At 42.4% G+C, this 69,014-nt stretch overlaps 2 protein-coding genes and 1 long non-coding RNA gene across 7 annotated transcripts; 2 read left to right on the forward strand and 1 right to left on the reverse strand.

Moving 5' to 3' along the window:
- Positions 1-8,142: 8,142 nt before the first annotated feature.
- On the forward strand, positions 8,143-9,130 carry LOC147461983 (bifunctional TH2 protein, mitochondrial-like). Its single transcript, XM_086502287.1, has one exon. It carries the CDS (start codon positions 8,750-8,752, stop codon positions 9,062-9,064), a length of 315 nt encoding a protein of 104 aa, XP_086358413.1. The 5' UTR covers positions 8,143-8,749; the 3' UTR covers positions 9,065-9,130.
- LOC147461984 (bifunctional TH2 protein, mitochondrial-like) lies at positions 9,065-10,644 on the forward strand (the record flags this gene model as incomplete). The annotated part of the gene is made up of 1 exon (XM_086506861.1): positions 9,065-10,644. A coding segment is annotated over one exon (405 nt), but the record flags the coding sequence as incomplete, so codon positions are not given.
- Positions 10,645-21,051: 10,407 nt separating this feature from the next.
- Positions 21,052-41,196, reverse strand: LOC147461985 (uncharacterized). 5 transcript variants are annotated; one of them, XR_015186697.1, is made up of 6 exons: positions 40,826-41,196; positions 40,631-40,728; positions 40,409-40,483; positions 40,104-40,241; positions 21,544-21,649; positions 21,052-21,456 (listed from the first exon to the last, which is right to left on the reverse strand). It is a non-coding gene; the product is annotated as an uncharacterized LOC147461985 (long non-coding RNA). The 5 variants fall into 5 exon arrangements; XR_015186699.1 differs by lacking the exon at positions 40,631-40,728 and having other exon boundaries at positions 40,945-41,196; XR_015186694.1 differs by having other exon boundaries at positions 40,631-41,192.
- Between the last annotated feature and the right edge of the window lie 27,818 nt (positions 41,197-69,014).

The raw sequence follows: 69,014 nt of genomic DNA on the forward strand, positions 1-69,014 counted from the left end.
TAACGTGTGTTTTTTGTAAAATTATCTAATAATGCCCTTATAATTCATCACCAAGGAAAAATTCATTGATAATATCTTCCCGATGAGTGTAAATATTGTATATACTATCAGAAAATCATCAAAAAATAGTCCTTTTTTGTTATTTTTCATCATTTTTCTTGATAGTGAGACTTAAAAATGGATATATCCAACAAAAAACAATAAAGCTGTGTTTTTCAATGGATTTTTTGAATTCTTGGATTTTCACTTTGCTTTTTTAGCGCATTTTGTTATTTTCTTTGATTTTTTCAATAAACAGGTCAAAAATCAATAATAAATAGCAAAGAAGCTCAAATGGAAAAAACGGAAGACACGGTGGTGATAAAAAAGACAAGGCGGACAAGCACAAAAATTTTCAATGAAATCGGAAGATGGAAGCGGGAAGCCTAAATTAGGCGGCCAGACCTACTTTTGCAAAATTCTTGCAGAATGAGCTACAGGAATCCGATCGGGGAAATTTTTGAGGCTAATATAGATTTACGGCCTAGTATGGGGGAATTTGGGGAAAAATGGTTCGGGAAGTCCGGGCATAGATATCCTAGGTAGGCTAAAAAAATCTCATTTCAACTTGTCACCTTTGCAGAGAGAGCTTTTTGACCTCTTGCGCATACTTTTCGGAGTCTACAATTGCCTGTTTTTAGCACCGTCTCACATGAGACATGAGGGGTAAGTTCTTTACTCATCCAATGATCCATTTTGTACGGCCGGTAGCTAGTCTAAACCCCTAGAAAAAACCCTAGAATCCGAGCAGTGCACGAAGATCTACGACCAAAAACTGACCATAGCGGCCTGTCAACTCGACCAAATCAGATGGGACTTGACCTGTAGCATGCCCTAACATAATAGAACCTTTCTCTATCATCAGTTGACCATTCGGCAGGTGTCAAGAGGGTCCCCATTAGAAAAGCTAGGTTTTTGGCAGATGATAGAATTTGGTTCTGACTCCATAGATAGCTTGCCTACGAGGTTTATATACAATGTATATGATTGGTTTCGTGAAATCAATCAAGCAAAACCCTCGAAAAGCAGAAAACGGCTTGAAGGCTACAAAGCGTCAAATTCGACATACAAGGTCAAACTGACTCCAAATGAGCCAGGATTGGATGAGTTGCTTCATGACTATGTTGTGGACAAGTCCAAAGCCTCACAAGTGACAAACCAACTCAACAGCGGTGTAGTCACAGAAATCGGTGATTTTAGAGTCGACAAAGCACAAAGTGATGCCGACAAGACCAAACTTGACCAAATTCAATTTAAGATTTGTTTTAGGTGTATAGAATGTGTTTAGGTCAATATTCTTAAGTTTTGCAAGAAAATTGTGACTGCTGTAAATAATCGCAATTATTTACTTTTGCACTATTTTTGCTTGGAAATTGTATCATCACCTCACCTATCATGTGCACACACCTATTACATGCTAAAAATCAAGCATGAGCCAAGATGAGCACCTATAACTTGGAAAATTGCCAAAAAACGCAAAGAAGTCTTTGCAAGTGAATTTTTGAGTTATGAACCACAATTTTGATCAAAATCACCCCATATCACATACACAAGGCCTATACAATGCTTAGAACCAATTTGTACCAAAAAATATTGATTTTCATAGAAAAGTTAATAATCGCGATTATTTATTTTCTAGCCAAAATGGAAGAATGTTGATATTTTTCCATCATACATCCAAAGTACATGATGTGTTAAGCCCATTAGTCAAGTTCGAACCAATTTGGAGCTCAAAATCTCAAATTTCCGTTATATCTACTATTTCAGAGACCTAAAATCAAAATCTGGTACCATTTTCACCCTATGCATCCAAATGAGCCCATATTTCACTCAGAGCATGTGTTTGGTATATACTTCAAGCCTATGATGCCAAGTTTGCAAAACGTTGGAGAAATTACTCAGCTGTAAATAATCGCGATTATTTACTTTGGTTGCAAATTTTTGTTTAAACTTTACAATTTTGTTCCTTGCATGTTTTTATGCATCTATGCTTGTTCAAAAATTGATTTGAAGCAAATTGGACCAAAATTGTCAGCATTTTAGACTAAAAGACACTTCGGAGAAAAATCCGTCAAATCTGCTAACTTTCACACTCTATTCACTGAACAGGAGCCATGCAAGCAGCAGAGAGGGCCAAGAAGAAGCTCAACCAGAAAGAAAAGTTGCAAGAACTACCAACATACCAACTGGACCCCGATTCAGTCAAAACCACCAAGGCAACCTATCTCTCAAAGGAATAGCTTGAGGAGCATCACACCATAGTGTTCACTGGCAGATTCAAGAGCGAGGAGGGACATCAAGTAGAGTTGCAACTCCTACCCAAAAAAAGTATATGATGTCACCGCAAAGCCCGAAACCAAAGAAGCCAATCGACGGCTAGGACCCAGAGATGTTATGAACAAGAGCGTGCGGAGTGGACTTCCAAAAAGCTTACGAGATTTTGTCCACTATCAAGAAATATGGAACAATACAGATTTCTGACCCACAAGGGAACAAACTTGAGTGGCCACCTTTGCAGACCTTATTCATAAACAGGTTGAAGAGCCAGCCAGGTTATGCCACCAACACTTCCATTTCCTTGCTAAGAGACCGCCAAGGTATACAACGCCAAACCATGCGATTGCCACCACCTTCACGCAAGTCCTCAAGTCAACAACCAGGCAGCCGATTGACCATGCACAATATGTTTTGACCACTTTGAAAGGAATAAAGAAAGAAGGAAAGATCACATACCTGGGTGCACCAGAGGTGTTGACAAGGATTGCATACCATGCCATCCGCATGGTCGACAACCTACCACCTGTCCCAGATCAGAACACTTGGATAGTGTCAACTCAACCATCTTCTCGAGCCACAAGATCTGCCAAAAGATCGTACAAGTCAGATGAAGAGTCTGTTGAAAGCTCGTTAGAATGGCACAGTAGTGAGAGCTCGGATAATGAAGAAAAAAGAGCACGATGGGAGGAAATGAAGAGAAAAGTCGTGGTAGCACACCAAGAAGAGGCTGTTCAAAAGAAAGCCCGGTTTGAAAGAGAGAAAAACTCATACCAATGCAGGTACCAAGCATAAGGAAAGGACCCGAAAAAGTGGGTGCCTAGTGGGCTTAAGGGACCAAGAACCAAGCATCACACCAAGAAGTAGACTGAAGAACCCATGGAAGTACTAGAACGGATGTACCAAGAAGCAGAAGCTCTAAAGCTGAAAGAAACCAAAGAAGCGGCGAGAAAAGCAAAAGAGGTGGCATAACATCAAGAGCATGCAGAGAAAGCCATTGCACAAGGAGAAGAACAACGTGCTCAAGGTTATGTGTCCCCCCGCATCTCTTCTCCTGTTTCTGAACACTAGGATCACCCAATGCCGAGTCCACCACCATCACCGACAGTTAGAACCACAACAACTGAGCCAACAAAAGAAGCAGAACCTAAACAGGAAAAAGCTGTCGAAACTACACAAGAATATGAACAGCAAGAAGCAGCAGAATCAGCACAACAAGAAGCTGTCTCTACTGAAGAGAATCAAATAGAGAAAAAGCCAAAGACAGAAAAGGCAGCCAGTCCTGCACCAGAAGAGGACTCCGCAAAATTTGAGCACACAAGAGAACAAGTGGCTGAGGAAACACCCTCTACCTCAACACAGCAAGATAAGACCGGGGCACCATCCTCTACCTTAACTGAAAGAGATCAGCAGCCATAGGGCAACAACAGCAACCATCAGCCATGACGCAGCCAGAGGTAAAAGAATCTGCAGAAACATCAAGGCAACTAACACAAAGAGAAGATTGGCAACAATCGAATGATGAAGTCATCCTGCAAGTGAACGAATATGCTAAGCAAATACAGGAGATGACAGAAAGACTTCGCTCAGCAGCACTTGGCCATAGCACTCAGTTTGCCAAAGAGTTAGAGATGGTGATTGACGCACTCCAAGGGGAGATGGACGACAGACTCAATGTCATCATCAATCTACAGAGGCAAGTGCAGGAATTAAGAGCAAAAGCTGAACAACATCAGCACCGCAAGTGATAAGAAACATAAAGAAATGGAGGAATTGGGTGAGTTGCTCACAAAACTGTCGGATGCATGCAAAGCGAAGGATGATCAGCTGACGGAAATTACAAATGAACTTCTATCTACAATCCTATCAGCTCAAAAGATCCAGGTACAGTTAGATGTAGCCAATGCTTCCCTACAGTACTCAGAACAAAGAATCAATGATCAGGCGATATTCTTGAAGCAAATATGAGAGAATCCAACCGTCGCCTTATTCAAGGGAACATATGAGGTCTACAAGGCGTTAGAAAAGAAAAATAAATACCTCGAGCTGGAGCTGAAATTAGAGCAGTCTCAGTGCTGAGACCTGGCCTTGATGCTGGTCCAAAGAGAAGACGATCTGTTAAAGGAGATAGCTGAACTCAAACGAGTCAACCAGCTACTGAGAGAGGGAAGGACAGAAACGCAAGAAGAGGTAGGCACTTCGGAGCAACCTCAGATAGAAATCCCCTCAATATCATTTGCTGGCATGGAGACACAGTCCGCAGTAGAGCTGAGCGGCGAGGAAGAATTTCAAGTACTAATTACCAAAGTAGACACGGTGCCCATGGTCCAGCTCTCACAGGCTGAAGAAGATGCATTGAAGGAAAAAGTTACACAATGGGTAGATGAGCAGTGGAAGGTAGTAGTGGATTGGGAGCTGAGAGTACTTCATTCCGTCAATATCACACAACTCACTCCCAATCAAATAAATGCGCAATGGCACCAACAATCCCTACCCTACCTTTTGATTAAAGTTGAGTTGATGCAAGTAAAAGAAAGGCTTTACACCGACATGCAAGTCGAGGGCGTAGATAATGACCACCCAAAGTGGAGGTTGAGCTGGCTGACCAAGAATTTCAGGTACTTGATTCTGTTCACAAGAGCATCTACAGCCCTGCAAAAGGATCCTACCTTCTGTCTTGTATCAGGAGTAAGGACCTGGATAGCACATGAAGCACTACAAACGAAGCGGCCAACTTGGCCGAATTACCCCAGATTGCCTGGTCCAAAAAAGGGACAACCGACTGAAGAATACATGGTCAAAACCCTAAAGGGCGCCATGTCATTCTTTAAAAGTCTACCAGATTTATCATGTGCTATGCTATACAAAATCTGCCGAATGTTGCTTACCTGTATCGAAGTGTTCAATGAGCCAGAGCAAGCAGGTGCCCCTTGGATGTCGTTCCTCGAGGGTAACAAAGGGTTGTGCTATGATCTCAGTGGCTAACCTTCTGAAGAAGTCCTCTATGGCTTCTACGCCAGGTGCATGTTTCTACCTCCTCACAATATGTTGGCGTTCGAGGAAGCGTTTTACACGGGATTCTTCACTTGGCAAATGAAGATATTTGCGCCAGTGATCAGCAACCTGACCTCAAGGTTTGTAGACTACTCAGCAGTGGAGCTGAAAAACATAGTAACTATGCAGTTCTTGCAAGTGCCAGATAAGGAACGGAAAATCAGATATCAAAAGGCTCTAACAGTGCTTAAAGACCGCCTGTCAGTCGCCAATCAGAAGACTACTTCAGCCCATAAAGCTGTGTCAAGGGACGACACAGACGAGGAGGGGGAGAATGTTAGCAGCAAGCTAACACAGATACCACGGATACCATTTTTCATTGTAAAAACACTTATTATTTTGATAAATCGAGAATATTATAACTCTTATTTTTTCGGATAAACCTTGTAATTGATGAGCCGGGGCTACAAGCTTCTAAATTGTATCAACCTGTTATTACCCATCTTTGGTAGAACTCCCAAACTATTAGTTTTGACCACCGAAAACTTTGGCTAAGGTATAAAAGCCAATTTTTGTAAGTTATTATTAAGTTTTGGATAATGAAATACACAGCGTGAGCTAACGACGCTCACTTCTCTCCTTCTCGCGCTTCCTACTCTCTCCCCGGTTGACATATTGCAGTCGCGTTTGTTGTATTGCAACCGCAGGTAAGAGCTCTAGCATTGACGTAAGCACATCACGGTATTTCGTAGCTTTTGGCGTCGCCGACCCGCGACCTAATTTCATCATAACTAGGAATTTATACTTTCAAATAAAAAACTAAGCATAGGAGTGGTATTGGAGCATCATTGCTAAGCATTTAGATGCATTCTGGGTCGAAAACGACTAAGTCAAAAATCCACTGCCGTTAATAATCGCGATTTTGACACTCGACCTAAAGTGGGATTTGATACCATAAGCATGTGTGCTTAGGTCTTATAAACATGTCCTAGAAGTTTCGTTACGTTTGGATGTCATTTGATACCGCAACATATGTGATTTGTTTGCCAATGAGCGAGTGGCTTTTAGTGATTTCTGTCACTTGAGTGTAGCATGAGTTAGATACGAGTTGTTAGTTGTTTTCCGAGAAATTGACACCCTCTTGTAGCCTCTATGCACTAGTCGAATCAGCTTCATCCCATGGATTGACAATTTAATTGTGGTTCTTGATAATACTACAATAAGATAAGATAGTGAGGTTAAACACGCATCCCAGAGTAGCAATAGTAAATCTTTGTGAGTTCGAAGTTCTTTTGGTTTGAAAAAAGCTTCTTTCTATAACTCAATCTCTTTGCCACTTGTACACTTTTTTCATTTGTCTAAGAATGTGCCACCTGCCTTATGGATGTGTAGTTTTAATATTCAAACAATGTATTTTGCAAACAAATGTACTAGGTTGAGAGTTTTTGTAGATTTATATTCCAAATTATGTTCTTAACATATTGACTTCTTGGATGGAGAGGAGGCGGTTTGCACACACCCAAAATGTAGCAATTTTTGATTTTTTTTTTGTGGGGGGGGGGAGAGAGAGAGAGAGAGAGATTTTGCATCCTCTCCACCAAAGCATGTATTTTAGATCCTAGTTCCACCTAGCGCATAGAGTACGTACATTAGCAATCAAATAAAGCATGCATTGGAAGCGCTCATAGTAGTCACACCTACAACCTCCAAGCCTTATGACCTAAACCTTTGCCTCACTTTATGCATCCAAGCCTTGCATTTCTTTACAAAATCAATTGGTTACCTCTATATACACACACACACACACACTGGTGCGACCTCTTATACCTGGTTGTTAAAAGCTTGCGCGGTAAAAATCCAAAAACATGCTACTTTTTCCAATGGCTACATCGCATGTTTCTTGCCCCTTGATTTTGTTGGACGTTTTTTGCGTGATGTAGTGCATGAAGCCCTTGCAAAGAGCTAGGCGGGATGGGGCTCTTAGGGAGTGGTCATATGATGCATAGTTATCAATTGCTTTTTGACATTATTGTACCTCATGCATGGTCACATGTGCACCAATTATTTATCTTATATGCAACTATGCAAGGCCTTTTGTAACTATGCCGATTGTGGCATAGATACTCCCCACACGAGGGGGTAATCGTAAGAGAGAGGGTGATTAGGTCCTTTGGAAGAGAGAGGGTGCTCCCCACACGAGGGGGATAATCATAAGAGAGAGGGTGCTCCCCTCATCACTAAAGGGCATGGGGTATTAAATGAAGGTCCGGTTATGGGATCGTCGGCAGGCGAGTGGAAACACGGACATCGAGAGATCACGGACTATTAGATCGTCGAAAAGTAAATTCGGACAATAAAAAGAAAATCCGGACGAAAACTGCAATGATATCTGAGTTTATTTATTATGCTTAAGTCTCCCATAGTGGTCACAATGTGCGTGCGGGTGAGGTGGATAGGGCATAAGCCTCCCGTGAGGGAGGTCCCGGTTTGAATCGCGGGGGTGCATGGGAGGTCGTGCTTTATTGTGAACCACACATACGCCTCGAGATCCACGCGAAGATCAACAGCCGTTGATCTCACCGCTTGGCCTCGTGCCCTTTAGTGCTAAGGGGGTGTTCCCCACACAAGGAGGGTAATTGTAAGAGAGAGGGTGATTAGACCTTTTGGGAAAGACAACACCGATGGTCTAAAAAATGTTAACCACCCCCCCCCCCCCCCCCCCCTCCCAAAAAAAAATAAAAATTCATCACTAAGATCCTTCGCGTGACTACAAACCTTGACTTGCTTTTGACTTAGCTTTTGGGGGAGGCGTTTCCGCAGCCCTTTTATACGAGGTCTTTCGCGAAGGAGAGCGACAGCGCGATTTGTGAGGGTTGGCCGGTTTCTGCACATCATGGAGGAGCTGATCCTGGATGGGGCACGGCGGGACCTTCTCCATATCTTGTATCATCCGTACGTGCTACTGCATCAGGGCGCGGCGGCTCGGTGCTGTGATGAGCGGCAAATGCAGGTCGATGAGGCTTATGTTGCGCGGGTGGCCACCGCGCGCGTGTAGCCCGGACGAACTGGATGTGGTGCTTTTGGCTCTCGTCCATGTGCGAGTGCTTCTCCAGGACATGGGCCTTGTGCAATTTCATCATGGGATGTTCCAGGCGCTCCATGTCCCTCTGCTTACCAAAAGCAAGTGGCGGCAACGATTTGTTGGCGGGGAACTAGACTAGGGCTCACCACTCCTCTTGAACCTGCTTGGGGTTTGCAAGACGGCTCTCAAATGCCAAGCGGCCATGCTGAGTGCACCTCTCATTCTGGATCACGGCTCCTTGAAGGTGCACCTGTCCTCGTTGCTCATTTTCTGCACCGACTTTGACGACACCTGCACGTGTGAGGACACCACGGAGATCGTGGTCGACATCACCAACAATGCGGCACGCTGGGCCACATCATGGATGATGTAGCATCTGCAGAAGAAGGGCATATGGACCGGCAAGGCAGCTCAGATGAGGACACCCTCCATGCCACTCTCCTCTCTCTGGAGGAGCCCGAGAAGCGGGCAGACCAGCAGGTCATCAGGGAGGGCCTACTCAAAGGCATCACCAAGGACGACCTCAGAAAGGTGGCAAAGGAGCGAGTTGCCCTCCGCCCTAACTGTGGGGAGCTCCTTGAAAGGCTGGCCAAAAGTAATGTGCCCATTCATGTCATTTCCTCCAACTGGTCACACGATCTCATTCTAGAGAGCTTGCCACGGGGTCTGCAGTAGCTGAGCATTCACTCCAATGATCTTAAATATGACAGCCATGGCACATGTGATGGTACATTCACCCTCCTTGTCCGAGACTCCTCTTACAAGGAGCGCATATTGCGCCTGGCTGTTCGACAAGCGCATCATGGCAGCAGGAGCTTTGTGGTTTATGTTGGGGACAGCATCAACGATTTGCTGGCTCTTTTGGAGGCCGATGTTGGGATTGTCATGGGAGATGATGCCCTCCTGCAAAATGTCTTGTCCAAAAACAAGATAGAGCTGGCTCCCCTGTCAATAGCAGCGTCCTCGATGCTGCAAAGGGTGATCACTGGTGGGGAGCTTCCAAGCTTCCGTCAAAGTGGAAAGCTGTTCCATGCAATCTATGGATGGGAAGATGTCGAGCAGTTCCTGTTCAGTCTTTGAGAGAATCTTTGGCCTGGAATTGATGAAGGGCACGGTGCACCTTGGTTGCAATAAAACATTGTCAACGAATGCTGCGAATATCAAGGCAAACCATCAGGGCCTTTTTGGGAGAATAGTAACATAGTGCTCCGGCATACTCTGTTTTTGCAGTTCATCCCCTCCTTTTGTGCATGTCTTGATACAACAGTGATTGTTGTTCACAATCTCCTCTGTGGACACCCTACTCGCAGGATCTTTTACGATAGCTTGTTTCTGTAGAGTTGTATTAGAATTAAGGATCATTAATGAAAGAAAAGAATGTGCAATCACAACCTCTAACTTGCCGGAGGATTGTACTTACATTACATAAGTATATGCCGGATCAATTCAGCAACAATGTTATTAAATGAACCCCAATTATGCAGCACGAGCTAAGGAAGAAATAGATAAATTGCTGCATGTAGGCTTTAATGGCTTTGTACATGGAACATCACTTTTGCGTTTGTGTATGCTTTCTAACATGCATTGTAATTGGGGTAGATTTTGGTCTTTGGGAGGCTGTCCGGGGGATCTTTTTCACAGGATTCTACATCAGATAATGTCCTATTGCTGTTTTCTGAGTCACGTGTTGAGAATTGACAAGTTGTATGAGAAGTGATTTCTACATGTTAATAAATTGTATCTCAAAAATGCAAGGATTGTTGATTACAGTTGTTTGGAGTAGTTCAACGAAGAGCTTCGATACCCTCTATGGAGACCCCAACCGGTGCATGAACACAAGCGTAGGTTTTGAGTGGGCCACAAGGGTTGTCAATTCCTAGAATCAGACCAGTTGCATGAGAAGCGGATTTGTTTGTTGGCACCAAGCAGGCAGTGATATAGAGGTGGAGCCTATCAAATGATGTAAGGCCTTTTAAATCTATTTTAAGGTTCTTTCCTTCGTAATAAAAGTAGTGCTGGCATGTTGGCAATAGCAGCAATGCGATCGAGGTACAGCTGGCTCTCTCTTGATGTAGGGCATTTGAGGACAACTTTATGGGGAGAGACATCATCAGAGACACCACGAGGCACCGGGACAGCTTATGCCACCTGTGATTGGATATAGGTGGGAGAGCTTGTCGAGCAAAGACGAGATAAGAGCATAGGGGCAGAGGGCCAAGAGGAGTAGGAGTCCTATTTAGAGATGAGTTACAGCCGCTTGTGCACATCGTCTTGAGAGATGATCAGGTCAGATACATGTGGGTAAGATTGAGGGTTGAGACAGGAAGATTCTTGTACATTGCTATATGTTATTTTGTCCCCAACACATAAGTATATACCGCACCTAGAGGATAGTCCCCTTTCTCTGCAGTAGACAAGGAAATATTGGAGTTTTCTAGAGATGGTGATATCATTCTCTTGGGGGACTTTAATGTCTGCATGAGAAATCATCAAACAATTTTTTATGATATCTCGGATGAGATATTGAAAGAGCTTCCTTTACCCATACCCTCCCGTCCCTGGGAAAGCATTGCCATGGATTTCATTTTTGACCTTCCCAGGTTTCAAAGTGGGAATGATGGCATTTGGATAGTCATCGACAGATTCAGTAAGCAGGCTCACTTCATTCCGGAAAAGAAGATACGCCTGATCATTTGGCAAGGCTGTTTGTTTCGCATATTTTTCCGTTCCATGGCATGCCTGAGGCCATAGTCTCGGACAGAAATCCCCGATTCACTAGTTTGTTTTGGAGAGCAATCTGGGAGAACATTGGCACGCTGTTGCAGTTCTCGTCCTCATTCAAGCCACAGACATACGGGAAATCTGAGATAGCCAATTCAGTAGTTTTGGATTTATTGAAGTGTTACATTTTGGAACAAAAGACGCAGTGAAAAACTACTTGTTCTCGATGGAATTTGCCTACAACAACATAGTTCATTCATCGACGAGGAAGGCGCCATTTGAAGTAATCGAGGATGCTAAGAAGGTTCCTCCATTTCTAAGCACCAAAAATAAGATTTTTGAAGTGGATCATTATACAAGAGATCTAGACAATGCTTTTGCCAAGGTGCGCGAGGCTCTTGGAAAGTCTCAAGCACCGCATAAGAAGGCAGCCAATAAACATTAACGCGACTTGTAGCTGAAGGAAGATGATTGGGTGCTCTTACGGTTTGAGAAGGCAGGCCTAAGAAAACGAAAGGGAAAGGAGCGGCTTTTTCCAAAGCTAAGTATGCGGTACTATTAACCCTTTTCAGATTCAAGAGAAGATAAATGATGTATCCTTGAGATTGAAGTTGCCTGATACTTGGAAGATTTACAACGCTTTTCATGTAAGTCTCTTGAAACCTTTCAAGGGTGAGGTGCCAATCGACAGGGAGCCTTAGGAGGAAGAAGTGAAAAAGAGCAAGGAGATTCTAGTTATAGAACAGATATTGACTCACTAAGAAAGAAAAGTGAAAGGTAAAATGAACGGCGGTTCTTACTTAGTCAAGAACTCACCGGCATTGAATGCGAAGTGGATGATGGAGGAGGACCTAGCAGATACTCCTCAAATACTAGAACTTTACCTTGAGGCTTTCGGTCTAACTTCAACTATTCCGAGAGATCTCGGAGATCGACTGCACAAGAGGGGAGTTACTCCGCTCTTTTGTCACAAGTTACCCAGATGGAAGAAAGTCATTGCTTTTCCTTTTGGATTTCAAGGATAGTGATGGGACTGACAGTATTTTGCTGGATGACTTTGTACTTTGAATTGAGAATTCCTGAAACAAATATGATTTACGTGTGCTCTCTCATGTGAGAAGTGTCTGGGTGCATGTTTGAAAGACGAAATGGCTGTAGCATTTCGGCCTTGTGATTCCAGACGAGATGGACATGATAGCAATAAGAATTAGCGAATCCTGACATCAGTGAGATCTGGGATAGATTAGATGCGATTGCTAAACACGTTGCTAACATATCATGGTCCGATATCTCGACGGACTTTATGTGATTTGTTTTGAATGTTCAGTGACTGTCATCTTGCACAGTGTCTATTGAACTGGTTTCTGGCTCTTTTGGTTTTGCAGGCGTAATCGAGGGCGATTACAATTCTTTCAAGAGGGGGAAGCACCGGCCATGGGGCTCGAAACCCTAAAAGACAGAAGCTTGAACCCTGAAGGATATTTTTGTAAAATGCATTGACATGCTGACGTGGCAGTCCGTACGGATGGTGACGTGATAGGACTGTACAGATTTTCCGTAAAATGTGTTGACGTGGCAAGCTGTACGGATATCCGGAAATTTTGCCTGTTGCTTTTGGAAGTCCCTAGCGCTAGCTTTGAGGACAGATGCTTTTGGGAGAAAGTGCTTTGAATTGATTGCTTTTGGGACATCCCTTGTAAGAATAAAAGAGCCCCTGGGGCCTCACGCTGCAGAGCATCTGCAAAGTCTGAGAACAGAGGTCCCTTGGGAGTTGTACTTTGCAATGATTAATGATAAAGAAATACCGAAAAGGGCGCCAGTCTTTGGGGCCAATGCTTCTAGGCGCAGAACTCTGTCGTGACGTGTCGACTCTCTCTTTCTCTTTCTATTAAAACTCAGTGATTTTTGAAGTTTCTGTTCGTGTTTTGCTATTGATTTCTTGCTTGGAGTATCCAAGCCTGTTACACATATTATGAAAAAAGGTCCATGTCTTTCCCAAGACAAGTTTCTTGGCACAAAGGATCTCAATGAGATATGGAAATGCCAAGGAAATTTAACCACAATGATATTGTTAGTCAGGGGCTGATGAAAGAAAACGTGCATGAAATCACCTACGCTTTCATATTGAAGGCATGTGACACTACAAAATACACTGATATGGGCAAAATATTTCATGATCATATTATTAGTCAAGGACTGTTGACACGGACTGGTGAAAGAAAACGTACATGAAATCACCTACGCTTTCATCTTGAAGGCATGTGACACTACAAAATACACTGATATGGGCAAAAGATTTCATGATCATATTATTAGTCAAGGACTGTTGAAAAAAAAACATCGTGCTTTGTAATGCCATGGTCAACATGTATGCCGAATGTCTTCTACTTCAGAAATCAGTTGCTTGTCCCGTATCCCCTCTTGTTAGTTAAGGGTTGTTGAAAGAAAACGTCGAGCTTGGAAATTCCTTGGTTGATATGTACGCCGAGCGTGGTGTATTTCAAAAAGCACAGATAGTGCTTAAGGAGCTACCTATTCGGGATGTGGTCTCTTGGAATTCATTGATTACAAGATATGGCGAACAGGGGTAAGGCCAGGAAGCTCTGGGCTGTTTTCAGTGGATGCAAAGCGAGGGCACCTCTCTAGATGCAATCGCTTACGCTTGCATCTTGAAGGTGTGTGGCACCACTCAAGATGTTGATACAGGCAATAGATTTCACAATTATCTACGTTAGCTAGGGGCTGCTGAAAGAAAACGTAGATGAAATCAGTGTGTTTCATCTTAAAGGCATGTGGCGCTACCCAAGACATTGACATGGGCAAAAGAATTCACGATCATATTGCTAGTCAACAACTATTGAAAGAAAACATCGTGCTTGGCAATGCCCTGGTCAACATGTATGCCAAATGTCGTCTATTTCAGGTAGCACAAAAAGTGCTCAAGGAGCTACCTGTCCAGGATACTCTCTCTTGGAGTGTTCTAATTGCAGGTATGCCCAACAGGTGCACTGCCAAGAAGCTCTGGGCCGTTTTCAGAGGATGCAAAGTGAGGGCATCTCTCTAGATGCAATTACCTATGCTTGCATTTTGAAGGCATGTAGCACTACGCAAGACACTGATATGGGAAACAAAATTCAACATGCTATTGTTAGGCAGGGGCTGTTGAAAGAAAATGTAGTGCTTGGTAATACCTTGGTCGATATGTGGTGTACCTAAGAATGCACAAAAAGTGCTTGAGGAGTTGCCTATCCCGTATGAGAGTGTTCCAATTGTGGGATATGCCCAATAGGGGCAATGCCTGGATGCTCTAGGCTGTTTTCAGAGGATGCAAAGTGAGGCCATCTCTCCAGATGCAATTACCTACGCTTGTATTTTGAAGGCATGTGGCACTACACAAGACATTGATATTGGCAAAAGAATTCAGGACGTTAGTGTTAGTCAAGGGCTGTCGAAAGAAAACGTTGTGCTTGGCAATGCCTTGGTCCATATGTATGCCAAATGTGGTCTATTTGAGAGAGTACAGAAAGTGACTGAGGAGCCACCTGTCCAGGATGTTGTCTCTTGGAATTCATTGATTGCAGGATATGCCGAACGGGAGCAAGAAGCTCTGGTCTGTTTTAACCGGATGCAAAGCGAGGGAATCTCTCCAGATACAATCACTTATGCTTGTATCTTGAACACGTGTGGGACCACTCAAGATGCTGAGTCGAGCATCTCTCTAGATACAATCACTTATGCTTGCATCTTGAACATGTGTGGGACCACTCAAGATGCTGATCTGGGAAAAAGAATTCACGATGATATTGTTAGTCATGGACTGTTGAAAGAAAATGTAGATGAAATCACATACGCTTTTGTCTGAAAGGCATGTGGCACTACCCAATACACTGATATGGGCAAAAGAATTCACGATAAAATTGTTAGTCAGGGGCTATTGAAGGAAAACATCGTGCTTTGCAATTCCCTTGTCAACATGTATGCCAAAATGTTGTCTACTTAAAAAACCACAAAAGTGCTTGAGGAGTTATCTGTCCTGTATGCCCTTTCTTGGGGGGGATATGCCCCCAAGGGGCAGTGCCAGGAAGCTCTGGGCTGTTTTCAAAGGATGGGAAGTGAGGCCATCTCTCTATATGTAATTACCTACGTTTGCATTTTGAAGACATGTATCACTACACAAGAGACTAATATCGGCAAAGAATTCACAATGATATTATTAGTCAGAAAATTTTGAAAGAAAACATCGTGCTCGGCAATGCCTTGGTCCATGTGTATGTCAAATGTGGTGTACTTTAGAAAGCACAGATAGTGCTTGAGGAGCTACCTGTCCAGGATCTTGAAATTCATTGGTTGCAAGATATGCCAAACAGGGACAAGTCTAAGAAGCCCTGGGCTGTTTCCAACGGATGCAAAGCAAGGGCATCTCTCTAGATGCAATCACTTACGCTTGCACCTTGAAGGTGTGTGACACTAAACAAGATGCTGATACGGGCAAAAGACTTCACGATTATTTACGTTACTTAGCGACTGTTGAAAGGAAATGTAGATGAAATCACCTATGCTTTCATCGTGACGGGATGTGGCACTATGCAAGACATTGATATGGGCAAAAGGATTCATGATCATATTGTTAGTCAAGGACTCTTGAAAGAAAACGTCGTACTTAGCAATGCCTTGGTCGGCATGTATGCCAAATGTCGTCTACTTAAGAATGCGCAGAAAGTTCTTGAGGAGCTGCCTATCCCGTATGCCCTCTCTTGTAGTGTTCTGATTGCGGGATATGCCCAACAAGGCCAGTTCCAGGAAGCTGTGGGCCGGATGCGAAGTGAGGCCGTCTCTCCAAATGCAATTACCTATGCTTGCTTTTTTAAGGCATGTGACACTATGCAAGACACTATGATATTGTTAGTCAGTGTCTATTGAAAGAAAACATCATGCTTGGTAATGCCTCGGTCGATATGTATGCCAAATGTGGTGTACTTCAAAAAGCACAAATAGTGTTTGGAGCTACCTGTCAGGGATGTTGTCTCTCAAAATTCATTGATTACAGGATATGTCAAATATGGGCAAGGCCAAGAAGCTATGGACTGTTTTTGGTGGATGCAAAGTGAGGGCATCTCTCTAGATGCAATCACTTACGTTTGCATCTTGAAGGCGTGTGGCACTACTCAAGATGCTAATAGCGCAAAAGACTTGACAATTATCTACATTAGTCAGTTGCTGCTGAAAGAAAGCATAGATGAATCACCTATGCTTTTGTCTTATAGGCATGTGGCACTGCACAGGACACTGATATGGGCAAAAGAATTCACGATCATATTAGTCAAAGTCTGTTGAAAGAAAACATTGTGCTTGGCATGCCCTGGTCAACATGTATGCCAAATGTTGTCTATTTCAAAAAGAAAAAAAAAGTGCTCGAGGAGCTGTCTATCTGGGATGCCCTCTCTTCGAGTGTTCTGATTGTCACGCACACGACTAGGAAGCTCTGGGCTTTTTTCAAAGGATGCGAAGCGAGGACATCTCTCTAGATGCAATTACCTATGCTTGCATTTTGAAGGCATGTGGCACTATACTCAAGAAACTGATATGGGCAACATAATTCAAGATGATATTGTTAGTTAGTGGCTGTTGAAAGAAAATGTTGTGCTTGGAAATGCCTTGGTCGACATGTATGCCGTCAGTGTTCTGATTGCGGGGTATGCCCAATAGAGGCAGTGCTAGGAAGATCTAGGCTGTTTCTAGAGGATGCAACATGAGGCCATCTCTTCAAATGCAATTACCTACGCTTGCATTTTGAAGGCATGTGGCACTACCCAAGACACTGATATCGGCAAAGAAATTTAGGATGATGTTGTTTGTCAAGGGCTGTTCAAAAAAAACATCGTGCTTGGCAATGCCTTGGTCCATATGTATGCCAAATATGGTGTACTTCAAAAAGCACATGCACTGCTCGAGGAGCTACCGGTCCAGGATGTTCTCTCTTGGAATTCATTAGTTGCAGGATATGCCGAACGGGGGCAAGGCCAGGAAGCTTTGGGCTATTTTCAGCAGATGCAAGTGAGGGCATTTCTTCAGATGCAATCATTTACGCTTGCATCTTGAAGGCGTGTGGCACCACTCAAGATGTTGATCCGAGCAAAAGAAATCATGATGATATTGTTAGTCAGGGGCTACTGACAGAAAACGTAGATGAAATCACCTAGGTTTTCATCCTAAAGGCATGTGGACCTACGCAATACACTGATATGGGCAAAAGAATTCACGGTCAGATTGTTAGTCAGGGGTTGTTGAAAGAAAACAACGTGCTTTGCAATGTCGTGGTCAATATGTATGCCAAATGTCGTCTACTTTAGAAATCACAAAAAGCGTTTGAGGAGTTGCCTGTCCCGTATGCCCTCTCTTGGAGTGTTATGATTGTAGGATATGCCCAACAGCTAGGCTGTTTTCAAAGGATGCTAAGTGAGGCCATCTGTCCAGATGCACTTACCTACGCTTGCATTTTGAAGGCATGTAGCACTACTACGCAGGACACTGATATTGGCAAAAGAATTCACAATGATATTGGTAGTCAGGGGTTGTTGAAAGAAAACGTCATGCTTGGCAATGCCTTGGTCGATATGTATGCCAAATGTGTACTTCAAAAAGCACAGATAGTGCTTGAGGAGCTACCTGTCCAAGATGTTTTCTCTTGGAATTCATTAATTGCACGATATGTCGAACGGGGGCAAGGCCAGGAAGCTCTGGGCTGTTTTCAGTCAATGTAAAGTGAGGGTATCTCTTTAGATGCAATCATTTATGCTTGCATCTTGAGGGCGTATAGCACTACTCAAGATGCTGATACGGGCAAAAGACTTCACGATTATCTACGTCGGTAATCTGCTGTAGAAAGAAAACGTAAATGTAATTACCTACGCTTTTATCTTGAAGGCATGTGGCACTTCGTAAGACACTGATATGGGCAAAAGAATTCACGATCATATTGTTAGTCAGGGCTATTGAAAGAAAACCTCGTGCTTGGCAATTCCTTGTTCGACATGTATGCCAAACGTCGTCTACTTCAGAATGCACAGAAAGTGCTTGAGAAGCTACCTATCTGGGATGTTGTCTCTTGGACTTTATTGATTATATGATGTGCTAAACAAGGGCAAGGTCAGTAAGCTCTGAGTTGTTTTCAGCGGACACTAAGCAAGGGCATTTTGCCAACTACAATCACTTTCGCTTGCATCTTGAAAGCGTGTGGCACCACTCATGATGCTGATATGGGCAAAAGACTTCATGATATTGTTAGTCACGGGTTGCTGAAAGAAAACGTAGATGAAATCACCTAGACTTTCGTCTTGAAGGCAGGTGAGACTACGCAAGACATTGATATGGGGGAAATAATTCACGATCATATTTTTAGTCAAGGGCTGTTGAAAAATAACATCGTGCTTGGCAATGCCTTGTCAACATGTATGCCAAATGTCGTCTACTTCAAAAGGCACAAAAAATGGTTGAGGTGCTGCTTGTCCGGGATGCCTTCTCTTGAGGTGTTCTGATTGCGGGATATGCCCCACGGCCAAGAAGCTCTAGGCTGTTTTCAAAGGATGCAAAGTGAGGCCATCTCTCCAAATACAATTACCTACGCTTGCATTTTGAAGGCACGTGGAACTACGCAAGACCCTGATATGGGCAAAATAATTCACCATGATATTGCTAGTCAGGGATTATTGAAAGGAAACGTCGTTCTTGGCAATGCCTTGGTCGACATGTATGCCAAAATGTGGAGTACTTTAGAAAGCACAGAAAGTACTTGAGGAGCTACCTATCCGGATGTTGTCTCTTGGACTTCATTAATTGCAGGATATGCCGAACAAGGGCAAGGCCAGGAAGCTCTGGGCTATTTTCAGTAGAGGCAAACGGAGGGCATCTCTCCAGTTGCAATCACCTATGCTTGCATCTTTGAAGGCACATGGCACTATGCAAGAGGCTAACATGTGCAAAAGAATTCACAATGATATTTGTTAATCAGGGGATGTGGAGAAAAAACATCATGCTTGGCAATGACTTGGTTGACATGTATGCCAAAGATGCTTGAGGAGCTGCCTATGCGAGATGCCGTCTCGTGGAGTGCATTGATTTCTGGCTATGCCCAACAGGGGTAAGGCCACAAACCATTGGGTTGTTTTCAGCAGATGCGAAGTGAGAACATCTCTCCAGAAGAAATTACCTATGCTTTGTTCTTGAAGGCTATGCTTGACTCAGGTACTCGTTGCCTCTCTCTCTCTCTCTCTCTCTCTCTCTCTCTCTCTCTCTCTCTCTCTCTCTCTCACACACACACACACACACACACAAAATCAATCACAAACCATATAGAGCCATTGGGTGCTACTTGTCCGGGATGTTGTCTCTTGGACTTCATTGATTGCGGGATATGTCGAACACGGGCAAGGCTAGGAAGCTCTTGACTGTTTTCAGCGGACACAAAGCGAGGGCATCTCTCCAAATACACAAGGGCTTCTAAAGAAAATGTAGATGAAATCGCCTACGCTTCGTCTTTAAGGCATGTGGCACTACGCAAGACACCGATATAGACAAAAGAATTCAAGATCATATTGTTAGTTAGGGGATGTCAAAAGAAAACATCGTGCTTGGAAATGCCTTGGTCGACATGTATGCCAAATGTCGTCTACTTCAGAAAATACAGAATGTGCTTGAGAAGCTATCTGTCCGGGATCCCCTCTCTTGGAGATTTCTGATTGCAGTGCCCAACAGGGGCAGGGCCATGAAGCCTTGAGCTGTTTTCAGAGGATGCAAACCGAGGGCATCTCTCCATATGCAATTACCTACGCTTGCATTTTGGAGGCATGTAGCACTACGGAAGACACTGGCATGGGCAAAAGAATTCACGATGATATTGTTAGTCACAGCCCGTTGAAAGAAAACATTGTGCTGGGCAATGCCTTGGTCGACATGTATGCCAAATTTGATGCTCTTCACAAAGCACAGAAAGTGCTTGAGGAGCTACCTATCCGAGAGGTTGTCTCTTGGACTTCATTGATTGCACGTTATGCCTAGCAGGGGCAAGGCCAGGAAGCTTTGGGTTGTTTTTAGCAGATGCAAAGTGAGGGCATCTCTCCAGATGCAATCACTTACGCTTGCATCTTGAAGGCATGTGTCATCACTCAAGATGTTGATACGAGAAAACGACTTTACGATTATCTACGTGACTCATCGGCTGTAGCAAGAAAACATAGATGAAATCACCTACACTTTCATCTTGAAGGCATGTGGCACTACGCACGACACTAATATGGACAAAAGAATTCACAATCATATTGTTAGTCACGGGTATCGTGCTTGCCAATGCCTTGGCCGACATGTATGCCAAATGCCGTCTACTTCAAAAATCACAAGCTGTGCTTGAGGAGTTGCCTATCCCATATACCCTCTCTTGCAGTGTTCTGATTGGGGGATATGCCCCAAGGGGCACTGCCAGGAAGCTCTGGGCTGTTTTCAGAGGATGCAAAGTGAGGCCATCTCTCCACACGCAATTATCTACGCTTGTATGTTGAAGGCTTGGGGCACTATGCAAGACATGAATATCGGCAAAAGAATTCATGATGATATTGTTAGTCGAGGGTATTGAAAGAAAACGCCGTTGTAGCAGGAAAAATGTGTCATGCTCTCTACAGTGGGTGCTCCTCAATGTAGTTAGCAAGAAACCTCACTCCAACAAGAAGAAAACATCACACAAAAACGAAACAACAACTCAAAGCACACAATAGACTCAGACCTTAGTGGAACTTGACAACCTCATAGGACCACACAGACTCTAGCTTGCAGCACTCTCAGCTCCAAGCCCAGAACTCCATGGTACAATGGAGGCTCCAATGTGCAGGGAGGGTGTAGATGTGCGGTACTGGACTCAAGATTCAAGACTCAGGTCACTAGACCATACAAAGTGTCTAATGATATGTTGTACCATACTAGAACCAACCACACATGTGTATCATAAAGAGCCACCAACGGCTAGCAAAATGTCACATTCCAGCTAAGCCTATCTCCAAATTGCGGTGGTGGTGATCTGGCCACGGTGTCCACTAGATCATACAAATTGGCTGATGATATGTTGTACCATACTAGAACTAACCACACATGTGTATCATAAAGAGCCACCAACGGCTAGCAAAATATCCCATTCCAGCTAAGCCTATTTCCAAATTGCAGTGCTGATGATCTGGCCACGGTGTCCACTAGACCACCACCCATATCACTGCCCAGGTGAGAGTCCGTCCAATGTGAACTCCATACCTAATTGTTCGTCATGTGCCAATGACACTTGTCACTGTAGCGCTGCTACAGGTTGCCTGCCATAAGACCACTCACCGTCTCGGTGAGAGAGAACACAGAAACTAGAGAGAACACTAAAACTAGCAAGAAAAATGCAGCCTTACCCGACTGAAGAAGCTGATGTGTGGAGAAGATATTTGAGTTCTGAGGAGGAAGGTGCAATCATGAAATGTAGGTATTTGCAGAATATGATGAAGAAGTATGGCAACCCTGCCGCACAATGAGATAGGTTGTACAGAAAGCAGAAAGGAGAAACTAAAGAACGCCCAAATTTGTAGCAAAATCTCAAAAAATTAAAAGCTAGTGTAAATTCAGCACAAGACCGAAGAACGCTCATTGGTGGCTACCAAGTGTGCTCTTCAAGGAGGAAAATTCACAAAAAAGAAAAAGGCAAATGGGGCTGTAGGGGGGAGGGGGGGAAGGTAAATGGTGGAGGCTAGGGTTGAGGGGGTGGGCACTGGGTAGGGGCGAGACGAAGGGAGGGGATTGGGTAGGGACGAGGGGGTGAGGAGAGGGGATTGGGTAGGAATGAGGGGGAGATAGGGGATGGGCAGGGGTGAGGGCGAGGACGAGGGAGAGAGAGGGGGGGTGGGTGGGTGAAGAGGGGGGGGGGAGATGGTGAGGGGCGAGAGGGGAAGGGGGCAAGGGGGGGTGGTGAGGGGAAGGGGGGTGGGCTAGGGTGGGTAGAGGCGAGAGGGGAAGGGGGGGGGGGGAGCAAGAGGGAGAGGATAGGGGCGAGAGATGGAGAGGGGGTGGGTAGGGGCGAGAGGTGAGGGGAGGTGGTAGGTAGGGTGAGGGGGGGTGGTGAGGGGCGAGGAGAGGGACTAGGGCTGGGTAGGGGCGAGAGGGGAAAGGGGCAGTCAAAGTATCTTTGCTGAAGACATGCTCTCAGAGACTACAATTGTTTGCTTGTGAGAATTTTTGACTTGCCATGTACTCAGGTCTTCTACAAGTTTCCAAAATGGCACTCCGAATGTTAGTTACAATATTCAAAGATTGCCTTCCAGTAGTAGTGCTTGACTATTCTGTAATTTTGAAAGAGGCTAACTGTAACTTCTGTGATAGAGGCCACAGCAAATAGGACTGTCTGCTCTGTATCTGGTCTAGCAGCGTCGGGTGGGCATCAGAGTCGTCGAAGTTGGCTCCCTTTTCTGGGTTTGGAGATGGCACTGCTGAAGATTTCGCTATAGGTGAATAGGTTGCCGCTTCTAGGAGCAAAGAGACATCATGAGCTGGTGTCTCATCAATCTTGAAATCAACATCTTTTTGTTGTAACCCGCCTTGAGGAAGCTTGGTGAAGGGAAGTACACCAGACACAGAGGAGAACTTTGGCTTGATTGAAGAGAGTCACACAGATGGGGCTGAGGTTGAGGTGTGGGTGAACTCCTGTAAAGGAGATTTCTTTCCCCTTCTATGATTCTTTATAGGCTGAGGTGTGGGTGAACTCTTGTAAAGGAGATTTCTTTCCCCTTCTATGATTCTTTATAGGCTCACCAAGTCCAAAGGCTTCCACCAAGGGCGCATAGTTAGCCTCTGTGACCTCCACTCTTGTTACTAGCTCAGTTGGCTCACTGGGCTCAGGTAATGTAGAAACTTTGAAAGAGGGTGTATCCTCACGAAAAGATTGAATAGAGACCTCATAACAAGGCATAGACTTGGTAGCTTCCAACCATTCCAACAGATCTTCTGACGCGTCAGGTGGAGGAGGCTGTTCTAGTTCAAGGTTGGATTCCATTGACAAAGAACTATGTTGCAGTACTGGATCCATGCCTCCTTCAAGTCGAATGGGTTTTATTGGCGAGCCAGGAGTATGTGTAACAAACTTGGATACTCCAAGTCAAGAATCAATCACGACAACACCAAATAACCACTTCAAAACAATTCACAGTTCACAATCGATTTGCATTGGCCCGGCGGAGTTTCGTGCCTAGAGATATTGGCCCCAAAGACTGGCGCCCCCCCTTTCGGTATTTCTTTATGTATTAATCCCCTTTCGGTATTTCTTTATGTATTAATCAGTTCAAAGTACAAGCGTGCGGGCAGGCGCTCACACTCAGACTCTGCGTCCAGATGCTCTGAGTTGTGAGAGGCCTACCCGTGTATTTAAAGGTTCAAGGGTTGCTAAACCCAGAGCCCAAAAGCTGAAAATCAAAAGCTCCAGTAAAAGCTTGTGGTTTTTTTTTTTCTCTCTCAAGTTCTCTCTCTCTTGCCCTAGAATTTTAAAGCAAAAGAGTTCTCATTCTCTCTCTTTCAATTTGTGTAGAAAAAGCAATATCCAAAAGTTGCCGTACAACCAGCGCAAATCACGCCGCAAGTTGTTCTATCGCAAATCCCGGACGTCCGTACTACTGCCACGTGTCATGCCAGAATTAGGGTAAGGGTTTTATCAAAATTAGGGTTTTGACAGAATTAGGGTTTCGAGCAGCCACGTCATCACTTTGTGACATACCCCCCTCTTGAAAGCATTATAATCGCCCTCGATTACGCTTGCAAAACAGAAAGAGGCCATAAACCGTCTTAGCAGACACTGACTGTTAGTACCTACGTAATAGGAACACACATCTAGCATATGTACCAATCGCCAGTCACATCACACGACATCACAGGACATCACATGAGATTCAACATTCATTCGGATCTTAGACCATGATTTTATCGGCAATATAGCTAGCAATCGCATCTAGATCCAGTCGGGACCTCATCGATGCCCGATTGACTAACCCCTATTGCAACCATATCTATTCGAGATCAAGTAGACCAAAATGCTGCAGTCATTTCGTCTATCAGTTCCTACACTTAAAAAGTCAAAAACAAGTCAGTTTCATATTTTCCGGAATTCCATTTCATAAAGTCATCCAGCAGAATACTGTCAACTCTCAATATCCCTGAAGCTCAAAGAGATATCAATGACTCTAGTATTCAAAAATCGAGGCATTTGTTGACAAAGGAGCGGAGTAACTCCCCTCTTGTGCAAACCCACTGCACCAGATCTCCGGCCAAGCTGAATTCTGGGTTCCATTTGGAGTAGACTATACTAAACCAAAAGCTTCAAGGTAAAGATTCACATTCCGAGGAATATTTGCTAGGTCTTCCTCCTCCATTCGCTTCGCATCCAATGCGAAGTAGGTCTTGAATTTAACCAAGAACCGTCAGTTCGCTTTACCTTCTTACTTTCTTTCTATGCCAATGTTTTTCTGGAACGAGTATCTGCTCGTTTCCGTCCATTTCGGGTTGCTCATCATCAGGCACATCGCCTTCAAAAGGCTTCAAGAGACACATTGTCACCAGCATGTGACTACTATCTATCCTTTTTGTTGATTTCTTTCTTATTACTTATTTATTCACACTTTTTGGAAACACCCCTCGGGAAATCTAACTGCCCTGCATTGCATAGCTAGTGTGGAACTGTTCAGAGGGAGTCTAGCCTGAGGACACGAGAGCACTAAGGTTGGACAAGGACTATGGTTAGCCAAAGTGGGGTCATTGACTAGCCAAAGTGGAATCCTTTGCTACAGAGGCTAAATTTCAGTTCTTGGTGTGGCTGCAGTGTACAAAGAGGGTCAAATGACCTAGAAAGATACAATGGCAGCATCTCCTACTTTTAGGGAATTGCTATGTTGGGACCTGAAAATGTGTTCGCGTCATTACCTCCGGAATGACAAGGGGAACATTTTATTACTCTGCCGTGAAGTCAACTGGGCAACCGGTCAGGATATTTTTAAGCGGCGAACCTGAAACGGGAAAATGCTTGTAAATGTGCCAAGTGGCACATTTCTGTACACTTGCCTCCTCAAGGAAAAAAGGGTACTGATTTTTAAGCTGGGAGAGGGCCTCTTTTGCATCTGTCTCACAGGTTAAGAGCTATGGAGTGCTTCCTTTCCCTCTTATGTACAGTGCGGTGCCAGGAGTGATGCCCTGCACGCTACGCACTGTCCTCTCTCTCCCCTATGGCAGTATGTTATGCCCCTCTAGTGGGCTTTTCAATTGACCAATGTACAGTTGTGTGGGTTCATGCGCGATTGCTGAGGCAAGAGCCTCTTGCACAGGTACTGGATTAGCTAGCGGCCAATCCCCCGCAAGTACAAGTGATTCGGAGAGGTTTCACGTGCGAAATCTCGTCCGATTCAAAGGGCAAGTAGCCCTATAGGTGCGGGAGCTCAAGGACTTGCTACGGATGCGACCGACACGCAAAACGGAGCCCAAAACAGTGAATTAGAGTCTGCTGTGTATTTTTGCAGGTTTAGGGTTTTGGCCCTAAACGGACCCTAATACCCCCAGGAGGTTCGGGGACGCGAGGGGACCGCTATACAGGTGATCTGGCGCATTTTCGGGGCAGAAAACAGAGAATTCAGCGTGCTGCAGATTCTCGCCAGGTTTTGCAAAGTGTCCGTATGCGTCGGGAAAGCCATCCTATGCGTGGGAATACTGACTGTGAAGGGTCCTAGTACAGTTATGCTACCGAAATCAGGCCAGAACAGTTGAAATTCAGCCAAGGTTGTGCGGGACAGCTTGTAGGGAACCACAGCTTTTATTCCCTCTGTCAAAGAATAAAGAAATACCGAAAGGGGCGCCTAATTTAGGGACCAGTTTGGTGTCGGTCTTCTCACACAGGTGCAATCTAGCAACCTGTATCCCTTTCCCCTTTGTTGTGTCTTCAAAGTACAGGTAAAGTGGGCGACAAATTAAATGGGTGAAAGCAAATAAGGTTTAAGTCTAAGGTCTACCGCCCTTTTTGGATTAAACAGGCCAGTTTCATGGTTCCATCGCCGGGATTAAATCACTTTTTCCCATAGAAGTGAGCCTTCGTCAGTTTGGGCTTGAAGACACAGGGGATCATAGACTAGACACAGGAAATTGCAATTATGGCTGACAGACCAGATGATGCTGAAGAGGTTTCCTCTTCACAGGGTCAACAGACACATGAAGTGGGTGAGTCTTCAAGACCACCACAGACGGATGATGATATATTCAGGACCCAGTTGGATTCTGGCTAAAAACCTCGGGTTTTTAGCCTTTCTGCAGTAGCCCTTGCAAGATTCTACCCTCATAGGCTACTACCTTGCCATCTTGCATTAGCACTGCACCAATGCTACTACCGCAGGCGTCACACTGGACCACAAATGACTTCCTAAGATCTGGCAACACAATGATTAGATCTGAAATCATCTTTTCCTTTAAGAGATTAAAAGCTGAAATCTCTTTCTGTGTCCATCTAAAGGTGATTGCCTTCTTTTGAAGAGCATGTAAAGGTGAAGCAATCTCAGTGAAATTTCTGATAAACCTTTTGTAATAGGAGCATAGTCCCAAGAAGCTTCGGACATCGTGCACCGTCTTCAAATCTGGCCATGACTTGATCGCTTCAACTTTTGCAGGATCCATTCTGACACCATCCTTTGAGACAATGTGTCCCAGAAAGTGAATCTCTTCCAGGAAAAATTCACTTTTCTTTGCATTGATGAGCAACCTATGGCTGCGTAGGTCTTTGAACACAATGGCCAAGTGATGCCTATGCTCCTCTTCATTCTTTGAGTAGACTATCATGTCATCAAAGAATGTACCAACAAACTGCTGGTGTGGACGGAAAATTCTGTCCATCATCCTATTGAATGTAGCAGGAGCATTTGTGAGACCAAAGGGCATCACTAAAAATTCGTAAAGGCCAAACGTTGTTCTAAAAGCAACCTTATGCACATCCTCTGATCTAATGTGGATTTGATGGTACCCACTCTTTAGATCTATCCTGCTAAACATAGCAGCTGCTCCTAATTTGTCCAGAATATCATCAATTCTAGGTATAGGGAACCTATTCTTGATGGTATTCTTGTTCAGTGCACAGTAGTCGATGCACATACGCCATGAGCCATCCTTTTTTTGCACCAACAACACTGGAGAACAGAATGGAGATGAACTGGGCTGAATCAACTCCTTTTCTAACAGCTCCTGTACTTGGCTCATTATCTCTTTCTGCTGAGCCGCACTAACCCTGTACGGAGGCTTATTTGGTGGGCTATTGCTTGGCACCAAATCTATCGCATGGTCCTCGGGTCTCTCTGGCGGTAATTGAGACGGTAATGAATCGGAAAAACAGTCACTATACTGTTGTAAAAACATTGACCTTTCTTTATCTAACACAGATAAATTTGATTCATCACAATCTGACACTTCACGTGCAAAAACCAAGTACGCAGGAAGATGCTTTTTCATTACAGAAGTAATAGCACAAGCTGATACAGTGGGAATAGACTCCCCTTTAAGCTTTACATCCAGAATGTGAGTCTTTCCCCTGCTCTGTACAGTGATCTTTTTGTTGTAGGCATCCGTGATTCCCTGTACACGAAACAACCAAGGAATACCTAGCAACACATCACATCTGTCCAGTGGCATGATGTAAAATTCTTCAGCATCTACGTAGGACTGGATATGTAGGCGCAACTTTCCGATGATGGGTGTCACAGCCTCTGTATGGCCAGGACATGCCAAACTTGCCTCTGCTGTATACCCCATCTCTTTAGGTCTGATTCTCAACTTTGAAGCCAATTCTGGGGAAATGAAGTTGGATTTGCCACTTGGATCAAAGAAGATAAGCACTGTTTGATCCCTGACCTTTCCCCATGCTTTGCAAAGCTCACTTGCATTTGAATTTGGCTTGTCGCCCACCATATCTGACACTAGACCAGCCATGGGCCTCTTTCCTTTCCTGTCCTCCTTGTCTTCAGAATCAGCTGGCCTTTTCTTTTGAGGACAATCGTGCAATATGGCCAGGCTGCTCACAGATAAAGCATTTGTTCTCTGACCTCAGGACCCTCTTTTGCATCTGTCACAGGTTAAGAGCTATGGAGTGCTTCCTTTCCCTCTTAAGTACAGTGCGATGCCAGGAGTGATGCCCTGCACGCTACGCATTGCCCTCTCTCTCCCCTATGGCAGTATGTTATGCCCCTCTAGTGGGCTTTTCAATTGACCAATGTACAGTTGTGTGGATTCATGCGCGATTGCCGAGGCAAGAGCCTCTTGCACAGGTACTGGATTAGCTAGCGGCTAATCCCCCGCGGGTACAGGTGATTCGGAGAGGTTTCACGTGCGAAATCTCGTCCGATTCAAAGGGCAAGTAGCCCTACAGGTGCGGGAGCTCGAGGGCTTGCTATGGATGCGACCGACACGCAAAACAGAGCCCGAAATAGTGAATTACAGCCTGCTGTGTATTTTTGCAGGTTTAGGGTTTTGGCCCTAAACGGACCCTAATACCCCCAGGAGGTTCGGGGACGCGAGGGGACCGCTGTACAGGTGATCTGGCGCATTTTCGGGGCAGAAAACAGAGAATTCAGCATGCTGCAGATTCTCGCCAGGTTTTGCAAAGTGTCAGTATGCGTCGGGAAAGCCATTCTATGCGTGGGAATACTGACTGTGAAGGGTCCTAGTACAGTTATGTTGCCGAAATCGGGCCAGAACAGTTGAAATTCAGCCAAGGTTGTGCGGGGCAGCATGTAGGGAACCACAACTTTTATTCCCTCTGTCAAAGAATAAAGAAATACCGAAAGGGGCGCCTAATTTAGGGGCCAGCCTGGTGTCGGTCTTCTCATACAGGTGCAATCTAGCAACCTGTATCCCTTTCCCCTTTGTTGTGTCTTGAAAGTACAGGTAAAGTGGGCGACAAATTAAATGGGTGAAAGCAAATAAGGTTTAAATCTAAAGGTCTACCGCCCTTTTTGGATTAAATAGGCCAGTTTCCAAAATAGCAAGGGTGTACTGAAGGTGGTGGGAAGACTTGTTGCATAGCCTGTAGGTTGCTTCTCTGTCCGTTAGAACCAGCTATAGGCTGCTGAAAGGTGGCTGGTTGTACTGGTACAGCTTGAAAGACTGGCGTTTCAGCCACCTGTTCTTGCACCTTAGGCACAGGTTTTGGAGACTGCATGGTCTCCGTCAAGTGTACAGGTGTTTCCATTGATTCTGCAGTATGAATCACCCGTGCTTGAGCCTTAACAGGTTTTTGAATACAATCCAATGACTCAACTTGCTGAGATGGAAGAGGAGGTTGCAGAAAGGCTAAAAACCTCGGGTTTTTAGCCAGAAAAGACTATGCAAGTCTATGAAAAAGAAGAACTGCAGGCCGTGATTCATGCGCTCTTAAGTTGGAAACACTACCTGCTAGGTGCAGATTTCGTTGTCCAAACGGATCATCAGACCTTGCGATACTTCTTGACACAGGCAAAGTTATCTGAGAAGCATATGCGATGGACAAATATCTTGTCCATGTTCCATTTTCAGATTGTGCATGTGGAAGGCAAGAAGAACGTTGTGGCTGATGCCTTGTCAAGGAAGCCACAAATTTCAGCTGTGTCAATTCCTTATCATCATGAACTTGATGATATGAGGGAACAGTATGTAAATGATGAAGATTTTGCAGGGTCTTCGAGCAGCTAATGGATGGACAACGTCATGAACACTATCTTCTCAAAGATGGGTTCATGATGATGCATGGCAGATTGTGTGTCACAAAGCCATTGCGACGCAAAGTTATGGAAGAGAGTCATATCCCACCGTATACAGGGCATCGTGGTATCGATGCTACAGTTAAAGCGGTTGAGACATTCTTCTACTGGCCTACATTGAGAAGAGATGTGGATGCCTTTGTGCGAGAATGCCTAATATGCCAAAAGGTCAAGTTTGACAGGCAAAAGGCACCAGGGTTATTGCAACCACTACCTATTCCAGATAAACCATGGGAAAGTATTGCTATGGATTTTATCTTTGATCTTCCAAGAACGCAGACAGGAAACAATGGTATTTGGACCATCATTTGCAGATTCAGCAAGCAGGCTCATTTTATTCCTGTCAGGAAGAAGATAAAGCCAGATCAGATGGCACGCTTGTTTATGAGCAATATTTTCAAGTATCATGGCATGCCACAGTCGATTGTTAGCGACCGTGATCCACGCATGACAAGTTTGTTATGGAGAGGCTTGTTTGAGAATATGGGCACAACGCTCAAATTCTCTTCGTCATTTCATCCTCAAACAGATGGGCAGTCAGAAGAGGCAAATTCTATTGTCCTAGATCTGCTGAAATGCTACGTGTCAGAGCATAAAGAAAAGTGGGAGCAGTATTTGCCATTGGTGGAGTATGCATACAATAATACAATGCATTCATCAACTGGCAAGGCACCTTTTGAGATACTTGAAGGTGGCAAGAAAGTTCCTCCCACACTGCATACAAAGGACAAGATATTTGAAGCAGACAAGTATGTTCAGGACATGGATGAAATGTACAAGAAGGTCAAAGTGGCCTTAGAAAAGACTCAGGCAAAGCAAAAGAAAGTAGCTGATCGTCACCGTCGTGAAGTGGTATTTTCACTTGGTGATTGGATGCTTCTACGCTTTGAAAAGGCAAGGTTAAAGAAGATGAAGGGCAAGGAAAGACTGTTTCCAAAGCTCAGCATGCGTTACTATGGGCCTTTTCAATGTATGCGACATAATCAATGATGTTGCATATAGGCTGAAATTGCCTGAGAGTTGGAAGATTCACAATGCGTTTCATGTGAGTCTTCTCAGACCCTATGTGGGTGATGTGCCAGAGGATATGCCAGTTGAAGATCAGCCGGAAGTCGAGGAACTTGACGAAATCTTGGTCCCGGAACATATTTTGGCACATAAAGAAAGAAAAGTGAAAGGCAAGGTTGTTAGGCGTTACTTGGTCAAGTTCAGAAACTATCCACCAATGGATGCTAAGTGGATGGAAGAAGGTGAACTTGCAGAGTCACCAACTGTGTTATCACTTTACCTTGAAGCCTTTGATTTGCAACCTACCTTGACCCCTTAAGTTTCAAAGCTACATGGATTGTTAGTGTGACAATAGCTTCTGAAAGAAATGATGTACATGGTATTTAAAGTGAGCTCAAATCAAGTACATGTTACATGAATGTTAGAGTTGTACAGATTGTCAGTTTGGCAATTGCTCTTATGGAAAGTCAAAAAGTTTGCTTAGTGCTATAGAAGTGAGTATTTCTTGTCAGTTTGTCAAGGATACAGTAATTGCTTCTATTAAAGGGTACATGTGTAACTGCATTCTTAAACTGTCGGTTTGGGTATCCTCGAAAGTGTTACTGGATCCAACGTGTACTAAAAGCCAGTGGCAAAATGCATAGCTACCATTTTGTCATTGGAAAGTTAATGATTCAAAGCAATGGCAGAGTGGGAAGCTACCACTATGTCATTGGGACAGGGTTCACACGCAGGCAATACATGTGTCGACGAGGTGTTGAATACACCAGGGTTGACAATGAGCATGTATGTATCGTGCATGTGTCGATAGGTGTTGAATACACCAGTGTTGATTGTGAGCATGTACGACATAGATGCAAACGAGGACGTTTGAGATTTCAAGAGGGGGGTAAGTCACCAGCATGTGACTACTATCTATCCTTTTTGTTGATTTCTTTCTTATTATTTATTTATTCACACTTTTTGGAAACACCCCTCAGGAAATCTAACTACCCTGCATTGCATAGCTAGTGTGGGAACTGTTCAGAGGGAGTCCAGGCCTGAGGGCAAGAGAGCACTAAGGTTGGACAAGGACTATGGTTAGCCAAAGTGGAATCCTTTGCTACAGAGGCTAAATTTCAGTTCTTGGTGTGGCTGCAGTGTACAAAGAGGGTCAAATGACCTAGAAAGATACAATGGCAGCATCTCCTAAAATTTAGGGAACTGCTATTTTGGGACCTGAAAATGTGTTCGCGTCATTACCTCCCGAATGACAAGGGGAACATTTTATTACTCTGCGGCGAAGTCAACTGGGCAACCAGTCAGGATATTTTTAAGCGGCGAACCCGAAACGGGAAAATGCTTGTAAATGCGCCAAGTGGCACATTTCTGTGCACTTGCCTCCTCAAGGAAAAATGGGCGCTGATTTTTAAGCTGGGAGAGGGCCTCTTTTGCATCTGTCGAGGTTAAGAGCTATGGAGTGCTTCCTTTCCCTCTTAAGTACAGTGCGGTGCCAGGAGTGATGCCTTGCACGCTACGCATTGCCCTCTCTCTCCCCTATGGCAGTATGTTATGCCCCTCTAGTGGGCTTTTCAATTGACCAATGTACAATTGTGTGGGTTCATGCGCGATTGCTGAGGCAAGAGCCTCTTGCACAGGTATTGGATTAGCTAGCAGCTAATCCCCAGCGGTAAAGGTGATTCGGAGAGGTTTCACGTGCGAAATCTCGTCCAATTCAAAGGGCAAGTAGCCCTACACGTGCAGGAGCTCGAGGACTTGCTACGGATGCGACCGGCACGCAAAACGGAGCCCAAAATAGTGAATTACAGCCTGCTGTGTATTTTTGCAGGTTTAGGGTTTTGGCCCTAAACAAACCCTAATACCCCCGGGAGGTTCGGGGACGCGAGGGGACCGCTGTACAGGTGATCTGGCGCATTTTTGGGGCAGAAAACAGAGAATTCATCGTGCTGCAGATTCTCACCAAGTTTTGCAAAGTGTCTGTATGCGTCGGGAAAGCCATCCTATGCGTGGGAATACTGACTGTGAAGGGTCCTAGTACAATTATGCTGCCGAAATTGGGCCAGAACAGTTGAAATTCAGCCAAGGTTATGCGGGGCAGCTTGTAGGGAACCACAGCTTTTATTCCCTCTGTCAAAGAATAAAGAAATACCGAAAGGGGCGCCTAGTTTAGGGGCCAGTCTGGTGTCGGTCTTCTCGTACAGGTGCAATCTAGCAACCTGTATCCCTTTCCCCTTTGTTGTGTCTTGAATGTACAGGTAAAGTGGGCGACAAATTAAATGGGTGAAAGCAAATAAGGTTTAAGTCTAAGGTCTACCGCCCTTTTTGGATTAAACAGGCCGGTTTCATACACATGAAAAACATTGTGAATCCCCCCAAGTATTCTGGTAGCTTCAGTCCAAAGGAGATATCATTCATCTTTTCGGAACACCTTGAAAGGTCCACACTACTTCATGCTAAGCTTACAAAGAAGCCGCTCCTTTCCCCTTTGTTTTCTTTCTCGGTCGTGCCTTCCCATAATGTAGGAGCACCCAAATCTTCTCCTTCAATTTCAAATCGCGACAATGGCGATCTGCTGCCTTTTTCTATCTTTCCTGAAATTTCTGTAAAGCCTTCCGGACCAAGTCCCTCGTGAACTCGTCGGCTTCAAAGAAAAGTCTTATCTTTCGCGCTAAGGAAGGGTAGAACCTTCGTAGCAAATTCAAAAATCTCAAATGGCATCTTCCCCATCAAAGAGTCAAACGCGTTTCTGTAGGCATATTCCACCAAGTAGTCTTCTGATCCAACCAAGAAGACTTCAACAAATCCAGAACCACTGAATTAGCAATCTCTCAAGTAGTCTTCTGATCCAACCAAGAAAACTTCAACAAATCCAGAACCACTGAATTAGCAATCTCTGATTGCCTGTCAGTCTGCGAGTGGAACGAGAACTGCAATCGCGTGCCTATGTTCTCCCAAATAGCCGTCCGAAACAAACTCGTGAACCTGGGGTCCCTGTTGGAGACGATCGTCTCAGACATGCCATGTAATCTGAAGACCTGGGCAATTAACAATCGTGCCCACGCTGTGTTCTCGGGAGATGAAATCCATTGTAATACTTTCCCAGTGGCGGGTGGATACGGGTAAAAAGGTTGTACAATCCCTGTGCTTTATGCCTGTCAAACTTGACCTTCTGGCATACCAAGCAATTGCGCACAAACTCGTCCACATCCTTCTTGAGTCTCGGCCAAAAGACGTATCTCTCTACCCCTTTCAAGGTGGTAGCAATGCCGCCGTGACCCGTAAAAGGCGGACAGTGGCATTCGGTTAGAACCTTTTCCCTCAACGGCTGTGTAACGCACAACATGGTTTTCTTCATCGTAGCCATCCCGAATGGAATAATCCGCTACTATCTCCCCTTTCTGTATTCAACTGAATACATCTGCAAAATCTGTTCTGTGGCGTACTCACCGACCATATCCTCGAAGTTCCTATGATGTATCGCGGAAATAGCCAAAACCAACGGCTTTCGGGACAAAGTATTTGCCACCAATTTCTTCTGTCCCTGAACATGGACAATCCGGAAGTAAACCATGACAAGAAGTTTTGCCCACCGCATCTGCTTTTTCCGATAGCTGCTTCCGTGACAAGAAGTAGCGTAAACTTTGATGGTCTGTAAAGACAGTAAAATCCGCTCCGAGTAGGTAATGCCACCACTGAGTAAGAGCATGGATAACCGTCAAAAGCTCTTTCTCATAAATATGTGCTGTCATTTCTGGCCTTGAAAACAATCGGCTCTCGTAAGCAATGACATGGCCTTCTTGCATTAAGACCGCACACAGACTACGACCACAAGCATCACAATATACTTCAAATGACTTCTGCAAGTCCGGCAAAGTAAAAACTGGTCCCGTAGTCAATCTCTCTTTCAATGTCTGAAAGGCAGTCACCTCTGTGGGTCCCCACGAGAAAGGGACTCCTTTCTGTGTCAAGATATGCAAAGGGGAAGCAACCTCTGCAGACTTTCGAATGAACCGCCTATAGTACGAACACAGTCCCAAGAAGCTTCTAACTTCATGGACATTCTTCAAATCGGGCCAATCACGGATAGTCTCTATCTTGGTTGGATCCATTTGCACTCTTGCTGCTGACACAATGTGTCCCAAAAAATGTATCTCTAGTAGGAAAAATTCACTTTTCTTTGCATTAATCACTAACTTGTGATCTCGTAATGCCTGAAAGACCTGAAGCAGATGATCTTTGTGTTCTGCCTCATTCTTGGAGACAACAATGATATAATCACAGAAAATGTTAACAAATAGCCTGTACTCTCGAAAAATCATGTCCATCCGGTTAAATGTCGCAGGAGCATTGGTTAAGCTAAAAGGCATCACCAAAAACTCAAATAACCTAAAAGTCGTCCAAAAAGCTGTCTTATAGACGTCTCCCGGCGCGATCCTGATCTCATGATATCCACTCTTCAGATTAATCTTGCTAAAGCACGAGGATCCCTGTAATCTGTCAAGTATATCATCAATCCTAGGAATCAGAAATTTGTTCTTTGATGGTGATTTTGTTGAGAGCTCTATAATCGATGCACATTCTCCAAGATCCGTCTTTCTTTAAGACCAACAACACTGGAGAGCAATACGGTGAAGTATTAGGTTGGACAAGACCCTTTTCCAAGAGGTCTTTCACTTGGTTCATAATCTCTTCATTCTGTGCTTGGCTCACACGGTAAGGTGGCCGGTTCGGTGGTGTGCTTCCAGGTATCAGATCAATGGTATGATCTTCAAGACGAGCGGGCGGTAACTCACTTGGCAGGCCCTCTGTAAAGCAATCGGCGAGTGTGGAGAAAATCTTGGTGTTCTTTTGTTCAGGTCAAAACATATTAGACCTTCATCCATCGTTCAATTCTCTCCCAAAATGTGAGTAAAGAAACTGAAGTTCATCAAGTACAATCTCTGAGCCCTTCATTTGTCAAAGTCGCATTCTCGGCCCGGTAGTCAACCACGGATAGTTCTTGTGGTACCAAGGGATTTCAAGTAGAACATCACTCGCGTGCCCTGAACACCCCTGTCATTGCAAACGAAGTTTGCCAATGCTCGGTGTAATGGCAACATCCAGTCCGGGTGCCACTCGAACTACCTCCGCCTGTGGCCTCAGCTTGTCGGACGTAATTCCAAATCGAGCCGTCAATTCCAAGTGAAAAGAATTCGGCCTTGGCTCCTTCAAAAGAGCTTCCTGATCCTTCACTTTGCCCCAAAAGCGGCAAAGTTTGTACTTTCATTCATTTGATTCGGTTCAGGTCCCACGCCATGTGGTACCAGTTCTGCTTTTTATCTGCCTTTTCTGCCACGTCTCTCAGCTGCTTTAGAACTTTCTGGCCTTTCTTCATCTTGTTCATTCGGTGCCTTGTTAGGGCACTTCGCGGAGATATGTCCATGTTCCCCGCATCCAAAGCACTTCCCCTCCCTGATGAAGCGAGCTCTCTCCTCAAGAGTAAGCTTGGGTCGTGCATCCTTCTTTTCTGGGTTGCTCTTTCTCTTTCTACTTTCATTTGCTGAAGTCTCTTCGGCTCCTTGTGTCATGAGCTCATTGGTGGGGTAGGTTAGACTGCCAGAGTGAATGGCAAAGCCCCGTTTCGCATGACTCATCAACTCCTGAATAGAAGCTGACTTCTGTTCCAAGCAGTGATCTCGGATCTCTGTAGGTAGACCCAAGGTAAACCGCTCAATCTGTTCTCTGAACGAGATCTTCTTGAATGAAGAGGCGGGTAGAAAAGAGCTCCAGAATCTCAAGCGTCCAATGTATCTCTCTTGGTCATCCGAAGATGGTTCCAAGAAGTTCGTATATCGCGTTCATACTCTCGAGTAAGCCAAGAAGAAATAAAAAGCTTCTTAAATTTCAGCCATTTAACTGGCGCAGTCTTGTTGAAAAGAAGCATGGACCACCAGGTTCGAGCATTCCCCTTGAAGTAAGAGGCAGCTCTCCAAATCTTAAGAGTGCTATGAGTAGCATCCTCCCGCGAAAGCGATGTCAAACTGTTGTACAAAAGACAAAGCCTTCGAAGCATCTCTATATCCCGAAAACGTGTCAAACTTAATTGACTGTCCACCTTCCTTAAACTCTCGGACCTTCTTGCTTTTATCTTCCAGAAAGTCATATTGGCCGGCTTTATAAAAATTCTTTTTCTTTGCATAAAAGTTGCCGTCGTCAGAGTCTAAACTGTCTGTAGACGAGTCCTCTGTAGAACTGTCACTCACTGGGCGAGATGTAGACTACTTTGCCTTTTTTCTTGCCCTTTCCAAAGCGTTGTTTTTTGCTTCGCTTTTTGCCTTTGTGGTCTTCTTCGCTCAAGTCAGATGAGTTAGAAGAACTGTCAGAAGAAGAAGAAGAAGAAGAAGAATTGGGTACTTCTTCAAATCGAACACGCTTCTTCTGTTCTTTGCCTTTTCAAAGGTCGAATGACGACTCAAATAACCCGGGAAGTCAGTGCCTTTCTTCTGCTTTTTGCCGTGCTTTTTAACTTTGTTTTGCGCGTCAAAAAGCTGAGCAATCCGTGCATCAACCACCTCTTCTAATTCCTTCTCTGAATATGTCTTGTGAGAAGAAGGTTTCTTGAGAGCGGGTTTCGAGGGTGGTGGTGTGGTTTTCTGCCATTGCTTGTGCACTTCCTGAAAAGAAGTCTCGCTCATATATTTTGCCAATTTTGGGTCCTTCGTAAAACTGAGTATCATCTTTGTTGCATCGCCGATCAATTGACGACGCTTCATCTCTTGTTGCTCCGCTTGAGTAGGCCCAGGCGGGCCATACTCTCTGCCGGAATCTTCGTTGTGATCCCTACCCGCATCTCCGGATGCAGAGGAAGTCGACTGATCCTTGCGTGAAGCCATAGGTGCCACGGAAAAAAAATTGGGATCGGATTTTCCGTAGAAGAGAAATTGGCTGTGCTCTGATACCACTGTAACAGACTTGGACACTCCAAGTCAAGAATCAATCACGACAGCACCAAATAACAACTTCAAAACAATTCACAGTTCACAATAGATTTGCACTGGCCCGGCGGAGTTCCGTGCCTAGAGATATTGGCCCCAAAGACTAGCACCCCTTTCGGTATTTCTTTATGTATTAATCAGTTCAAAGTACAAGCGTGCGGGCAGGCGCTCACACTCAGACTCTGCGTCCAGATGCTCTGAGTTGTGAGAGGCCTACCCGTGTATTTAAAGGTTACAAGGGTTGCCAAAAGCAAAGCCCAAAAGTTGAAAATCAAAAGCTCCAGTAAAAGCTTGTGGTTTGTTTTTTTTCTCTCTCAAGTTCTCTCTCTCTTGCCCTAGAATTTTAAAGCAAAAGAGTTCGCATTCTCTCTTTCAATTTGCGTAGAAAGAGCAATATCCAAAAGCTGTCGTACAGCCAGCGCACGCCGCAAGTTGTTCCGCCGCAAATCTCGGACGTCCGTACTGCTGCCATGTGTCATACTAGAATTAGGGTTAGGGTTTTTGGCAGAATTAGGGTTTCAACAGAATCAGGGTTTCGAGCAGCCACGTCATCACTTTGTGACAGTATGTATCCAGATTGTGTCATTTTCCCAATCATGCAATGCTTTAGTTTGTCGTAGCCATGGTCTACCGATAAGCAAAGGAAATCCTTCCTCAACCTGGGGAAGACGAACCATAACAAAATCCAAGCTAAAGGAGAACTCTTATACTTGCAGAGGCACTATGCCCAATGGGTAGACTGTCCTCTAGTCGGCCAACGTAACTGTAAAGGGAGCATGTCGTGTAGGCTGCAGACCTAAAGCCAACATAGTAAACTCAGGCATCAGGTTGATGCCAAATCCACCATCCACTATCACTCCAACTTCAGTTGAGGTCCCACTAGGCGTGCCAAAAATGAGAGCACCTGTAGCAAGAGAAGTGTGTCATGCTCTCTATATTGGGTGGTCCTCAGTGCAGTAAGCAAGAAACGTCACTCCAACACGAAGAAAACATCACACAGAAACGGAACAACAACTCAAAGCACAACAACAGACTCAGAACTCAGTGGACTTCGACAAACTCATAGGACCATACAGACTCTTGCTGGCAACACTCTCAGCTCCAAGCCCACGACTCTAGGGTACAATGGGGGTGTCGAGGCTCCAGTGTGCAAGGAGGGTGCAGATGTGCAGTGCTGGACTCAAGACTCAAGACTCAGGAGTCAGGACGCTAGACCATACAAAGTGGATAATGATATGTTGTATCATACTAGAACCAACCACACATATGTATCATAAAGAGCCACCAACAGCTAGCAAAATATCTCAATCCAACTAAGCTCATCTCCAAACTACACTAGTGGTGATCTGGCCATGGTGTCCAGTAAACCACCACCTGAATCACTGCCACGTGTCACTACCCAGGCGAGAGTCCGTCCAGTGTGATCTCTTGAACAACTGTACCTACCCAACCTATGCCAATGACACTTGTCACTGTAGCCCTGCTACAGCCATGCTTGGCAATACCTTGGTCAATATGTATGCCAAATGTTAAGTACTCCAGAGAAGGCACAGACAGTGCTTGAGGAGCTACCTGTTGTCTCTTAAAATTCATTGGTTGCAAGATATGCCAAATGGGGCAAGGCTAGGAAGCTCTGGGCTATTTTCAACGGATGCAAAGCGAGAGCATCTCTCTAGATGCAATCACTTACGCTTGCACCTTGAAGGCGTGTTACACCACTCAAGATGCTAATACGGGCAAAGACTTCACGATTATCTACGTTAGTCAAGGGGTTGCTGAAAGAAAACGTAGATGAAATCACCTTCGCTTTTGTCTTGAAGGCATGTGGCACTACACAAGACACTGATATGGGAAAAGAATTCTTGATCATATTGTTAGCCATGGGCTGTTGAAAGAAAACGTCGTGCTTGGCAATGCCCTAGTCCACATGTATGCCAAATGTCATCTACTTCAAAAATCACAAAAAGTGCTTGAGGAGTTGCCTGTCCCATATGCCCTCTCTTGGAGTGTTTTGATTGCAGGATACGCCCAACAGGGGCAATGCCAAGAAGCTTCGGGCTGTTTTTAGAGGATGCGAAGTGAGGCCATCTCTCCATATGCAATTACCTATGCTTGCATGTTCAAGTCATATAGAAGTTAAGTTCTATTAAAGCCACAAGACCACAACCTCCAATGATGGGAATCAAAGATAGATACATTGGAAGAGGAAAGTGTTCATCGAGCAAGAAGCGTGACGACAAGTTCTGCACTCTTTATGATATGTGTCAATGGAACAGCTACCTTCGACATGCTCACAATGGCAACAACATGGCCAATTGTGCGCGCCAATGCAACCTGTACACAAAGGTTGGCCCAGAGAGCTATAAGTGAAAACAGCTAATTCTTAAAGAGTTAAATATTTTTCTGAAACCAAACTAATTCTTCATAACCCAGAGACATTTCTATGATCATTCATATTTTTCCACTTAGACATGATTGTTCACAGCTTGCAATCTAATTACCTCACACAATTATTCTGGTGTAAAATTGTGAAATAATCCAAGCCAAAAGCCTTGCGCCCTGTAGCTTCAAAGCACCTGTTTCAAAGCTTAAAAGTGATGTAAAGCCTAGACTCTTATCAAAGCATCCATTTACTCTCTTAAACAATCGGCATATATGCACACACATGAACCGTAGATCTAAATTGCGATGTGATCCAAGTTAATACACTCTATATGACTTACAATTACCCAGAACCCACTCAGTATAGATGTACAACTGTCAGCACAAATTCCTCGGCATCTCTATACATTTCATTCCATAGCTCTAAATATGGTTGCATCTGCGCATCCAGAGGGAATACATAAAACACCTCATGACCAAAACCACTATTGGACAAATCCTATAAATAGCAAAGCTTCTCCTTATCGGAGCAGGACCTTTCTAGAATTCAATGTCAATATCAGGAGTTTTGACAATTTGTTTCCCACAAGGCAAGCATGATTGCAGAGCCGGAGGCAAGCAAGAGTGTTAGCATAAGCGGAAAAGCATTTAGCACCTTCTTGTTATAGATGTTGGAGACCACATTCTAAGCCCACCATGTCGCAAAATAGATACAAATCTTTACCCTTCGTTTTCCTTCTTGACCGGACTCGCTCTTAAGATCGATAACAGCTTCAGATGATCGTTCAAAAAATGCATCTGATTTCCCCAATTCCATAAGCTTTTGCACATGCTTTGAAAAATGTTCTATGTGATGTGCAAAGCCTGTTCTCACAAGAGATCAAGCCCTTGAATGGCTTTAGAGTATGCTGGAACTCTTGGCTAAAATGATTGTGAACCATATCAAGGAACGTCTGATGACAAATATCCATTCTGCGCAGTATGGCTTCATTCTTCGTCGCCAAATTTTAAATAATGGGGATAATGTACTGATCTGAATGGAATATTCCAAGTATACACAACAAGATGTTCTCGTAATGCAGGTAGACATTGAAAAGGCGTTTGATATGGTACAATGGGATTTCATTGCCGCTACAATGCAAGCCCTGGATTTGGTCCAAAGCGTCTTTAGGCCTTCTTGATGGTGAGTTGACTGAACCTTGGCCTCTTGGACACTCTGTCAGCCAAGGTTGCCCACTTAGCGCTTTGTTGTATGCCATTGCCACTCACCCCTTGCTATTGTATCTGGATCACGTAACTTCTCTTGGTCGTCTTCACAAGCTGAAATTACGCAATGACAATGACTTTATAGGGCAGACCTATGCTGATGATTCATTGTTCATGCCTCGCACTAATCAGAATGATGTGTGAGAGATCATGCAGGCATTGGATATTTTTTTTATAGAAGCAGGGCTTAGGGTTAACTTTGGGAAATCCAAACTGTTGCCTCTTGGTATTTGTGACTGGAATCATCTTTTGTGGCTTGGCAAAATTCGTGATCCGCATGTGGTGGTCAGACACTTGGGATATCCTATTGGCTGGCAAGTAACTAATACGGAGCAAGTTGATTGGGTCATGCAACAATTGAATGTAATTTTACACTACTGAAAACTGTCTACATGGTCGTTACATGTTCGACTTCGTATTGTCCAAAGTATCATGATGGCATATGTTCAGTTTTACTTGTCGTTGTTGCACTGGCCTCGCTCTCACCTCTCGTTGCTTATGTCAATATTGTATCCCACTTGTGGCACACTAGTTTGCATAAGAAAGGCCCCTGTCTATTAGCAATGGAGAAACTTTTCACTCCCAAGCGTTTTGGGGGGCTGAATATTTTGGACCTCCGCTGCCACGCATTGGCAAGGAAGGCTATGTTATTGCCTACTGTGGCACAATAGTCTCAACCATGAACAGTTATGGTTGTAGACCTATGTCAGCATGTTATCACTCCTGCCTTCGGTCATTGGCAGGCTTCCCTTTGGGAGATTGTGTTTGGCAAGATGGTCGGTCATATTCTTGGTTGCTCGATCACCTCTAGTTTGCTTTATGCTTGGAAAGCTGTTACGGATCATCTCTTGGCATGGCAGGCAGCAAAAAGATGGAAATTCATTGCGTTTGGAAAGCATTCTCACTTGAGTAGGGTGTTCTCTCTTTCTCTGGTTGATCGGTCGCCTCGCCAAGCTTAATTCCTCTCTGGTCGAGGCATACATACGATGAATGATGTGGTGGATTCAACTGGGAATTTGCTCACTTTCTCTCAGGCAGCAACACATTATCGACAGATTTGGAGTGTGTTGGAGCATATGCTAGCCCTTTTCCTCCCCATTCTACCATTGGCTAGTGGATGTCGTATGCAGGATTAAAATTTATGGGACGTTCCTTTTGATGCAATTTCCACCTGCATTATCTATACTTCCCTTATGCAGGACTCTTGGCTGGCTGATCACTGTAATGTGCTTTGTTCCTTACACAAATCTGATCAATGGTGGAGAATGGCTCTTACTGCAATATGGAAGTCCCACTTGCCTTTTAAGGTGTGTCTCTTTCTTTGGTGTTGTTTGTTGGGAGTTCTTCCGGTTGGCACCCTCCTTGCGGCGCGTCACATCAGCTCTTCTCGTTGTGTCAGTTCCTCGGCTGCTGCTAATGAGACTGTCAAAGGGCACCCTTCAAGCCCTTCAAAATTCCAAGATATTATGGTTATCTTGGAATTACATTACATTTTCAAAAGGGTAGCTAACGTTTTTCACCCATAGATAATCGATAAAATACCTGACAAAAACCAACCCTCACATTGGTACCCCAAATGGGGAGAGAGATTGCCCATTTAACGGACCTTTTACAGTTTTTGGATATTTTTTTCTTTTTTTCTTAAAGAGTTAAATTGTGGGCCATGCTTTAAATTTTATACATTCTATACATTTTGATAGGCAAAGGTGCCTATCAAAAATCACCCCCCCCCCCAACACACACACACAAATATATTTATTTATTTATTTATTTATTTAGATAGAGAGAGAGGATAAATTTTTAGCACCCAATGAATGAAGTGGAAATGAGAAGAGGCGAGAGAGAAAGAGAGAAAAAAGTGTTTTAAGGGTGTGGAACAACCTAAAGAGGCGTTAAAGTTACACAACAAGTCTTCAACAATTGAATATCTATTGGGGGAGAGAGAGAGAGAGAGAGAGAGAGACAGAGAGAGAGAAGAAGAAAAAGAAGAACAAAATTTTTAATCCCATAGGAACAATCCCAAATATATATATATATATATACTCGTGTAGCATCGACTTAGGGTTATCTTGCTTTGAGGAAATGCATGCAAATGAAGGGATCGTCATCCACGTTATACACACACACACACACACACACACAGACCATCACGTTGTGTATGTGTTGATGCACCTATGGGTGTTTGTGTGTGTGTGTGTGTGTGTGTGTGTGTGTGTGTGTGTGTGTGTGTGTGTGTGTGTGTGAGAGAGAGAGAGAGAGAGAGAGAGAGAGAGATCACGCTGTCTAAGTTTTTATGCACCTATGTGTGTGTTTGTGTGTGTGTGTGTGTGTGTGTGTGTGTGTGTGTGTGTGTGTGTGTGTGTGTGTGGGAGAGAGAGAGAGAGAGAGAGAGATCTTACCATCGAGCTTATAGGGCTCCGTCTCACCAAGGGCACCCTTCAAGCCGTTCAAATTTTCAAGATATTATTGTTATCTTGGAATTATATTGCATTTTCAAAAGTAAAAAATGGATAAAATATCCGTAGAAAATGGATAAAATACCCAACAAAGACCAACCCTCACATTAGCACCCCGAATGGGGAGAGAGATTGCCCATTTAGCAGACCTTTTACCAGTTTTGGGATTTTTTTCCTTTTTATTTTTAAGAGTTAAATTGTGGGACATGCTTAAAAATATATAAATTCTCTACATTTTGATAGGCAAAGGTGTCTATCAAAAATCACACACACACACACACACATCGACGACAAATTTTTAGCGTCCAATGAATGAAGTGACAAGGAAAAGGGGCGAGAGAGGAAGAGAGAAAAAATTGTTTAAGGGTGTGGGAACAATCTAAAGAGGCGCTAAAGCTACACAACAAGTCTTCAACAATTGAATATTTGGGGACGAGAGCGAGAGAGAGAGAAGAAAAAGAAGAACGAAATTTTTAATCCATTATGAACAATCCCAAAAGATATATATATATATACATACATATGTGTGTGTGTGTGTGTGTGTGTGTGTGTGTGTGTGTGTGTATATATATATATATATATATATATATATATATATGTATGTAGACACACACACACACACATGTCATCATTAGGTGACTTAAAAAAATTTCTTACAAAAAATCTAATCTAAAATGTAAAAGTAAAGGATAAAATTGAAGTAAATGAAAAGCCTTCTCACAATGTAAAGTCAAAAAAACTTTCTACTCTACACATAATAAATGTACCTATTTAAAATACACATAACAAAAAATGCAATTTTAATGGAGATTTTGTTAATTAATAAAAATCTGAATTTTGATGATTATCTTTTTAAGGGGCTTCTTTCAAAATATTTTTTTTATAGATTTGTGTAAGTTTGTAACAGAGGGTCTCCAGGTGTCACTCATTGGTTCACTTCAAGAGACCTTACAAAACATTTAATCTACAATGCAAAAGTGAAGGGTAAGATCCAAAATGAAAATCTATATCTATACTCTTTATAATGCAGCTTGAATTTTTCAAGGCCAAACAAGCCATCCACGTGTTGCCCTCTCCTTGCTTCTCCAAGAACACTGCACGAGACCTTCTCACAATAAATGCCCGACAATTTGCATAGGAAGAGACCCTATGTGCGTGCGCACGGGATCTTCCACCTACTGTTCACCTGTTGTCCGGACTCCGTGCCTGTGTGTGTGCCCGCATGTGCGCTACAGAGATTTCCTGCAATCAGCTCGACAACTGGTACAACGTAGCCTGGTTCAGTGCGCTACCTCTCATATCTGTAGGTTATGTCTGAGGAACGAGGAGCGCCAATTGCTTCTGAAGTTCTGAGCACTTGTTGAGGTTGTTGTAGTGCGACTCTCTCTCTCTCTCTCTCTCTCTCTCTCTCTCTCACACACACACACACACACACACACACACACACACACACAAAAGCTTTCACGGGACAAAAAAGCTTAGCTGATGATTATTTCAGGAGCCCTTCATCTACATCTCTATTATGCCGCCCATTACATTATCACATAAACAACTGTCACAGTAGAAGCAAGTGTTTGGACGCTGAGCCAAAGGTATGATACGAGTCGCCAAGGCTACCCCATACTCCCGAGTGCGGTGAGTACAGTTAAAATATCCTCTTAGTTGATGACCATAACTACAGAATAAGAAAATCTTATGAGGAGGTAGAAACTGGGCTAGCAGATATAGCCGATCTGAAAAACCGGGCTTTATTGAATGCTCGATGTAATAATACTTTGGTCCTAGGCCCACTGCTTCAGTAACCATCGCCAATCGGATATTGTTCTTGAAATGTTCACGACCCCAAAGGGTCACTCGTGTCACTCGGTCCTGATATGTCCACCACTTTGTTTGGGAAACAGAGGTTCCTAACTGCGGAAATAGATGAAGTTCATAACGGAGTAATGTTGCTCGACGTATAGATTCATTTGACATAAAGAGATGTGCAGTTGCTATGAAAAAAACCTGGTCATGACTGTATGCCATAATTTACTAAATACACCAAGGAAGCAAAATAGTTGAAGACTGCTAACTCTTGAAATGAAACTCTAGACTCGGGTTTTATATTTGACCAACCATCTAGAATAAACCAATTTCTGACTCCTAATTGGAAATATGAAAGTGTACCCGAAATTGATTATACTCTCACAGTGTAGATCGGGGCTTTTTTTACACTAAGTGGATTGCTAAAGCCTAAAGTAGGGCTGGGATAGCATGTGTAAATACCTACTGTGTATGTATATCCGAGGCCTGATACAACTTACTTGCTACGAGTCTAAAGACCGGGCTTTGACTATGGGAATTGATGCTATCTAATTTTACCTTGTGGTGAGGTGGACTGTCTGACTAGGCTTTACATTTAACTTAAACACTCTCTGTTCATAGTACTAATCTTTACTCTGTAGCGTGGTATTATTCACTGCATTGAGTCCTTCTTGCCTCTGTTGCACGCCACCGCTTAGGTATTGGGGTGTGGGTCTGCTGTGCCGACTATAGTATGCAGATATGGCGGATTTCGCCAGTAAGCCTCCGGATCTTGGGCTGTGAGGGATTCCGTGGTATTTGGCCTGTGCTGGCATCCTCGATTGTGGGTTAAACTTGTCCAACTCAGGTGTCGCGTCTTCTACAGAGGAGCATCAACTGGTATAAATAGGCTCATAAGGTGAGTAATCATACTCACTTAGCTGTGTGCTCTGTTATCACCTCTGTGTGTGTGTTAGTTCAAAACTGTGTGTATTTATCTACTGGATGCTGTGGCTCAACATGCCGAAAAATCGGAGAAAGCTATTGTGGAGGCATCGTCGTCTCCTAATCTACAGGTTAACAAAAATCTGTTTTTTTGATACTTGAATATATAAAAAGGAAGTCTGAGCTGGGTAAAGTGGCTGTAGCTCATTTCAGTGGAATATATTTAAATGTAGAAATTAAACAGTGTTCTAATATGTCTGCTTGTTAAAAATACCTGGTTCGGAAAATAGATTTCTTTCTTGATTAGAATCAATGGGTATTTTACTTGAGGTTTACTTGTGACAGTTGTGTCGTAAGGATCCGCTAAAAATACGGATTCTCCGAGGAATAAGTAATGGGGTAAATAATGTCTGGTCCTAAAAAAAGTGTTTTTTAACTGAGATTATATCCTATGGTAAGAAAAACGGCCTGGTTTCGAACTTTGGTTGATAAATGACTGTACTAATTGCTATATGGCATGGTGACTAAATGGAATTTAGTAGCTCTATGAGTTTTTTTTTTACTTCTCAAAAGAAAAGTGAGCAGTGAAGAAGTGGATACTTCTGGGCTTAGGTGGATACATCAGGGCTGAAAATAGCCGGAACTTCTTTAAAAAAATTAAACCTATAAACAAATGAACTGGAACGTTTGGTTTACTTGGTAAGTTGGAATACAAAACTAATTATAGTACACTTTGTATTGTAACAGATCCTGGACTATTTTTTTAAGACCAGATGTCTATTTTACTGATTCAACAAAATGTGGTTTCAGAAATTACTAAATTCTTCAAATGTGTAGCCATGGCAGCATATACCGGATTATGGTAGATAACCGATTTCAAACTTACTTGAATTTTTTTTCTCAAGCTGATAAGATATATCGGGCAAGGTGTAATACTACAGTTCTATGGTACTTTGGGTTGAGGACAGACCCCAGACAGATTTGGGTTATAGCTAGGGTACTTATTTCTTCGGCTAAAGAGGTCACTGTATACTGTTTTCGGAAAGTGTTGCCCTGTCTTCTTATATCTATAGGTAGTTGTGGCATCACATAACCTAGTGTGGAAGTAAATATTGTTTTTTGCAGATTGACTAGACCTTTTTTACCGGATTACATCACCTACTAGAAAGATTGATCTTTTTTGCAGATGCCTATTTTACTAAATTGGCAAATACGTGTTTTGAAGTCACCTAATACTGGCTTCGGATATGTTACCTTACCCTTTGGTATTTTGTAGAAAATGAGATGCATCACAGACTGTATATGGTAGTGAAAATCTAGTGTCAAATTGATTTGGTCTTTTTACATCACATACTAGGATGTTTTAGTGAAAAGTTTCAGTTAGATGATCACTAAATCAGCATATGTCTAAATTCTGTTGGCCATGGTTGGTTTGAACCTCGGCTATTCAATTAATTATGCTGGCCTTCATCAACTCGCTTCTTAGTATCACTCAAGTAGATAGGATCTGGTCTTTTCCTACAATCTCTAAGTATATATATACAACTAAAAGCTTCTAATATATTGAAAAAAGTGCTCGATACTATGAGGAAAGTTCCCTTTTTTTTCCTTTAGCTGGTCCGGGCTGTTGCTCATATGTTATTTCTGCCTCGGACTAGGGCTGAGCCGGCTTGAGTTTTTGAGTCATCGATAGTGTTATGGTAAGAAATACAGTGTATAGCTGACTTGTACTACATTTTGTCAGACATGACACAATAACATAGTTTTTTCTAGATGAAAGGAAGTGTAACTTATTTTTTTTGGTGGAGCTCGGGTTTGTAAATTGGTAAATTCTTAGTATTTCAGCTTGTTTACTAAAGGATTTTTTTGGAGTAGGTTCTGTTCAAAAAGATGTTTCTTTAGGCTTCATATTATAAGGAAGAGATGGTCCGTAACAAACTAAGATCTGGCTAGAGATTTCTTGAGCCCACCATTATAGAGGAAATTTTTCTCCAAAGAAGAGGTTAATAGAAGTAAATATGTATATTCAAGAATTAACCAGATATAAGGGCTGCTCTATGTGGTTTTCACTCTCCTTTTTTCAAAATTGGCAAAAAATCCGAGAATTCTTTTTTATAAAAAAAACATAATACAAGTTAAGAACTTTATGTTTTTTTTATGGTGACATGGATAACAACTGGGATGCCCAGCATCACCTGCGTACAGTCACGTGCTAACGAACTGTTTTCTTATGGCTATGGGTGCAGGTGAGGGCTACCTTCCTTGATTAAAACGTTATGTTCTTAACAAATGGTGGATCTCTTATTGTGATGCAAAATTTCCTAGACTTTGGGTTTGCGGATTCTTGAGCTATATTCTGTTATCTTCACTACCTTGTACAAAATTTATTTTCAACTGCAAATAGATTATTGTACAAATCCATTGTACTTTTCTAGAATTGTTGGTCTGTGAACAGTTAGTGTTCGTTTGCGTATATATATATAGATTTAGAACTGCTACACACACACACACAGAGAACTTTGAAGTAGCGCCTATCCTATGAATGTTGTAGTGCAACTCTCTCTCTCTCTCTCTCTCTCTCTCTCTCTCTCTCTCTCTCTCTCTCTCTCTCTCTCTCTCTCTCACACACACACACACACACACACACACACACACACACACACACACACACACACACAAAGTTTGTAGGATTGCAGTTAACCGTCCAGGTGTGTGTGTGTGTGTGTGTGTGTGTGTGTGTGTGTGTGTGTGTGTGTGTGTGCGCGCGCAACTGCAAAAGGAGAATCGTAGTTCATTCTATACTAAGAAAGCGTCGACAAGGTCCTCGATCTGCTGAGTGGGTGCGTGTGTGAGCGCCTAAGAAACAACATAGTGTGTTGCAGAATAGTAAGTCGAGTGCTTGCTAGAGAGAGAGAGAGAGAGAGAGAGAGAGAGAGAGAGAGAGAGAGAGAGAGAGAGAGAGAGAGAGAGAGAGGTGGGGAGGGACTCCTTGCCATTCCGACGAAGACAAGGTGAAGGCAATAGGCAAGCGACTAGCAAAGGCAAGCGGCAAGTGTGGGAGGCGAAATGAACACCAACCCTCAAGTTAGACTTTAAGGTTTTCCCTATGCATTATTTATCTTTGCGTTTCATGTTTGCAATTGCTCTAAACCAGTCTTTTTGCCGTTGAAAAGGGAAAATTACCAAAACATTCCTCTGATTTGCGAAAATTCCCAAAATGCCCCTCAAATTTCCAAAATTCCCAAAATACGTGAGAGTGAATTTCTCCAAAAAATAGAAAATTAGTAGCTTTTCACAGGAAGACTAATTGTCTATCATACAAGATGCTAAAACTAGAATTTGAGTCATAATTGCCTTCTTCTAGGAGGTAATTCGTGCCTTTTCATTTCTTAAGGTCAAAATGAAAAGTCATAATTGCCTTCTTCTGCGAGGTAATCTGTGCCTTTTCATTTCTTATGGTGTTCTTAAGGTCAAAATGAAGAGGGAAAATTACCAAAACACCCCTCTGATTTGCTGAAATTTCGAAAATGCCACTCAAATTTCCAAATTTCCCAAAATACCCTTGGTTGTGAGAGTGAATTCCTCCCAAAGTTAGAAAATTTGTAGCTTTTCATAGGAAGACTATTGTCTATCATACAAGATGCTAAAACTAGAATTTACATCATAATTGCCTTCTTTTGCGAGGTAATTTGTGCCAAATTACATGCTAAGCACTCAAAAACGGATCTCAATTGTCAAAAAGGAACTAAGACTAGGATGAAGGTCGAGTGCTTGTGTGTGTGTGAGAGAGAGAGAGAGGTGGGGAGGGACTTTGCGAGCGGCAAAGACAACCGGCAAGGGGGAGTGGCAAAGACGAGCCGTGGTGGGAGGTGAAGGCAATTGGCAAGCAACTAGTGAAGGCAAGCAGCAAGCGATGGAGGCGGGAGTGAGCGGATTTAGGGTGACGAACAACAACCCTCAAGTTAGATTTTAAGGCTTTCCCAATGCATTTATCTTTGCATTTTGTGTTTGCGATTGCTCTAAACCGGTCTTTTTGCCATTGCATTTTCCTTTGGGTTTTTTGCATGCAATCACATTATGGTGTTCTTAAGGTCAACATGAAAAGGGGAAATTACCAAAACACCCCTCTAATTTGTGTAAATTCCCAAAATGCCCCTCAAATTTTTGAAATTCCCAAAATACCCCCGGTTGTGAGAGTGAATTTCTCCAAAAATTAGAAAATATGTAGCTTTTCATAGGAAGAATAATTGTCTATCATACAAGATGCTAAAACTAGAATTTGAGTCATAATTGCCTTCTTCTGCGAGGTAATTAGTGCCAAATTACATGCTAAGCACTCAAAAACAGATCTCAATTGTCAAAAAGGAATTAAGACTAGGAAATCTTGAAGAAAATTTCCAAAATACCCCCAATATTTTGTCATAAATTCTCAAGTTAGATTTTAAGATTTTCCCGATGCATTTATCTTTATGTTTTGTGTTTACGATTGCTCTAACCGGTCTTTTTGCCATTGCATTTTCCTTTGGGTTTCGTGCGTGCGATCACCTTATGGTGTTCTTAAGGTCAACATGAAAAGGGAAAATTACCAAAACACCCCTCTAATTTGTGGAAATTCCCAAAATGCCCCTCAAATTTCCAAAATACTCCTGGTTGTGAGAGTGAATTTCTCCAAAAATTAGAAAATATGTAGCTTTTCATAGGAAGACTAATTGTCTATCATACAAGATGCTAAAACTAGAATTTGAGTCATAATTGCCTTCTTCTGCAAGGTAATTAGTGCCAAATTACATGCTAAGCATTCAAAAACGGATCTCAATTGTCAAAAAGGAATCAAGACTAGGAAATCTTGAAGAAAATTTTCAAAATACCCCCAATATTTTGTCATAAATTCTCAAGTTAGATTTTAAGGTTTTCGCGATGCATTTATCTTTGCGTTTCATGTTTGCGATTGCTCTTAACTGGTCTTTTTGCCATTGCATTCTCCTTTGGGTTTCGTGTGTGTGATCAACTTATGGTGTTCTTACGGTCAACATGAAAAGGCAAAATTACCAAAACACCCCTCTAATTTGTGGAAATTCCCAAAATGCCCCTCAAATTTCCAAAATTCCCAAAATACCCCTGGTTGTGAGAGTGAATTTCTCCAAAAATTAGAAAATTTATAGCTTTTCATAGCAAGACTAATTGTCTATCATACAAGACGATAAAATTAGTATTTGAGTCATAGTTGCCTTCTTCTGCAAGGTAATTTGTGCCAAATTACATGCTAAGCACTCAAAAACGGATCTCAATTGTCAAAAAGGAATTAAGACTAGGGAAAATTTCCAAAACACCACCAATATTTTGTCATAAATTCTCATGTTAGATTTTAAGGTTTTCCCGATGCATTTATCTTTGCATTTCGTGTTTGCAATTGCTCTCAACTGGTGTTTTTGCCCTTGCATCTTCCTTTGGGTTTCGTGCGTGCGATCACCTTATGGTGTTCTTAAGGTCAACATGAAAAGGGAAAATTACCAAAACACCCCTCTAATTTGTGGAACTTCCCAAAATGCCCCTCAAATTTCCAAAATTCCCAAAATACCCCTGGTTGTGAGAGTGAATTTCTTCGAAAATTAGAAAATTTGTAGCTTTTCATAGGAAGACTAATTGTGCTATCATACAAGATGCTAAAACTAGAATTTGAGTCATAATTGCCTTCTTCTGCGAGGTAATTTGTGCCAAATTACATGCTAAGACTCAAAAACGGATCTCAATTGTCAAAAAGAAATTAAGGCCAGGAAATCTTGAAGAAAATTTCCAAAATATCCCCAATATTTTGTCATAAACTCCCAAAATGTGCTTCAAATTTTCCAAAATATCCCTGGTTGAGAGAGTAAATTTCTCCATCAATTTTTTTTTTATAGCTTTTCATAAGAAGACTGTTTGTCTATCATACAAGATGCTAAAACTAGAATTTGAGTTGGTTATGTACTCTTTGAAGATTCATTACTTTTAAACATAAAACCCTTCTTATGCGAGGTAATTTGTGCCAAAGTACATGCTAAGCACTTAAAAACGGATCTCAATTGTCAAAAAGGATTTAAGATAGGAAATCTCAAAGAGAATTACCAAAATAGATACAAGGGTATTTTTGAAATTTGAGGGGTATTTTGGGAATTTCCACAAATTAGAGAGGTATTTTGGTAATTTTCCCAAATTAAAATTTGTTAAGCGGGAATACACTAAACCAATCTTCTAGGGTGACAATGTTTTTTTCCAAAGCATTGATGATGAAGGACACAATGAATTAGGGCAACCCTCTGCTTTATTTGGAGATTTTTACATTAAAGAGTTTCATGTGTGCTATCACCTTATGGTGTTCTCAAGGTGAAAATTAAAATCTCAAGGTAAATATTAAAATTTGTTAAACACGATTACACTAAACCGATCTTTTAGAGCAACAATGCTTTTTACCAAAGCACTGATGATAAAGGACATGATCAATCAGGGCAACCCTTTGCTATGTTTGGAGATTAATTTTACATTAAATTCCTTTGAGTTTCATGCATTATATCACCTTGGGGTGGCAATTTAGAGATAAAATTCAAGATTCGTAGGTGGGATTGTACTAAGATTAGTATGCTTTCGTCCAAAATAGGGGTGCTTTGAGTTTTATGGGTGCTATCACTTTTTGTGGGTGCTATCGCCTTGAGGTAGAATCTTAGAGGTGGATCTCGAAATTCATAGGTGGGAAATTCCACAAATTAGAGGGGTATTTTGGTATGTATGTAGCCATGATAAACGCATTTTGTAGCACGAGAGAGAGAGAGAGAGAGAGAGAGAGAGAGAGAGAGAGAGAGAGAGAGAGATAAAAGAGGCCAAATGTAACCTCATCTCAACATCCCATACTATAAAAAGCATTCTGTTTTTCAGAACAAAAACCACACGGCACATGCAATTCCTAGCATTGTGAAGCATAGATAGATAGAGACAGAGGGGGGGGGGGGGGGGGGGGGGGGGGGGGGGGGGGGGGGTATATATCATATATATGTATATGTATATATATATATATATACACACACACACACACATACATATATATATATATATATATGTATATATACATATACTATATATGTGTGTGTGTGTGTGTGTATTTATATGTATAGAGAGAGAGAGAGAGAGAGAGAGAGAGAGAGAGAGAGAGAGAGAGAGAGAGAGGGCGGTCAAGAAAATTTGTGCCAAAAACTAACCCCAACATTTGCTATTTCAAAGGAAACCCAAGTGATTCCCCGTACTACAATGGAAAACATAGAGCTCCTTACCTCATTTAGGTTGTTCTGAGAAATATTGCATGAGACAAGTAAGACCCCTTGAAACTCTTGCTCCTAGCATAGCAGTAAAAAATGGAGAGGGAGCTGGGAGAGCCAATCTATTGCAACGGGGCAAGAAACTCTGCCAAACTTTAAGATTCCTCTTCTTCTTCATGCGGGTAGCCATGATAAGCACATTTTGTAGCACCATAGGAAGACCCATGCGAGGGCAGGTTTTGGAATGTCATACGAGCAATGCTCATAGACTTGTTGATGAGTCTTGATACCTAAGCGTACTATTTCAATGTGAGTTGGGAGAACCAACCTACAACATTTGGAGAAGGAATTGGAAAAGCCAACCTACCACATTGGGTGAGAAAACCAACAAAACCACTCTTACCACGCTTGGACGGTTCAAACTTTCTCTCCTTCTTCATGCAAGCACTAATGAAAAACCTGTTCTTCACATCTTAGAGAGAACCAATGATAGGAGATGCTAAATAACCTTCAAGAAATCTCACAAGAGTCTTCAACTCCAATAGTGCCATTTCATATTTAATTATCCTATGACATCTATTAAATTTAATATATCTTACTGATAGAAGAAGTGGGAGGATGCATGAAAGGAAAGGTTTGTTAAAGCTATAGAAAGGATCTATCAAACAAGCCTTGAGTTCATGTGCACTTTGTATTCCTTCCTTGGGGTATACTACTCCAATTGATATTGTGATGTGTTGAGGGTATTATACGCTTGCATTCGGAAGTTAGTATAGATGAGAAACTTCCCTACCTTAAGTACACTACTTTAATCAATACTATGATGTATTGAGGGTATTTCATACTTGCATTTGGTAGTAACTAAAATGATAAAACTTATGCACTCATTATGAACTTAGTGTTTTCTCTGTTGCTTGACAGAAGCATTTATGAGGACAAGGGACACATGCCTTTGTCTTCCTGAATCTCCAAGACATTCCTCTCATGTGTGTGCACGCCAAAAGGTTGCACAAAATAATCGACACCAACTCGCTATATAGTGTACGGTATACTTGCCAAGTGATGCCTTGCCATGCTCTACAAATGACCATGGTCATGGTAGAAGTCCCTAAATGTGGAGGGTTCTATCACGGTGATGTTACTATTCCACAAGTCCCTTTGCAAACTATCATGCAAGACAAGGACGAAGACAACACACTCTTTCATGTTTGGATGCGACAAGAAGATATCGTCCACAACGGCCAAGGCAACGCACCTCCAACGTAAGAGAGAAGAACCATCAACATGACAGACACTTTTACCCTCTCATAGATGCTCAAAATGAGGAACAGGTCCCGTATGTTCATGGCACATCACTTGGAGGAATTGCTTGCATTCTACATGCCTAGCCCTATATACGAGGTGTTCACCCTTCCGTGCTACCATTGACACATGTCTCATTGCCTACAGATCATACATGAACCATGTCCTCCTTCTGCGAGTTTTGTGGTGCACGTCTTTGGCCGTGTGAAATGAAGAAGGAAGATACACCATCAATGGGAAAATATTGTTGCAAAGGTGAGAAAGTATCCCTCTTTCCTCTTGTAAGACCGCAAGATGTATTGGAGAAGCTACTCAATAATGATGATGCTTTGAGTAGGTCTTCAGAAGAGACATCAGGAGTTACAATAGTGTGATGGCATTTGCATCTCTTGGAGCTACCATTGATGAGACATCGATGGGTAGGTCTGGTGCATATTGCTTTCGTGTACATGGCAGTGTATACCATCAAATTGGTTCTTTGCTACCACATGAAGCAGGGGAGCCAAAATTTGTACAAATATATTTATTTGATATTGAGCATGAGGTTTGGAATCGTATGAGTGCCTTGAATGGTTTGAATTTCTCCACTCTTGAAGCATTATCAATGATGATGCGATCATGTAATCCGTATGTGAATGCCTTCTACAATGTTGGTAGAATGTTACGTGACATTCCTGGTGTGGAGATCAAAATGACAATTTGTGAGAATAGAAATACTTCCAGGCAGTACTTGATACCTATCGGCAATGAGGTTGCTACGATTATGCCAGCTCAAGGGGATGTACAAACAGCTGGCCATCGAGACATTGTGATACATTGTCAAAATGGAAGGCTGCAAAGGATTTCAAATCTACACAGGTCGTACATGCCACTATTGTACGTTCTTCTCTTTCCATGGGGAGAATATGGATGGCATATCAAACTTCGTTATGCTAATCTGCATGGACCTTTGGATGCCTTGGTTGGTCGACAATGTGTCACTCAAAGAGAGTACTATGCATATCGGCTACACGTTCGTACTGATACGGAGACATGCTTGCTTCCTGGGGGTCGTTTACTTCAACAATTTATGGTTGATGCATATTGTGCCTTTGAGGAATGTCGTCTTGCATGGGTTCGTACAAATCAGTAGTCGTTGAGGGCAAAATTGTATGCAGGCTTGGTTGACATGGTGTATTTTTCTGGGAGTGATGTTGTACTTGGACGGTCTGTAGGTCAAAGAATTTCTTACCCTCATCTTTTATAGGCGGCCCTCGGCACATGTACCAATTGTATCAAGATGCAATGGCAATTGTGTGTGCAAAGGGAAAGCCATACCTATTTATCACATTCACATGTAACCCTAAATGGACAAAAATAAATGAGGCATTACTTCTAGGATAGGTTTCCTCTTATTGACCAGACATAACCACCAGGGTTTTCTTCTTGAAACACTCAAGCATGATGAAATATATCTTAAAGAAAGATGTTTTTGGGAAAGTGGTGGCTTACATGTCTGTCGTGGAGTTCCAAAAGATAAGCTTGCCAGATTCTCATACATTATTGATTCTAGATCCTCGATGTAAGCCTCAATCAACATTTGACTATGACAAGATGGTTTGTGCAGAGCTACCAGATAAAAATCAATTTCCAATGCTGCATGATATCATTGTTAGTTGTAACATTCATGGACCATGTAATGGGCTCAATAGTTCATCTCCTTGCATGGTTGATGGCCAGTGTATTAGAAAATATCCATGTTCATTTTGTGAGCAAACAAGCATGAATAATAATGGCTACCCTATTTATGTACGATGAAACAATGGCTTCACCGCCAAGGTTAGGGGTTCTACTATTGATAACCGATGGTTTGTGCCATATAATCTAATTTTGTCAGCACTATTTAATGCGCATATCAATGTTGAGGTATGCTCTACAATTTCAATCGTCAAGTATGTCTATAAGTAAATCTACAAGGGGCATGATAGGGCAAATGTAAGATTCCATACATCGGTACGTGATGCAGAAAGGGAGAACATTGATGAGTTAGACATGTACACAGATGGCCGCTATGTATCTACATCTAAGGCTTGCTGGAGAATTTTTGAAAATCCTTTGCACAATGACGCACCAGTTGTTCAGACATTGAGCGTGCATGTTCCGATTGGTCAAATGTTGACTTTTTGAGATAATGATAGACTTAATGATGTTTTGGAAAGGGACAATGCAGAGAAGACCACTTTGACAGAGTGGTTCACATGCAACTTGGAGAATCCTAATGCAAATGATAGTTTGTACATTGATTTTTCTCAAAAGTGGGTGTGGAATTCGAGTTCCAAAAAATGGGCAAAGAGACGTCGTAGGGATACTATTGGGCGGATGTATTTTGTGTAGCCCTTTGCATGTGAACGATATTATGTTTGTTTGCTTTTGACTATTTGTAAAGGATGTAAATAATTTGAGGATGTGCGCTCCGCAAATGGTGTATTGTTTCCAACATTCAAGGCAGCATGCATTGCAAGGGGTACCTTGGAAGATGCTGGGGAATGGTTCGGATGCATGAAGGAAGCTTGCAATACATATACAGGCTTGCAATTGAGACATTTGTTTATGACCATTCTATTGTTTTGTGAACCATCCTCCCCTCATCTCTTATGGGAAAGATTTCGATGTTTTTTTGTCTGAGGACTATCAACACATGTTGGAGATGAGATATGAGTCGTTAGATGGATGTATACAAGTTGGAGATGAGATATGAGTCGTTACATGGATGTATACAAGTTGCTGAAGGATATGCGTTGAGAGATTTGCATAACATTCTTGGTACTTTTGGACGACGTTTAACTGAATTTCCTGGAATTCCAATGCCTAATGTGCGCTTTGTGACACATGATGAAAATAGCTTGCTTTTCCAAGAGGAATGCCTTGACACAATGCAAGAGCTATCCGTGTCACGTGAAATGGAGCAAATTCCGAATGAAGATCAAAGGATTGCTTTTGAGGCAATTTTACATGGATTGACTATTGATGGTGGGGCTATTTTTTTCCTAGATGGTCCTGCAGGGAAGACTGGGAAAACTTATTTGTATAATTTTTGGTTATCATGCACGTGTGCATGGAGAAGGAGAAGTTGCATTGGCCACAACATCTTCTGGTATTTCAGCATTGCTATTGCGAAATGGATGCACTACACATTCTAGATTCAAGAAACCCTTGGACCTTGATAGTTGCAGCACATGCAGTATCCCTGTTCAGGGTCAACTTGCTAAATTGCTTAGAATGTGCAAGTTGATTGTGTGGGATGAGACTCCTATGATGCATCAAGCTTTGGACAGGTCTTTGCAAGATATCATGTGCTCAAGAAATCCATTTGGTGGAAAAGTGTTGCTTCTTGGGGGAGATTTTGCACAAATCTTATCGGTGGTGTTCCAGGGAGCGCGTGTTGACATTGTTGATGATACACTTTGTCGATCGCACTTGATCCTTAGATTGGCACATAACATCCATGTGGTAGGTGGTGATGTTGCAAATTCCTCTTAGAGAGAATGGCTTATGGATGTAAGAAATGGGACTTTGAAAATCCGTGATGAACAAATGATAGAAATCCCCCATCACATGGTGCTTCTTCATCTTCATTGGATGTATTAATAGCTTGCATCTATTCAAAAATTTCTAAAGATGTGGTCTATGCAGAATACTTCAAAGAGCAGGTCATCTTTGCTCCGAAAAACTTTGAAGTTGATATTCTCAATGCTAAGTCCCTGTACACAATGAAAGGTAATGTTGTGCAATACTTTAGTGCTGACTCTGTGGTGGAAAACTCGATGCAACATCCTTTCTTATACTCTGTGGAGTTTTTAAATAGTCTCACCTTGGGTGGTGGATTTCCAACACATTGCTTGGAGTTGAAGATGAACGCCCCAATCATTCTACTACGGAACATTGATCCAAATCGAGGTCTATGTAATGGGACACGCTTAGTGTGCAAGGCATTTCATGCAAGAGTTTTGGAGGCAGAAGTTATTACAGGTACACGGGTTGGCACTCAGGTTTTCATCCCTTGAATATGTTTTGTGCATTCTAGTACAAAGTTGCCATTTGTTCTTAGACGGAGACAGTTTCCAATTAGATTGGCTTTTTGTATGACAATATATAAGTCACATGGCCAAAGCTTTTCCAGGTTGGGCCTATACCTGGTGATACCGGTCTTCACTCATGGACAATTGTATGTTGCATTGTCACGTGCATGTTCAGCCGCCGCTAAAGTGAAGATTCTCCTGCGTGACGTTGATGTAAACGAGACAACTGCACTAATAACAAACATTGTGTACCATGAGATATTAAACAATGCCATATGAAGGTTCCAATTATTCTTTCTATATGACGATAAATAAGTCACAGGGCCAAATCATTACCATGTTGGGCCTATACCTGGTGACAGCTGTCTTCACTCATGGACAATTGTATGTTGCATTGTCATGTGCACGTTCAATTGTTGGAGTGAAAATTCTCCTACATGACATTGATGTAATTTACAAAACTATTGCACTAACAATAAACATTATGTACCACGAGATATTAACCAATGCCATATGAAGGCTACAATCCTTCTCATCATTGTCTTCTTCTTTGTATATGTTTCAAATCATAAAATATTTCATGAATTGATTTTCTACATCTCTCCATAACATTGTCTATTTTTTGGTTTCCATTTGGTTATATAGATCATGGACCAATTTTCTTACATCTCCGAGGTGTCCTTTCTATTAAATGTAGAAGATCATCCACATCTTGGTATGTTTTTGTCCACCATTAAGACGTTATGACTTATTGTGTTATCTTTGGGACCATGATTTTTTCCCATTATTTTAAGCAGAGCCACATTTTTTGTGTGCACCTTTGCTGCATGAAAAATTTGTTAGGACCATCCGCAAGCACTACAAGACCACGTGTATGTGCTTGAAATCAGGAATTCACTTGGCATAAAGTAAGACTCATGGTTTTTTTGTTTCCTTATGTGTTACGGACCTTAGGAAGTGCATCTATCAACATTTTTACATTGCGTATTTTGGCATACTCCTCCGACATTGAGTATAGTGTCTACTCAGTAAGGAAGGAGTGTGTGTCTTCCCAAGATGAAGATGATGCTCAGTGGTTTGCTAGATATGAAGGATACTCTATTCCCAATGATTGGGAGTACCTCCAGAGTTCTAGGTTTGCTGTGTTCATCTACTAGATCTACTTGCCTAAACAATTTGCATGTTTGGCAGTACCATACATAGCTGCAATAACTGGTATGTGTAAATTGTTGTGTTTGGAGCTTTGATTGTAAAGAAATGGAGAAACTCCAAGAAGATTGCCAATTACATGATGAAGCAAGCTACATTGATGTTGCCTCTTGGATCATTTGTGGCACAATAGTGTCCTTGATTGTGTTTGTTTCTATGACAAACGTATCAACAACTTTGCCATGTTTGTGATCCATTTTAGGCAATGTTCTTTGACGATCTGGATACATTTCTAAATGTCTTGGTGTTTATTATAACTTTGTAATTCTATACAGTAGAGTATCCACTTGTAATTTGAGTTTGAGGGATCCAAGATATTAGGTTCCTATCTTAGAGATCTTTGTTTAAGCACAACAATTCTATGCATTGATCCTCATATTTGTGAGAGGATAGGTTGCTAAGTTGAGAGAGAGAGAGAGAGAGAGAGAGAGAGAGAGAGAGAGAGGTGTGCAATAAGGAAGAGAGAAATCCATGCATGTTGCATGAGGAAAACTCTAAAGTCTCTCTGTGTCTTTTCCTGAACTTTCACCTCTTATGCTTTGTGTAGATTATGTTTTTTTTGTATGATAAGATGTTATATTTGTAATATTATGCAAGGGATTGGTTCCTCCGTGGTAGTTGACATATGATTCAGCTTTTATATGCATTGTGATGTACTTTTTAATGGTATAACTATGAAAAACACTAATAACAATGCCATTGTTGAGACTGAGTATGATGGTATTGAGTCCACTCCTCCAAGGTTTTCCAATGTTCGAGTGGCAAAGAGAAGTGCTCGATGTGTGGGATCCTCTTTTGTTAATCCTATGGTAAATGATGGGACTTCTTTGCTTGTAGTGAGTCTAAGCAGTCGGACTTTGAACGACACTTAGAAGCACTTTTGGACGTGTCTCAGCAAGCGAATGGCCAACAAATTGTAGACCTTCGCAATGAGGTGCGTTTATGTGCACAACGCTTCAATGGAGGAATGACCTAGGTTTAAGAGAACCAATTCAACATGCTAGTGAGCATAAGGCAACAATTTGAATCAATACAAAGCTCACACATGCCCAATAGGGAAATCCAAATCCAAATTGATGCACTGAAGGACCGGGTCCTTGCTCTAGAAGGAGAGGTAACCCGGCTCAAGGTCCACCTAAATCAATTGAATGCGTTGATGACAAAGATGGCTCGAGCTTTTGATGGATGTGCCATATAGCAACGTTCAACCTTGGCTTCTAGAAATAATTGAAGCACATACTTCTGTGTGTTAATTTGATTTATTGTTTTGATGTACTAAAGCATACCTTGCTTTGAACTACGTTGGTAGGAATAAATTAGTGAACATGTTGTTTTGTTTGGTTTTATACTTGTATTGCTTGATCTACATGGCATGAAGCCATAGAGTATACTTAAATTAAGTTTTGAGACCTTGGTTGAGATAATATTTTTGTCAAAACAATATGAGGTACTACCTTTGTGGCCTGGGGACATAAGGTAGCATGTTGTTAGAAAAGAGGCTTCCATCATTACAACTATGCTTAGCTATGTGAGTTTCAAGGTTGCAATTAGGGACCATTGAGACCCTGTTATGATGTGTATCCACAAAGTATGTATAATGTATCCTAATTGTGGAAGGTTCAAACAAGACGATAGAGTTTGTGGGATTATTTTTACAAGAGGGTCATCGATGTATGATAGTGTAGGGAATTTGGATGTTATTATTATAATTATTATATATTACCAAATGAGACTCCACCAAAGCATCCTTTGCCACTAACTATTTTGTTTGTTTCCTAAGAGTTTTGACATTTTGCATGGAGTGGAAAATGTAAATCATAAATAAGATCTTTCGGTGTTTGAAGGTTTATTGGTATTGCATTTGGAGTTATTTCTTTTCAAAAAAGGCATCAAAATCTCAAAGCTAAGTGCTACCTCTGTTTTAAGTTGTTGCATATGTGCGATATTTTTCATGTTTTTTCATCTCATTATGTGGAAAATGTTGAAATTTTGTGTCTTATGTACACATAAACAAGTAGATTTGTGCGGCTCTCTATGCATGTCTACGAGTGATCGAGAAATAAGATTTTATTACAAATTTAAGAGTTTCAATGGTATTGATAGTGTGCTCTTTTGGTTTGCACCAGCATATGGATCACATATTATAGTTGCTATGTTGATTCAATTCTCTATACACTTCGATTGTCATGAAAAGCTGATGTTATGATGCTTCTGGGGTTGAAATATTGTATTTATAAATGCCACATCAAAGAAGACAGTGGACAATATCTACGTTTAGCTAGATGCTTCATCATCCACTGTTTCTTATCTATTCTCTCTCTCTCTCTCTCTCTCTCTCTCTCACACACACACACACACACACACACACACACACACACACACACACACACACACACACACATATAGGTAAGTGTGTGTGTGAATGTGCGTGCCCACGTGTGAGGAGAATGAAATTTTAGTACTTGGAAACTCTAGGAGGATAACAATGCCTCTCTCTCTCTCTCTTCTCTCTCTCTCTCTCTCTCTCTCTCTCTCTCACACACACACACACACACACACACACACACACCCTCACCCTCACCCACAGACACACATGCCTTGGGATAGATGTAAAACATCTACAGCTTCTCCAAATATGTGAAGCTAAAGTAGTAGGCGTCAATGGCTCCTAAAAGCTATAACAACATTGCTAGCCATAGAAGAAGTCCAAATCCATCCAATGCTAAGATGCTTTGCATCCTTGCATCCCCAATTAAGGTCTTTTTGTATTCACCATTGAAAGAAAAGGACCCATTTTAACTCTTTGCTTCGATTAATACATCACCATCATAACCTGCAGAAAAATATCTCTTAGTACATCAGCCCCCACAATGCTCTAATGTACAGGGAAGTGCCATTGCTGTTGATGAGAGACTGAGAGAGAGCATGAAGAAGAATGTGTCCCCTAAGTTTGGACAATGGAATGGGATCCTCCATCTCTCTCTATCTCTCTCTCTCTCTCACACACACACACACACACAATCTCCGTTGTGGCTACAACTGCTCCCCCCTAAGCCATTAGCTCTTTACTCTCTTGCTACCATACCAAACTCTTAGTGGCTCAAGCAAACCCATGCACACATATTGCCTTGAGCACCCATATTTTACTATCAAGCACTTTCCACCATGTTTTGGGTCACAATGTGCATGTGTTGTATTGGTTGGAGACCCCTCTGCAAAGGATATGCCAAGCTTGGTTTGCATGTATTCTTTTTTAGTTAATTCAAATCAAGCTCTTAAGAGCTTTTTTTTTTCAAAAAAAAACTACAAAGGTTAGAGAACATAAATTAATATTTAGAGAATCTACAAAGTGCAAAGAAGTTTAGTGCAAAAATCTTCAAATATAGTAAATTTGCCTCTAAAATGTTTGAAAAAAGGTATGGTACAGCTAAATGCTTCAAAAATCCTCAATTTAGTATAATAACCTACAGATTTTGAAATTTGTCTCTAAATTATAGATTTGAAGGCGAGAGAAATTGAGTGTAAAAGCCTTCAAATATAATCAAGTTGCCCCTAGAATTTCTCATATGCAAGTTTCCTAAGTTTTTAGGAGAAAGCACTATGCTTCAACTCGAGTTAGTGTAATCCCCCTTCCAAAATATTGAGGTTTGGCTCAAAAATTCTACTTTTCTTTTAGACGCTCAAGAAAACCTAGATTTAGTGCAATCCCACTTACAAATTTTGAGATTTACCTTTGAATTTCAAGTCAACCCAAAGGCAAGAGCAGTGACAAAGCTCAAACAAATCTAGCGTAAAAACCTTCAAAAATAACCGAAAATTGTCGAAGTTGACTCCCGTCATCCCCCTTTGCCATTTGTGGAGGTCTGCTCCTACCTTGGGCTTGAACATCTTCTGCCTTGGATTGGTCGGATTGAATTTTCCAAATTGCATCAACTCTCATTTTTGTCAATTCTCAATTTCATAGATATCGATGTCGATTTTTTATTTCTGATTCTTGATAGTTGCTTTGTCGATTGCTGATTGTAAAACCAATGCTTATTCTCCCTCCCCTCTCTCTCTAGTGCCGAATTCAGTGGAGATCTTATTATTTAATCAAAATTTAATTTTTGAAGATATATTTGGTTTTATCTTTTCACGGGGGTTTTTTTCAAGACCAATATTGATCATTTTTAAAAATTTCTAGAAGTTTGCATTTCTTTAAAGAGATTGGAAAAAAGAAAAAAGCTCGTGTGGCATGGACTTGGTGTTGTCTTGCTTTGAGAAAATGCATGCAAATGAAGGGATCGGCATTCACGTTATTGACCATGAGAGAGAGAGAGAGAGAGAGAGAGAGAGAGAGAGAGAGAGAGAGAGAGAGTCCATCGCATCGCATGTGTGTGCATATGCACGTGAGAGGGAGAGAGAGATTGAGATTTTACGATCGAGATCATAGGGCTTTGTCCCACCAAGGGCACCCTTCAAGCCTTTCAAATACACACACATACACACACGTCACTCATTAGTTGACTTTAGGAAAAAAACCAAACAAAACATTTAATCTAAAATGCAAAAGGTAAGAATGCAAAAGGCAAGAATGAGATTTAAAATGTAAAAGCAAAGGGTGAAATTGAAGGAAATGAAAAGCCTTCTACAATGTAAAGTCAAAAAAACTTTCTACTCTACACAAAATAAATGTACCTATTTAAAATACAGATAACAAAAATGGTAATTTTAGTGGAGATTTTGTTTCAACAAAAAAATGAATTTTGAAGATATATATGACTTTATCTTTTCAAGGGGCTTCTTTCAAAATAAATATTGTTTTAGCTAATTTGTGTACATTTGTAACAAAAAGGTAATTTTATGAGAGATTTTGTTATTTAATGCAAATTTGATTTTTGAACATATATTTGGCTTTATATTTTCAAAGGACTTTTTTCGAGACCAATGTTGATATTTTTGAAAAAATTGTGCAAATTTGTCTTTCTTTAAAGAGATAGAGAAAAAGGAGAAAGCTAGCATGTCCATGCGTAAGCTTGGGGTTGTCTCTTGCGGAAAGACCATCGCATTACATCCGTATGTTTGTGTGTACGCATGTGCACATTGCACATGTGCGTGCATGCGTGCGTGCGTGCGTGTGTGTGTGTGTGTGTGTGTGTGAGAGAGAGAGAGAGAGAGAGAGAGAGAGAGAGAGAGATTTTACGATCGTGCTCATATGAAACCCATCTCACGACACCCTTGCCCTTCAAATTTTCAAAGTATTATGGATTTTTTGGCATTATAGTGCGAGTTTTACAGGGTACCTAGCATTTTTATGCATAAAAAATGGGTAAAATCCCGACAAAAATCAACCCTCACATTGGTATCCCAAATGGGGAGAGAGATTTAACCAATTCTAGGCTTCTTTTTTTTCTTTTGTTTTTAAGAGTTAAATTGTGGGCCATGCTTAAAAATCTGTAAATTCTCTACACTTTGACAGGCAAAGGTGCCTATCAAAAATTACACACGCACACACACACACACACACACATATACACACAGAGGATAAACTTTAGCACCCAACAAATGACGCGGCAAGGAGAGGGGGGGAGAGAGATAAAAGAGAGAACAAAATGTTTAAGGGTGTGGAAAGAATCTAAAAAGGCGTAAAAATTACACAACAATTCTTCAATAATTGAGTATCCATGTGGAGAGAGAGAGAGAGAGAGAGAGAGAGAGAGAGAGAGAGAAACAAAATTTTTAATCCATAAGAACAATCCCATATATATATGTATATATATATTGTTGGGGTATAAAGCCCAATGTGGTCGCCCAGGTAAGTGGGCGGGCCGCCAGGTATGTATACATATTCTTTTGTAAAAACCTAATAAGAACTCACTATGCTCTACACATTACAGTAGAGCGAGTTCACCATATCATCGTGCTCTTCTTCTCGCACTCTCTCTCGCGTCGCACTTCTGCTCGTACTCCTTCAACTGGTATCAGAGCTCAGATCGAGGCTAGGGGCAGCACTGCAGGAGGCTAGAGTCACCAGCTCAGATTGGAGTGAAATTCGACAAGCGAAGACACGGCCCCGAATCTCGTGGGACAGCCAGAAGGGCTTGGTGTGCTCAGAATTTCATTCTGAGGTCATCTCGGCCACCGTTCGGCTTCGACAAAGGTCTGCGCAGGCCATTTTCGACTACGTGGTCTCGGCGGGTGCAGATCCGACTCTGCAAATTTGGGGTTTTCGGCCTACGACTGCAGGTGCTGAGGATATCAACACTCCCAGAGTGTTGATTTGTGGTTGTCTACACATCGAAGGACGGCTCACAGTTCTTGGAGGCGTGTCACATATGACACGGGCGCATCTACACACAGACTGTAGGCGACATCCACTAGTTCATCAAGTAGGTTGTGTTTGCTGCTTGATATTTCAGATTTCATCCTGACATTGCAGGTACTTCCACATAGGATGTATTGTCAGAGATGATGTATGTCTGTTGAGGGTTTGCTGGCTGTGAGTCACGCAGCAAACAACCGCCACAGCGGTTACAGTATATAGGTGGGAAATTTGTGGATGTATGACTTTGTGGGAAGTCTATGTACTGTCAGATTTACTGCAGCCTTTGTTGAGGGTCGAGTGAGGTTTTATTGAGCTGGGGGTTCTCGAATGTTGAGATCCTTTCGGTGATACAGGTCTTGGAGCGATCCCTCGAGCACCCTTAGATAGGCAGCTAGGATGTATTGACTGTGAGTTAGACAGTTGGGATTGCATCATTGCTTTACTGCCGTTGAGGCATTGTCGCAGTCTATGCTTACAGGACAGTGACAGGACAGTCAGAGACAGTACAGGTGCAAAACAGGTTTACCCGCAACTTACAGTGTCAGAGAGACAGCGTTTTTGAGTTGTTTTTGGTCTGTTTTTTGAGTACACCACAGCCATTTTACAAAGGAGACTCTGCCGAAATTTATGCAGAATCTGAAGCTTTCTTGGTTCATTTGACAGGTTGATATTGGTTCAGAGGTCAGTTTACAGGGGAAACTCTGCCGAATTTTTCCCAGGAAAGTAAACCATTGTGAAGCGTAGCTATGGCTGGATCACATGACACTGCTCTTTACAATATCAAGAAGCTGGATGGAACCAATTTCCCATTGTGGAAGAAGCAGATTTGGCACGTGTTGGTACAAAAGAAGCAGATAAAACCTATAAAGCTCAAGGGGATAAAACCAGAAGATATGGACGAAGATAAATGGAGCGAAATGGATGAATTGGCACTTTCTACCATTATGTTGACTTTGGCATGGTTATCAAGCATGGTTAAAGCTGAGTGATCTTTATGAGAAGCAGAGTGCAGCTTCACAGGTATACTGGCTTAAGAAGCTTGTTGACTTCAAGATGAAAGAAGGGACACCTATGTCCAATCATCTGAATGAATTCAACACAATCTATAGTCAGTTGTCAGCTCAAGGTGTCAAGTTTGATGAACCTATTAGAGCTATGTTCCTGTTGATCACATTGCCGGAAAGTTGGGACACTTTTCGCACAGCTTTGAGTAATTCTGCACCTCCAGATGGTTTGAACATAGCAGGTGTAGAAGGAAGTCTGCTTACTGAAGAAACCAATAGAAAGACAATGGACAAAGGCAAAGGAACAGCCTTAGTTGTCAGGGGAAGGACCAAAGAAAAGTACAAAGGTGGAAAGAGGAATCAGTCTCGTAGCAAGTCCCGCAGTGCTAAAGGCAAGAGTGACATAGAATGCTACCATTGTGGCAAGAAGGGTCACATGAAAAGAGACTGCAGAGAATGGAAAGCAGAAAAAGGCAAAGAGAAAGCTGAAGACCATGGTGAGAAGAACAAGTCCTCAGTGAAGATTCAAGAAATAAATGTGACAAACACTGTTGCAGAGGATGACAGTCTAGTGTCAGGAGACATCTACTTCTTGAAGAATACAATGGACTCAGCTCTTCTTACAGCATCTGATGGAAATGCATTGAGTGACTGGATTATAGACTCAGGAGCATCACTTCATGTGTCTCCAAACAAGGAGTGGTTTACCTCTTATGTGACCACTAAAGATCATGTTCGGCTAGGCAATGGGCAGACATGTGAGATCTTAGGTGTTGGAGATGTTCAATTGAAGTTTCAGAATGGCTCTTCTTTCACGCTGAAGAATGTGAGACATGTTCCCACAATTACAAAGAGCTTGATCAGCACAGGTTTAATTGATGATGTTGGCTACGTCACCACTTTTGGACAGAACATGTGGAAGATATCCAAGGGTTCTATGACAGTAGCACATGGAGTAAAGTCTGGAGGACTTTACATGATTTATGTATCAAATGTCTCTAAAAATGTAATCAATGTAACCGAGCAGCCAAACGTTTCTTTGTGGCATAGCCGGTTAGGACATATGTCCAAGAAGGGAATGGAAATCTTGTCTCGTTCTGGTTATTTGCCTGG

This window comes from Adiantum capillus-veneris, chromosome 3 (genome assembly GCF_014529385.1).
Source record: "Adiantum capillus-veneris isolate H3 chromosome 3, ASM1452938v2, whole genome shotgun sequence".
NCBI classification, from domain to species: domain Eukaryota; kingdom Viridiplantae; phylum Streptophyta; class Polypodiopsida; order Polypodiales; family Pteridaceae; genus Adiantum; species Adiantum capillus-veneris.

Bases quoted from the DNA above. Each gene is read 5' to 3' on its own strand.
- LOC147461983 (XM_086502287.1), top strand. From the start codon at position 8,750: ATGGATGATGTAGCATCTGCAGAAGAAGGGCATATGGACCGGCAAGGC.